The sequence below is a fragment of the Bactrocera neohumeralis genome, chromosome 2 (genome assembly GCF_024586455.1).
Source record: "Bactrocera neohumeralis isolate Rockhampton chromosome 2, APGP_CSIRO_Bneo_wtdbg2-racon-allhic-juicebox.fasta_v2, whole genome shotgun sequence".
NCBI lineage: Eukaryota > Metazoa > Arthropoda > Insecta > Diptera > Tephritidae > Bactrocera > Bactrocera neohumeralis.
Genome location: NC_065919.1, coordinates 71918993 through 71991081, shown reverse-complemented (window position 1 = coordinate 71991081; position 72089 = coordinate 71918993). Strand labels below are relative to the sequence as shown.

At 35.7% G+C, this 72089-nt stretch overlaps 2 protein-coding genes across 2 annotated transcripts in view; both read right to left on the bottom strand.

Annotated features, from left to right (window-relative positions):
• Positions 1-16629: 16629 nt before the first annotated feature.
• On the bottom strand, positions 16630-33034 carry LOC126751602 (uncharacterized). The gene is made up of 2 exons (XM_050462006.1): positions 32089-33034; positions 16630-18915 (listed from the first exon to the last, which is right to left on the bottom strand). Exons 1-2 carry the CDS (start codon positions 32609-32611, stop codon positions 18878-18880), a joined length of 561 nt encoding a protein of 186 aa, XP_050317963.1. The 5' UTR covers positions 32612-33034; the 3' UTR covers positions 16630-18877.
• Positions 33035-67565: 34531 nt separating this feature from the next.
• LOC126751447 (uncharacterized) overlaps positions 67566-72089 on the bottom strand; it is a 16910-nt gene continuing 12386 nt past the window's right edge. The window contains exons 2-3 of the mRNA XM_050461721.1: positions 70480-71052; positions 67566-70416 (exon numbers count right to left, since the gene is read on the bottom strand). Of these exons, the coding sequence (XP_050317678.1) occupies positions 68174-70416; positions 70480-71052 (2816 nt within the window). The 3' untranslated portion in view covers positions 67566-68173. The remainder of the gene's footprint in view (positions 70417-70479; positions 71053-72089) is intronic.

Genomic DNA, 72089 nt, shown 5'->3' with positions numbered 1-72089 from the left:
ATACAAATTTTCGAACTTCCAGGTGATTTTATTTATGATATATCAGCCAATATTTAAAAAATTACAGAACATTTTTTTATCATTGCAGTACATCTTTCCCTGGCATTAATTCTTGTAAGTTGGAAGAGTATAAAATATTCGGTCGATATCGGCTACGGGATCAAGGGAAACCAAAGTTTCTCGAAATTCACAAAAAATACATTTTCTTTGACTTTCTCCTTAAAAATCTTTATTCCAAAAACTTGACCAACTCATTCCAGTTCAACAAAGAAGATAGGCATTTATGTTTAGATTTTAAAGTAAAACCACTGATCTATTAAAATATCCTACACATATTAGAACATCATTCTAGTATTTTATGAGTCTGAAATTTTTCTTAATTTGCCTTTAGCTGATTATTATCATTTTCATTGTTACTTATATTTATATACATATGTATGTATATAAAATTTCTGTTTGGCGAGTTTTGAAGCAATAATATTTCTGCAATTTCTTGACTTGGTAACTTTCTCGACACACGATCAATAAGGAGTTATATTTGGTTGAATTGATTTAACACGATGATGAAGCTTCATCGCAAAAAGGCAATGAATACCATCGATCAACCACCGTATTCACCAGATTTAGCTCCGTTGATTTTTGTTTGTTCCTCAAATTGAAATTGTCGCTCTGTGGAACCCGTTTTCAGTCGATCGAAGAGATAAAACAAAATTCGCTGAAGGAGTGAAGGCCATCGCAAAAATTGCTTATGAAAAGTGTTTCGATAACTGGAAAAATCGTTGGCATAAATATATTACATCTGGTGGGGACTATTTTGAAGGCGACAAAATAAATATTGATAAATATTTAACTATTTTGCGTATATAAAACATTTCGAGGTACTTTTTTGTCACAACATATAGTACGTACGCGGAACGTTTGATATACGAGCGCTATTTGTAATGTTTAAAGTAACTAAAAATATTCAGCTCAGCTAAAAAATTTACTAACTCAACAACAGTGCATCGAGGAACTAAATTTTATTTTTGATAATGAAGTTCCTTCTAGGACCAGTGTTTATCGATGGTATGGTGAATTCAATCAAGTAGATAGATCACTCCAAGACGAATTTCGTGAAGGTCGTCCAATATCAGTTGTTATTCCGGAAATTATTGAAACTATTGTTTTGAAAAAAAAACAAAAGCTTTTTTCGGTGATTAATATGTATTCTCTAAAATCAAAATATGAAAGGCAATCCTCATTTTAATAATTCCAATACCATATTTGGCATTATAGAGCCTTGTGACCGTTTTACCCTCCTCCAGACAATATATCGAAATAACACCTTGTGAGTCACAGATAGTAGTGGTTATCACTTTTTCGCCTTTTGTTTGTTTCGGTACAGGTTCGCTAGATCCATTTTTTCGTAGTCTGACGCGGTAACACAGTTGCGTTTGCATCTTCAATCGCCGGGCTTCCAATAAGAAACGTGGAGTCTTATCACCTCTTCTCAGTCACGTAGTATTTGGCGACCATATGTAGCGCTTTTCAATTTCATTGCGCAATTTTCCTTCTAAAAACCGATCGATATTGTTGCTTTTACATTTTCCTAACTTTCGCACGTGCTCAAAACGAGTCTAGTTCCATTGAATTTTTGACAGTAACTGTCTGAAAATGTATTAATCGATTTCCTTTGCGATAATGGCGCCACTGAGTGCTGAGACTAATTCTTTATCGGTATTATTTCGTATGTACCAAATGTAGTATACAAATTTGAGTGTCATGAACTCATCATGCTTAGGTTCACATATTCGTTTATCACTTAAAACATACATATGTATATATGTAAATATATGTATACATATGCATATGTAGCTACGTATTAAAAACATACCTATGTAATCACTTACAAATATACGTATGCACCATATATGTACATACATATACACATATATATGTATGTATGAACGCCGCTCACGTCAAAGCAGTTAGCAATCATTAGCCGAAATGAGCTGTGAGATGCGTGAGGTCACCACGCAGTTCGTTTGAACACATATTGCATTCTCTCAATAACGGCTGTGACGATTGCCAAATACACATAATTTTATAAGCGCATCGGTGACTTGCTTCCACCACATGCATGCACACACCACCGCTAAGGTGACCGCAATGGGAGCACACATGTGCGCCTTGAACTTTGCCACAGTCCGTCTTTTGCATATTTCTGCTGAATTGATTTTGTTGTTGTTGTTTTGCATCTGCTGCTGCACGATTCGCTGATTACGTGCGATTATCATTTGATTTTACTGCGTTTTTTGTTTTTGCTGCTCTTCAGCTGTTGTGGCTGTATTTTTATTACAATGATTTTTCAGGCAAAATATTCCCACAATTTGCAGTTATACGCGCTTGGAAAATTATATTTAAATAACGTTGAGCCGTGCGCTGCAAGTATCATTATCATTATCCTCATTTTCATTTTCATCAACTGCATTATCTGCCTGTGTCCCCCAAATTGGGATTCCGACTTGGCTCAGCTGATTGCTGTGCTCTTATGGGACGTGGTCTAGACGGCGCTGACTCTTATATTACTCACGCTCACACTCACACTCCGCGCTGCCAATTGCCGTTGCTGAGGGATTTGCTTGCTGTCTGTAAGATAATGTAATTTAACGTCCCTGAAAATTTCTTCAGCCGCACGGATGGTAGGCAATGGAAATTCCTAGTAAATTGTGTTGACGTGAATTCGTGATAAATTTCAAATTGCATTCGGACAATTTATTGCAATTGTGAAAATTGGTATTCCTTACTTACTGACTGGACGTGAGCTCATACTGGTATCTCAGTAACATCTATGTACACACCATAGGTACCTATGCATGTAATAGGCAAGTAATGAGGTTAGGTTAGATGGTGATCACTCAAGATGGCTGGGGATCGCACTTAGAATACTATGTAAAGTACTTTATGAAACCAGTTAACAACTCCCATAGTCGGACATCAGCATCGCCAAAGCACGTTGAACCTATCACAAATCTGCTTAGGTTTTTGTTTCTATTTCCGCAATTTTAAGTGGATGTCTATGCAGCATAAGGAGGTTAAGCCAAATTTTAGCAAAGGTGGGACAGAAGAAACTGTTGGGGTGATACTCGCTCATCTTCTTTCAAGCAGCTTAAGCAACTGACATCTAGACTGTATTTGTATGTATACAGGACTAGACTTCTCACGATTTCTCTGAGTTAGAGGAACCTCACTACCGCACAGTTGCTTTAGTTGGCCAATACTTGCTAAGCTGGTCTGAGACAAACCATACAGCAGTGAACCGCAAGAACCCTACGGGCCTCCAAGTCATTCCCGTTATGTAGCTAATTAGACCGAAGTACCTTATCTAGCAAGTTCAACAGCCTTCCTAAATCCTAAAAATATTTCTTATGATCTAAGGTTAAAATTATCTCTTTGCAATATGAAATAAAATCGTAGCTTATGGTTATTTGTTGCTAAAGTATATTTTAGAAAAGTAGTTAAAATTTTAAATAACGATAGTGTGGCCTACATATGTACATAAGTCAAAGACTTCATTACTTTCTGGTCAAGATTCAAAGTGTATATTTTCGCAATGAATCAAGCATAAGTTAGATTAGGTTAGGTTAGGAGGTCGATCCTAACAGGGATGCCACTTGGACAGCCTAGAAAGTCGATCCATTTTGATACCTCAATAATATCTACATACTGTATCATAAGAGCCCTACAAATCAACAAAGTCCTCTGAGCATATCCCAAATTTGTTGACCGAATGTAAGACTACCGAGATGTGTTTTTTAACGTGGCGGGTCCCAAACCCAGTGCACAACCCTGGGGAAGGTTGATTCGCCTTCGCAATTTAGCTTGCCTTCAAACCGATATTTTTTGGCTACCCGAAGTCATGAGCTGCTTGAGCCATATGTAAAAGAATCGTTTCTGGCCATTCCCAAGCGAACGGCGCTAGAGAATTTTCCTAATTTACGTGGACTTTTACACATGACTCCATTCGAGTTTTCGAAAGAAAGGTTCTGCGGTAGATTTATGGTCCTTTTCCTTCCGCAGTCGCCGGAACGATGAGATGTACGAGATATACGACGACATTGACATGATTCAACGAATTAAGAACCGGTGTTGCTTTGGCTAGATCATGTGATTCCGAATGGATGAAAACACTCCAGCTCTGAGAGTATTCGACGCAGTATCCGACGGGGGAAGCAGAGGAAAAAGAAGACCCCCACTCCGTTTGAAAGACAAGCTGTCAAAGAGCGAAAAGAAAGAACGACTTGCGCGCTGTTGGAAACTCGGCTATAGCCGCGTAAGTGGTGTCTACGCCAATAAAGAAGAAGAAGATATCCTATGAGCTGTCAGTTGCCAATTTGTATTCTTCGGAACAATTTTAGTTTGGATTTTATTCAGGTCCCCGAGTCTTTATTAAAAAGTATACATATAAATACGAGTACATAAATAACATTCCCTCTAATTGTTTGTATGTGTGTGTGTGTGTGTAATATTTGAGATCCATAAAACATCATCACTGTTGACATTTATGTGCGTCGTCCATGAAGAATGGCGCAATTAAAAAACTGCAGAATAAAGAACAAAAAGTACTTTTTTAAATTAACATCAATTTTTTATAGATTTTTTAATGTGTTACTTGATTCGTTTTGTTCTCGAAAATGTTGAAGCTGCACACTTGCATTTTCGCAAACATTTCCCGCAACCCTCACGATCAATATCAAGGATGACAATGTTGCAGAAAACGACGAAAGCAAACCGAACATAATCCGCGTTCGTAAATCAAATGAGCTGTAAATTTTGCTAGCGACACATACAAACATTTGATCGTACATATCAATATATGTATGTATGTATGTACTATATTCTTTAATTTATTTATTTTCATTTTATTGCTTCATTTGTTCCAGCAAATTGCGATGAGCATACGAAGGGTAGAGTAATAGGCGTGGCAGATGGTTAAGTTAGGAACTAATTCATTTGGCAACATAAAACGCCCATTAGAGACGCTAAGAGCATACATGGCACTACATGTCTTGTAATATACATATAATATATGTATGTATGTACATTTGTTCTTATGTATGTATGTACATATTGTACTAATTTCTTTAAAAAAGTTTATTACACTTTTTATTTACTTGGAATTGATTTATTCTTACAGCAGCTCGTTTTTTAATGCTCAATGTATTGTAAATTTCGCCAATAATATGTGACCTAACGGTAAAAGTTCTGAAAACAATACTTGAAAGTTGTGTGAATTTGTGCTGATTTATGGTCTCTTACCATAAAATGTAATCTTCCTACCGCATAACAGTCATGAGTCAACATGACATGCCAACAAATTGAATTTTGCAAAGCTCTCCAAGCACTGCCGTTATATTGCTAAATACTCTCAACCCCTAATCCAGCACATACATATGTACTTATGTTTCTCTAGAGGTGAATATTAGTATGAGTAACTGACATTTCAAAACAACAACAACAGTGAGGTGAAAGTTTTTGCAGAATCATATAGTCCAAAGCATGACATATAGATAATTTTTATTTAGTAATGGCGGTTGCGCAAACTCCAACTACGTGACTCCACTTTTCAACTGGGAGAGAAGGTTCAAAGTAAACTCTAAACATCTATACTGATGGCTCGAAAATTAACGATGGAGTTAGTGCGGGAATATACTGTCCAGAGTTAGACTTACTGCAGCCTCTTAAGTTACTGGACCCTTGCAGTATATTTCCAGCTGAGGTCTTTGCTATTGCGAAAGCCGCAAAGCTGATCTCTAATGCATATGCAGGCAATTCCAGAGTCAACATCTACGTGCCAAGCAGCAATCAAGGCAGCTTCCTTGTGGAAGAAGGCCAGCAGTGGAAAGTGTTGCCAGAAGTAAGCAACTTCACTTTTACTGGGCGCCTGGCCACAAAGGCATCGAGGGCAATGAAATAGTGGACGAGTTTTCCAATAATGTTGTACGGCTAACATCCGCAAACGTAATCAACATTGAAAAACCCATGCATTGTCTAAACGACGTTCTCGACAGAAGAATGGTGAATAAAATTCAAACCCGATAGGACCTGGGTGCAAAACTGCAAAAGTCATGCGCAAAATAGTAGATCAGAAGTACACAAAATTCCTATTGGCACTCGGATTGGAAGTACGTACCGATGATTCCACCGGACCAAAAACCACACCAAACTATCAATTTAGGTAAATGTAATGTAATTCATGAAAAATTTGTGGATTTTCCGCGCACCAGAATCGGCAGTTTTGTTTATTTAGCGCTGAAAGTAAGCCTCATCGGAGAAGATGATTTTCCTAAAAAAGTCGTTAAAGTTCTTAAGTTGTTCCAAGGCAAAATCAACGAATTCTCGACGTGGTTGTGGTCCAATGGCTTCAGTTCGTGAATGAAAACAATTTCATACGGATGCAAACCCAAATCTTTTCTCAAAATCTACCAGGTTACGGTTTGAGACAGTCCCGTTGATTCAGTACGTCTTGGAATCGACAATCGAATTCAACTCACGAAATATGTACCGATAATTACACCAGCTCACAAACCCCACCAAACCGTTGTTTTTTCTTGATGAAATGCCAGCTCTTGAATCTCTTCAGACTGCTCTTCGTCCCAAATGCGACAATTTTGTTTGTTTACATACTCATCAAGTCATCAAGCCCTAAAATTCTTGCGCCTTAACAATTGCCTAACTTGCCTATATGGGCCGGCCTGATTCTACGGGCTTATAGAATAACCGTTATATGTACATATGTAAATTGTACAGCTTACTTTTTACAACCCCAAATTCAAGTGTGCTGTGTATTTCGGTTCAACCAAGTCGTTAGGAATCATTATTAATAGACTTTCACCTCAGATCTGTTTTCTATTTATATTTTTCTCAGCAGAAAAAGAAATAAAATGGAAGTGCAAACAACCTTATCGGTATCAAAAATTAACCATACTAAATTATTTTTTCAAGTAAAATTTGCTTTTGGTCGTTGCCTGAGCAAACACAACGAAGCCAACGAAATGAAATTGGCTGCCGATGACGCAATACAGCGCCTAAGCACTTGGCAGTCTGACATTTTCAATAATTGCACTTAGCAACCGACTGCAATGCGATATATTTAAACCTATTGTAGACTAAAAAGCATACCCGGCAGGAAAAAGGAAGGCAAACGTTATAAAAGAAAAGCTCGTCAAAGGCATATTATGGAAATATAACACATGTTTTTTATAACTTTCTTTCTGCTTACCCAGACGTATCCTTATTTTTATTTTTTATTTTTATTTTTTTCTTTTCAAAACAAAACTGACATTATAAGGACATCTCCGATTTGGTACATGTTTTCTCATTTCTGTAATGAAGAATGAAAATAAACGAGAATTAATTTTACAAAACAATGATTGTTTCATGAATTGTGGATACAAATATATCCAAAATCGATCTTACATCCAAGGCAACAATTGAATTCTCTTAATGGTACTTAATTTCCGACCGATTTCTTATTTTAATCTATGTATACATACATATGTAAATACCTCTACCTAAATTGTTTTGATTTAACTATCTGTACAGCAAGACTACGTTTAATTTGCCAAATGCTCATCTGGAAAACACCAAACACTCACGAGCTTTTGCGCATAATACAGTGGAGTGGCGTCAGTGCATTTCCCTACGCGGTTTGTTCGTATGCTGGAAAACGTAAACGGTACAAATGGCTTGTGTGCAAACTATACTTTCCAAGGCCATCATAATACAATTTACATACATACATGCATATACTATATTGGCAATTATGTAAAAATTAATATATTACTTTGGTCAACTAAGAAAATAGAAAAGAAAATCAAAATCAAAGCAAAGCTAAATAAAATTAAATCGAACAATGAGGTCGGCATGACAGCTACTTTGATTTGAGAACAACAACAAATTTTCATCATCAAAAATCGCTTTATTGTGTTTCAAAACATTCTTGTTTAAGATCTCTCCTGCCACTCTGATTGATTAAGGTGTCTCCAAAACATGCGCTCCGCATACTTCAATCGCTTCTTAAGGTGTCGAAAATCTTTGCCCTATTAAAAAAAAAACAAGAAAAAACGTTAACTTCGACTGCATCGAAGCTAATATACCCTTCACAGGTGCATTTCTTTTAGTAACTATGCGTTCAGTTTTTATGGAAGCTATATGCTATAGTAATCCGATCTGATCAATTTTTTCGGATATTATGTTATTATCTTAAACAGTAATCCCTGTCAAACTTCGTAAAGATACCACGTCAAATGCGAAAGTTTTCCATACAAGCCCTTGCTTCCGATCGTTCGATTTGTATGGCAGCTATGTATATGCTATAGTGATCCGATCTGAACAATTTCTTTCGAAATTACATTATTTCTATAAACAATAACTCCCACCAAATTTCGTGAATATATCTTGGCAAATGCAAAAGTTTTTTTTTACCAGCACTAGATTCCGAAACTACTAGATATAGTAAGTCGATCTGAAAAATTTCTTTGTATATTACATTATTATTTTAGAAAATAACCAGTGTCAACTTTTGTGAAGATACATTGTCAAATGTGAAAGTTTTCCATACAAAAACTTGATTCCGATCGTTCATTTTGTATGGCATATATGTTATAGTGGTCCGATATCGGCAGTTCCGACAAATGAGCAGCTTCTTGAAGAGAAAATCACGTTTGCAAAATTTCAAAAAGATATCTTAAGACTGAGGGACTAGTTCGTATATATACAGACAGACAGACGGACATGGCTAAATCGACTCAGCTCAACATACTGATCATTTATATATATACTTTATAGGGTATCCGACGCTTCCTTATGGGTGTTACAAACTTCGTGACAAACTTCATATACCCTGTTCAGGGATTTAAAAGAAGTCATTGGGTACCAAGTCAGGACTGTACGGTGGATGACTCATCAAATTGAAGGTTTGAGTGTTCAAAAATGCAATTTTTTGAGAGATCGCATTATTTTGGTGAAGAGTGATCCATCTTTGGCGGTTGGATTTACTGATTTGAAAAAAACGTTGGCACAAGTGTATGGGGGACAAGGGGGATTACTTTGAAAGGGGCGACCTAGATTATGAAGAACAAATTAAGAATTTTAAAATTATGAACAAAGTCTTACTATTTTTTACTCAAGGTAGTATGTACATATATTCGTAATCCCTCCATACAATTAAATTGAATTAATGAAGACGTGACAAGAGTTCCCTGAAATTCTCAAGCTCTCAAACAAGTTTTTCTATCAAAGTGTTTCTAAATAAAAAATTTAAAAATTTTATCTGAAATGCAATTCTTTCTTTTTTTATAAGTAACTAGTCTAAACTCGCGGCTCCGCTCGCTCTTTGTTGTCAAGGCTATCATTTATCGTGATAACAATATAATGGAATAGTTACATTAGCAATCTACATTTTTTATTGACATCAAAAATCACTTAAGGATTAGTACATACTTAAATATGTATGATGTAACAATATCTTCACAGTCTCTGCATCTGCCTCGTATATCGTTACACATATATGTATGTATGTATATGACGACTCACGTCAATATCTAATCATATTATAGTGTTCTGTCCAACATTCATCGAATGTAATTGCCAAATAGACGACTAATACCAAGATAATACAATTAAGAAAACACAGACTTGATCGTTCCTTTTAAATTTTGCATTGTTCTGTGCAATGCTTCGGGAATATTTGTCACACTCATCTCAAATTATGATTCACCCTTTTCTTAATCAGTTACAATTATCACTATAATTCATATATAAATACATATGTATGTGTATATAAACAAAAACCACAGCACCCTGCAATTTGCTGTGTTATTTTGTATTTTTGAAGTAAAAAATTTTCAAATGATTCTTACATGAATATTGAACACATGCTTATGTTTTGAAATAAAATTATTTTTATTTATGAATTGTTATGATTGATAACATAAAACGTTAGAAAGTAGCCATATGCCCGTCCTGAGGTTCCACGTTACCTCATCACCAATTTTCAGCCAAACCGGTTCAGCCATTCTTGAGTTATAAATATAGACATAAATTGCGAAATCGAGGCTGATTTTGCAAAAATGGGCCTTCGTAAATTTTCACGTCTTTCCGTGCTGTGGTTCGGGCTTAATGCGCGGACATACAAAAAAGGCGTTTCATTTTTATATATAAGATAAAGTAGATTTTCAATTCAATTTAAAGCACGTATGGCATGATAATTACCCCACCAAAACCTTACATCTCTCATAAATTTCGTTTTATATATTATACATACATATGTACACATATAAATAGTATAAGTGCGTTTGTATTGGTATTTATTGAAAAAGTATAAAATTCTAAATTTATGTCTAATGTCGAGAATCACAGAATTTCAAGGTAACTAAAGTGATTTTCTATTTAGCCGCTGAGCATTTGTGCAGTCATTTCAATGTGTCAAAAGCGCAACGCTATCACATAAATATACAAGTATATCAAAGAAATAAGCAATAATTTTCATAGAGCTACAAAAATATATGCACAACAGTGTATGCAGGTTGTGCATGCGCCAATATGCATATGTACATACAAGTATATACATTAATGTACATATATTTATATATACAATACTTGTATATATATATATATATATGACAAGAGAACATGTGTACACAGTATTGCGCAAAATTTATGCATCTTGTTGAAACTAAATTGTTAGCTGTCTTCAATTCGATTCGACTCGATTAAGAGGTTATATACAGTTATTGATCTCCAAAAAATTTGCACACATATTATGGTATCTTTTAACTGTATTTTAAGACTTAGTATTAGTAAAAATATTTATTTGGTAATGATCTACAGTCTATTTCCGGGAGTTCCTCTCAAAAAAGACGTTTTGCGTTGACCACTATATCTCTGGATTGGATACTCTGAAATTAAAAATCAAACTGATTTCGTTAAAGTAATGTTTAAACTAGTAATTAATCGAAGGAATTAGCAAAATATTCCTTTTTTTTTTTGACAAAATGGCGGTTTCTAAAAAAATCGATTTTTGAACAAAGTTTCGGACTTAAATTGCTTATAAAAAAACATTTATTGATTAAAAAAAATTATATTAAATAATAAAAAATATATAAAACACTCTATCCATGGATCTTTCCCTTGCCCCGGAACTGCTTTATCATTGCCACAGCGTCGTCTAACGACCTAAGAGCTTCTGTCTTAATTATTAATTCATCACATCATGTTGCTTACAGTGTCAGATCTGCATATCTTTGATTAGTTTGGCTTTGTCCACAGATTTTGCCAGAATTCAAGTATTCGTTTACTCGCCTGTTTCTATTCCATACTTCTACCATAACCAGCGTTGTCTTCATTCCTTTGCGAGTAGATCTATTGTAATGACTCCACTCATTTCCAGGTCCGGATTCGAATACAGTGCGGTACACCGATGCGACTCTCAATGATATCCGCTGTGAATCAATATATTATCGCTCGAGAGGTATAATAAATAATCTACTTTAGAAACTCTAACACGAAGATTTAAGGTTTAATGTCATGCATTGCAACGTTTTACAAAAATAACTGTTGCATATATTTTGCGCAATACTGTACGCTGAGGAAATATATTGCTGAAGCTAAGCCTTCTTAAAATCAACGAATGGATTTTTTGAGAGCACACTTCGGTTAGCAGAAAATTTCACGTTTTCGGCTAATCGTGTGATATCACACCGTTCGACTTTTTCTTGTGGGGATATGTAAAGTCTAAAGTCTATGCGCATAATCCCGCTTCAATTCAGACCGCGGAGCACAACATTAGCCGGTGAGCAGTCGAAATGCTCGAACAAGTCATCGAAAATTGGACTCAACTGATGAATCATCTGAGACGTAGCTGCGGCCAACATTTGATAGAAATATTTGTAATCTTCAAAAAGTAAAGTAAACTTTTTTCCACCAATGACTCAGTCTCTCTCGGCAAAATTGCTTCAGCAATGACCGAATGCAGACTTTTGTAACTTTTGATAAACAAGAAATTTATAATTTTAAAAAGTTTCAAATTCAGACATCAGACCGAGCTTATGAATTTCCACTCGCAAACATGTACGCGTATTTCGCGCTGAGAGTAATGAACCTGCCAACCTGCCCAGAACCGTTGCGCCCTTAGAAAGAACTCTAAAGCAGCATAAAGCGCTTTTATTTGACCGAAACAAATGAAGAAACAAAGATTAAAAAGTCAAACAATTACGTTTTGTTTGCATTTGTAAAATATATGTACATGCATACGCCTGCCTACAAACCGTATATATGACATACATATGTATTATATTTTAGCGTGAAAAGCAAAAAGTCAAGCGAAAGAATCCCTAAAACTCCCTAATTTGATGTGAAATTTCGTTCTGGGTTGGCGTAGCCAACATTTGTAACTTTCACAAGACGGTAATTATGCCCATATGTAATTATACACAAACATGATTACATACATACATACATGCAATGTTCTATATATATAAATATGTATACATATATGCATGTACATACATATATAAGGTAGATGTGTTCAGTTGAATATGCCTATTCATTATTTTTCATCATTTCACTGCCGTTTTCTCTCTTTCGTAGTCATTTTCTCAGACTATTTTCTTTGCCGCACAACGGTAAAAATAATAAAGCTATCATATGGTCATTTCCACAGCGCAAAGTACACTTGCACACCTGAACTGGCACGCACATGAAGTCATGAACATTCTTACATAAGTACATGTGTGTCAGTATGTGTAAGTAAGTTTGTAAGTATGTAAGTAAGCATATAAGCGCTTATGATTATAAAGCTTCTCGCGATCGCATCGGATATGAAAATGGAACTAAAGTCGCCGGCCAGATTCGACTCATAATTAAGGCTCTTAAGGCGACGAGAGCTTGGCTTTTAATGACCCCAAGGCATAAAATAGGCATATACTAGCCGAACGACCTATCCACACCACCGTCTAATAGGCTGGTTGGTGAGATGAGCGATCGTTCGTTTGTCCCTAAGGTTTCGCTGGAATGTGCTTTGTTCGCCGAGATTAGACGGCGCCGACATTAGTCACATTCGTATTTATGTATGTATGTATACTCGTATTAGGTGTGTGCGAGTGGAATCCGCTGGAATGCAGGTGCATCGCTTGCAACGCTTAATGGGCAAAGCTAGCAGTAAAATGCGCAGTGATTTATCAACTTTCTTTAGGCATGTATTAGGTTGAACGCTGCCTAATGTTTATGCAGTTATATACATACATGTACATACATACATCTGTATAATTTATATTAACCTCAATCGGTGCCAATATGATTTGAGTTCGAATTGCTTTCCAACTGCTTGATTTACACAGTGATCATGCAGTCATCTTCGGTTGAGATCAGGTAAACAGTTATCATTTTGTCAGAAGTGGCGAGCGGAATTCAATTAATGAACGACTTTTTTATTCTACTTGGCTTGGATGATGGATCACTAACTGTTCGGCGCATTGAAGACATCAAGATGGATGCTCTTTATACGCTCGCTGCTAATAACAATGAGTTTATAGTTGTGTGGTCATATATATTGGAATGATTATAATGACGGCAAGAATTAATTTGACTTAGATATATTGATGAAACCAGTGGGGGTTGGTATTTATTGAAAATACCTGAAGTACCAGAACTATTTCAACTAAATATATGTATGACAGAATGCCGAGAGTAGACAGTTTCAGAATTTTTTAAAAATGGGAGAAACTTGCGTAATAACTTCGTTTATCTTACTGATAATTAGCTACTGAAAGCTATATTCGATTCGTCATTTTTTTGCTTCTTGCTCTCTGGTCAGAAGAAATCGCTAGTAGGTTAGGTTAGATTAATCTGATGGGCCAATAAGCCACGCATAGGTCCGGTTTGGTCCTTTGCGATACCATATGGAGTTCAGTTGCTAACTCCAAGGGGAGTAGTCATCATTTAGGATACCTGCGCTTGATGCGAATTTTGACAGACTCTGCGGCCTCACTATCGATACCTCCTCCTGTCTATTATACCGTGAGTACCCCAAATGCTTACTACATAGTCTTGCCAATGTGGGACAAGTACACAAGAGATGCTCCATTGTTTTCCTAGTGCTCTGCTTTAAATGTTTCCTGCAGTCTTCTCGATCTGTTAGCCCCAAACTATGGGCGTGTGTCGCCAACAGACAGTGACCAAAAGTGTATTCCCATCATGTTCATACAGTCTCTTCTACCGAGTGCCAATAGGAATTTTTTGTACTTCCGATATACCGTTTTGCACATGACTCTTGCAGTTTTGCATACAGATAGCTCGTTCCATCGGGTCATCATATGCAATTTTTTAATATTGAAAATGCAAACAAAACCAAAGTCTCAAAATTCAGAGGTTACTGCAAAGTTTCTGATGGCAAAGCGAGAAATTTCTCCATAAAAAATGAAGTGCAATACAATTGCGCAGTCGTCAGGGAACATGATAACACAGGCTTGCAACGTAAATACTGCAAAATTGTTTGAACAACTGGTATAGTTGGTTCGATTCACTACTCTCCAAAGCTTGACGAATCGAATACATCCTAAGTAACAGAATTTAATGATGTCTTATCATGCTACTATTTAAGGCGTTAGGAAAAAACATTTAACTTTGACAATTTATTCTAAGAATGAGAAAGAGGCATTGAATTTTTCTCTTTCTAGCTTCTTAAAACAAATAATAAATATAAAAAAAGTTATATTAACATTTGGATACAAAAAATCGGCTATTAGACAACTTTTAGAATCGCCTCTTTTAAAATGGCCTCTATTTGTACAAGTATGAGTGACGTTTATTCTACGCACTTGTGATATCTCAAGCAAAAACAAGTAAGGAAGGGCTAAGTTCGGGTGTCACCGAACATTTTATACTCTCGCATGATAAAGTGATAATCGAGATTTCATTATACGTCATTTACATATTTTTCAAATACCGTATTTTTTTAAAGTTTTATTCCGCTATCATCATTGGTTCCTAATGTACATACATATATACTCGTATTATACAGAAAAGGCATCAGATGGAATTCAAAATAGCGTTATATTGGAAGAAGGCGTGGTTATGAACCGATTTCACCTATATTTCGTACATGTCATCAGGGTGTTAAGAAAATATTATATACCGAATTTCATTGAAATCGGTCAAGTAGTTCCTGAGATATGGTTTTTGGTCCATAAGTGGGCGACGCCACGCCCATTTTCAATTAAAAAAAAAAAGCCTGGGTGCAGCTTCCTTCTGCAATTTCTTCCGTAAAATTTAGTGTTTCTGACGTTTTTTGTTAGTCGGTTAACACACTTTTAGTGATTTTCAACATAACCTTTGTATGGGAGGTGGGCGTGGTTATTATCCGATTTCTTCCATTTTTGAACTGTATATGGAAATGCCTGAAGAAAACGACTGTGTAGAGTTTGGTTGACATAGCTATAGTAGTTTCCGAGATATGTACAAAAAACTTAGTAAGGGGCGGGGCCACGCCCACTTTTCCAAAAAAATTGCGTCCAAATGCAATTCTTTGTGCCAAATTTCACTTTAATATCTTTATTTATGGCTTAGTTATGACACTTTATAGCTTTTCGGTTTCCGCCATTTTGTGGGCGTGGCAGTTGGCCGATTTTGCCCATCTTCGAACTTAGCCTTCTTATGGAGCCAAGAAATACGTGTACCAAGTTTCATCATGATATCTCAATTTTTACTCAAGTTACAGCTTGCACGGGCGGACGGACGGACAGACAACGGGCGAACAGACGGACGGACGGACAGACGGACGGACGGACAGACACGGACGGACAGACAGACATCCGGATTTCAACTCTACTCGTCGCCCTGATCACTTTGGTATACATAACCCTATATCTAACTCTTTTAGTTTTAGGACTTACAAACAACCGTTATGTGAACAAAACTATAATACTCTCCTTAGCAACATTGTTGCGAGAGTATAAAAAAAACAATAAAACAACCTTTTATTATACCCAATTTGGAAAGTAGAGGTTCGAAAAAAACGCATTTACGTGCTTACGTAACTAGGAATTGTACTAGGCTACTACCTATCCAAAATCAACCAAATAAAACATATTAATTCTCGACGCCAATTTTTAAACTCTGAATAGGACACTAAGTTTATAACACCCAAAGGGAAACTTCGGAGACCCTATACCTCTTTGAGCGACAAAGATTTCAGAAATGATCTACACCTTGAGCGGCAAGAAAATTTTTTTTCGTTACAATCAAATTTATTTTATAATATTACGTAAAAATTACAAAAAAACTTTTGAGACAGCAATGACAGCTTTAATTTAGAAAATTCGTGTGGTTCACATTATAGACCAGCACAGCTGCTGCCAACTCTATGATACCCTTGGAACCATGTTTTATTCTTCGATAGACATTGTGTAATATTGCATGTTCCGCATATCCAATACGTTCTTACTTGCTTTTTGGATGTATATATTATTAGAAAAATATATGTACATATGTTCTGCCGTTCGTGATCAAGTTAAAATCTTTTTATTCCCACCTGTGAAGCGTGGCTTTATGCCATTTTTTGTTCGAAATCAAAACGACCAGTTGTGAAACTTAATTTTTCTTTCAAGTATATATTTTATTAAATTGTTCATTTGCCAATAACAAAAACTATTTTGATATACTTTTTTATTACAATTATACGCTTAAGTAATTTTTACAATTTTTCTCACACTGATAATCAAATAATTACAATTATATATTATTTTTGTTTCTTCATAATTTACATACATAAGAATATCTACAGTTGTAAGCTGTTTACTGGGTTTCACTTGCACAAAACACTGAAGCACAAACGATCAGCTCAAGTGCATACACAAAACACACATTCTACATACTAATACTACTACATAGCATAGTTTGTTGTATCTACTATGTACAAATCAACAAAACAAAAATATTTTTATTATTTTTAAAAATTAAATAAAACAATTTAAAATTAAATTTAATTAAATATATATATATATGTATATCTTAAGCGAAAAAAATTGTCACTAAAGAACTAAAACAGTATTTATAATTGATCGATCATAAAATGAATGAGGGAATTGAAGAGTTCGAAATGCTTAAAATGCACTAGCAGCAAACCAAATAAATTACAATTACATAATCAAATAAGTTGCTAGAAAAGGTTGCAAAGATTGGTTCCGTTATTGTTATGGTTACTGTTGTTGCTCTTTGCTTTTGTATTTAAAAGTTAAAACTCACTACTTTCGACTATTGCCTTTGCGCATATGCTTCAGTGCATTCAATACAACACCAACAAATGCCACTGCGCCAGCGAGAGATTATGGTTATATAACAAGCACAAATTTTATTTTCTTTATAATTATAAAAATTTTATTTTTTTTTAATAAAAAACATTTTAATTTTTTCTAATTATTTTTTGTTTTGCATAAAATTTTAGATTTTTTCTTCAAAGCATGATTTTAGTCTTTTAGCACTTTATATGCATTTTTTTTTTGAAATTTCTTAAAATCAACTTTTGCATGCATTTAACCATAACTCCTAACGGTGCAGTTTTTATTACATATTTTTTTTTTTTTTAATTTGCTTACAAAATTGTTTGTTGAATATTTTTACACATTTAATTTATTTTTATACTTTTTAGTAAATTTTTTTGTTATTATTTTTTGCTTGAGTTGTAGTTTTGCTTGCTTTTGTAGTTCTATGAATTGTTGAAATGTGCGTAAATTAAAATAATTAATTTAATTTGTTTAAAAATTTTGTAATCATTTTCAACTCACATTAAAAATACAAATTCGATGTACATTCAATTAAAATAATTAGTTTTTATATTATGTAATGTGTGTTATGTTTTTTGGTAATTTTATATATATTTCTTTTTTTATAAAGAGGAAAAATAATACTCTTATACACACACTACAACATTGCTAAATTGAGATCATTCCAAAGTTTTTTGTTTTTGTTTCTTTTTTTTTTGTATGAATGTTTTGGTTATTAACACAGGCCAACAAGTTGAACGATTGACGTGATGATATGGGGAGTAGTGAAAACTTAAATGCTCGTCAAATAAAATAAATTAAAAAAAAAATAAAAAAATATAAAATTGCACTGGCCAGCCACTCTACATACAATTTCGCTGCTTCATATACTACATATATAAGTATGTATATATTTTTTAAACTTAACACGCCACGCCACTTTGACTTTTTTTAGCAGCAACGAGAGTAGATCTTTCACACAAAAAAATATAATTAAAAACTAAATAATAAAAAATTAATAGAAAAAATTTTAAATTATTTAAAAAATATATCAAAAAAAATGTAAAAATAAAGTTTAATAAAAAAAAATATAAAAAAACATAAAAATAAAATTATTTTAAATTGTTTAATAATAAGAATAATTAAAAATTTTTTTGTTAATAATTTTATTAAAATTTATTTTTAAATTTTTTTGATATATTTTTTCAAATTTGTTTAAATATTTTAAAAACTTAAAAAAAAATTACAAATAATTTTTAATAAAAAAAACTATTAAAAAATAAAAAAAAACAACTTAAAAAATTTTTAATTAAAAAAATTAATTAGAAAAAAATCAATAATTAAAAAATTAAATAAAAAAAAAATCGCTTCTTATGAATTTCACTAATTTGGCAATTGGCGTCTCAAGCTGCACGCAGCTCATAAGCGCCTGGTGTGTAATTATCATTTTGTGTTTTTGTTTTTGTTTAAATTTTCACAGTAGTCAAATCAATGTGCTCTCCCCGTCAGCTGCAGCAGCAAACGCTTAGTACATAACCCGCATTATCACATCCATCAAAAACTTTATTTATCAGCATCTAAGGCGGTGGTATGGCTTTTCGCTTCGGCATCACATCTAAAAAAGAGAGAAAGAGAGAGAGAGAGAAAGAAAACGATCAGTGCATATGCATTTAGCAGAGAAATAAAAAATTAGTACATTTATGATTGCTGTTGATTAGTTGATTATTCATCAATGCAGTTTTTGTTTGTACTATATTGCAGCTTTACACTGCCAACTTCTTCGACGAGACGCCGCGATCGGCAAATGGCAAATGGCGAATGACCTTCAGAATAGTAAGTCCATTCACACGCATCCGAATGTAAGCGCTTATCAATTTGTCTCAAGCAGTAAACGCGCACAGCACAAATAGCATTCATATGATCGCTTGACATACAACAACAAATACAAACATGTCACATTACCTGCGACGAAGAAATGGCAATAAAATGCATATCATTGTGCCAGCTGCTGATAATGACGAACTCGAGTGAAATCGAAATGCATATAATGCCAACACGTAATCAACACACACACAAACACGCATGCTCATATGCACACACACACGCAAATATTGATATTTGTAATAAGCTAATAGAAAGAGTGCAATTATCGATCGCTCGATGAAGCCAAGTAGATTGCATTTGGTGGAAGCGCACGAACTGCTGCTCTAATCTTGCACAGAATTGATAATACGAGTAAATGCTTGGTAGCTAATACTCGTACATATGTACATACATACATAAGTGATTACCAATAGGCAAAATTTATATGGTGTCTTCGGGAATTGGAATTTGTACAACAAAAAATTTAATTTTTAATTTTTTAAATTATATAGAAATACAAGCAAAAAAATTAAATTAAAAAAATTAAATAATTAATTAAAATTCTTAAAATTAAATAATTAATTAATTTTTTAAATAAAAAATATATTAAAAAATAAAAAAACAAAATATTCAAAAAATTAAAAAAAAATACTAATATTTATATGTTTAAGCAGTAAATTTTATCTAACGAATTACGAAAAATTCACATAAAAATTTATATGGTGTCTTCGGGAATTGGAATTTGTACAACAAAAAATTTAATTTTTAATTTTTTAAATTATATAGAAATACAAGCAAAAAAATTAAATTAAAAAAATTAAATAAATAATTAAAATTTTTAAAATTACATAATTAATTTTTTAAATAAAAAAATAAAAATAAAAAAATAGAAAAAAAATAATAATAATATTTATATACTTCACATAAAAACTTTCCAACCAAAAATCGCCATTAAAAAGAAACAGCAACTACAATTAGTCATACTTTTGATCGTAACTAATTATAGACCCAGTCAAAATAAAAACTTTGTTCAAAAAATTTGTTAAGCTGTTAAGAACAAATTGGAAATCAATTATAAATTAAGTGCTGACGGGCATCAGCAGGTTTATCAGGCACATAAATATAATTTTTCCGGTAAAAATTTATTATTGGGTTATAATAATTTTAGATTACGCTTAAATTAACCACAACGAAGAAAATTTTTTACTTTCACACTTTCAAGTGCAAATCTAAACTGCTGTGGCACATGAAAATATAAAAACCAATATACATATGTATAACTGCCAACTAATTTTCACTCGCCTTAGATTTTTTCGTAACTGCTGCACACTTTTCATTTTAATTAAGCATGACGTTTGCAGCAGCTGGAATACTTTCGAAACTGCACATTTGCTACACAAACTAATTACTATAATTCAACACATTCCATATTATATGAAATGTTACAAAAAAAAAATAAGATAAGCGAAAAAATAATATAAAAGTAAACAAAAAGCTCTCAACTAACTAATAACCAGACACATAAGCGAAAAGTCGCGCATGCAAGTTTTCACCATTATTTCGACCCAAACAAAACAGACAAAATATTTGAAAACAGCCAATCAGCGAGTGAGCTCATAACTGGGACACACTTAAAAGGCTAAGCACTGCACACTTGGCCAGCGAAGGCAAACTGCCACTCAGACAATCAGTCAAACCACAAAACAAGCGACTAAGTGATTAGTGGCAGAGTCAAAGAGTCAGTACGACGCTTGGCCATAAACTCAAACACACATAAATATGCACATGTGTATATGCATTGTAGTTTCGGCCAAGGCATGCTGCTGAACGTGTTGGCATGAAGGTAAATAAACCAGGTTTGGTCGCCGCCTGAGCGTCAGCAGCGCGCTATACCAAACACGAAAGGCAGACGTTTCAAAAAACAAACCAAACAGACAAAAGACGCTAAGCCGTTGATGACAGCGCTGAAGCCAATACAATACAAAACTATTTTTGCTGCTTTTTTTCCTTATTTACAGTTATAAGTTATAAACAAAGCTGAAGTTAAAACAACAAAATGGCGGGCCAAATAATAACAACCGCTTTAAGCTGCACACAACAAAAAAACCAAACATGACAAAAAATGGTGGATTAAAGTCAACATAATAAACGCGTCGCGACTCAACGCATTGGCACTGGCGTTGAGCTGCTTTCTTTCGCCGCTTTCTTTCTATAAAAATGTGTAATCTCTGCACAAATATGTATGTACATATGTACAAACAAAGAAAACTATGAGACATCACTACTTATCAGCACACCAGCGGGTCATGGTTGACACCGTCGTAAGCGTCAATATTGTGGTCACTCGTGAGACGTTGGCGCTCGCCGACCACACGCTTTTACGTTTTATAAATATTTACGAAAGTTGCACAGCAAATGGGGTAAAATGAATTGACACACAAAAAAAAAGCAAGAAATTTAGAAACCAAAATCAAAACAAACCACAAAAAAATCATAATAATAATAATAACAGTGAAATGCTCAACTTGTAGGTTAAGTATGCGCTGCTATCGCTACTGTCGTACTCGTATCGCGGCAGTTGGCATTTTGTTTGTGCACATGAGGAACCACAATTTATATTTGTATATACTATATATGTATATGTATATTTATCGATTGGCCGTGCGTAATAAAGGAAAAGGCGTACGCACTTGAAAATGGGTTTTTGTGGTGGGCTCCAAGGTAAAAACGGCCGGTCCGCGGGCGATTAATCTACCAGATCGCGAACAAAAAATTGCTACAACTGCACTGCCAAATGTAAAATTGTTTATTCGTTGTTGTTGTGTGTGGTGCTTTATTCACTTTTTCTCATTTTGATTTGCTTTCTAATCATAACCCCAAACCAGTATGTACATATGTACATACATATGTGTATGGAACAAACCGGAAATGGCACAAGAGATGTAATATCCCTGCAGTTCGACTGGTGTCAAGCGTTTAACAGTGCGCCAAACCTACTAACAATTATACAATATATATGAACACCTGAAACGAATTTGCATTGCACACACACTGCGATTTCACGTATTTCCCTGTAGGAAAAAAAATAAGTTGGAGAAATAATGACTACCTATAGTATTTTTATGGAGCCCTAGGGCATAAGGATGGAGCCATGTGTAGAAGTTCACGCAAGTGAGAAAGGTTCTCTGCGCACCATTTACTTGGTAGTGGCCCGAAACGATTCTTTTACATATGGCTCAAACAGCTCACGATTTCCGGTCTTATACGAAGTATCCTCTGGGTAGCCAAAAAACAGCCGTTTGAAGGCAAGCTAAACTGAGAACGCGAATAATCCCTGCCCAGGGTTGAGCGCTGGGTTTGATATCCGCTCCCTGGAAAACACGCCCAATGAAAAGAGGGAAACAACATCCACGGTTGTAAACTCGCTTATAACCGCGTAAGCGGTGTCTACGCAATAAACAAGAAGGGAATAAAGTAGAAACTTTAACTAAAATCTTTGTTGACAAAGTTGTGGAATATTTCTTTCTACTGAAAACAGACCGAATTGGTTTTAGAAATAATAAACTAATGGAGTTAAACAATATAAAATTTTTTGGAAACTCCACGATGCTATTTCTTTCAAACTACTTAATTTACAAGTTGATGGTTGAAATTGTAAAGGAAGAGAGGCTATAGGACATCAAAAGTGTAGAATAAATTTAAAACTTAGACTAAAAAGCATTAACTCCAGTTGGACCGAAGCTTTACCCTTCGGAAATAAAAACGTTTTAATAGAAGAACTTGATATTCAGAGATTGTGGCGTTGGCTTGGACAATAATCCATGCCAAATTCCGTAAACATAATATGACAAATAAAAAAGTTTTCCTTAAAAGTACTTGATTTTAATCGATCAGTTTGTATGCCAGCTATATGTTGCAGTGGTCCGATCTGAACAATTTCTCGGAGATTGCACTGATGCCTTATGTAATAAGTCATGCCAAATTCCGCGATGATATCTCGCCAAAAACAAAAGTGTGTGTCAAATTTCAGATCGAGACTTCAAACATAAAGGGACTGAGCACCAGTTCATAACTTCTATACCCCTTTTGGCACATATCAAAAGAAACTAAAAGTTCACTGAATTGTGTTCTTTTATTATTATAGTTTATTTAAGCATTTAAGCTTGTTTCTCTTTCACTTTTGAAAAAAAAAGAAGGTAACAATTTCAATGAAAATGAAAACCATTTTCAAAAGTCCACGAGTTCCTACTGGGTCAAGCGAGCTCCAACGGCAAGTCGTACACCCACAGACTCGCGTCAACAACAGGCCGCAAAGTCTGCACGCATAAAAGCCAATTCTGCGTATCGCCTTGACTGCCTTCGCATACGAAAAAAATCGTAAATATCAAGCTACAGAAATGGACCGAAGGCCGTTCAAATTGGAGAAACAGTAAGTGGAGAGAATTATAAAGTAAACAAGATACAAATACAAAACAACAACATACATATGTAGATGACCGATACAAGTGCCAGTTGTGAAAAAACAAAAACACAACAACAATAACAAATATGAGGGAGGAGAGCATGCGAGAGTGAAAATGTGTGTTGTCGAAAGGGTGAGCGATGCGTACGAGATGCGTAGCGGGCCAACGAACATGTATGAAGCAACTCGTAAATTTTGTGTGCGTAAAAATAAATATGTGTGTCAATGTGTGTGTGCGCGTGTGCGTTTGATCTACATATAGTGCGTATTGTCGGCTGCAGATGATATTTCCCGCCAAAAAATCACGTTTTCGTACAACAACAATACGCACTTGCTCTAGTAGCTAGAGACAAATAAATAGATGCGTAGCAGGTGTAAGCGAAAGCGGGCATCTCCACATACGTACATATGTATATTATAGATAGGTTTACATGTATGTAAGTATGTATGAGTATGTTTGTATGTATTTGTTAGAGTTATTTTTAGCAGCATATATTTTTGTTTAGTTTACAGCAGATTTGGCATTTCATTTCATTTTCAAAGACAGCAAACACTGTAGTTTCGCACTTATTACGCAAAGAATTTAACGCTGCCTTTACAAAACCGCATCATATGGCAACACTGTGAACGCAAGCAAAGTGGGGAGTTGTTATATTTTTCAATTTCCGTGCGCACTTCGCTTTTCGCTTTTCTGCTCGCTTTGTTTTGTTGGTCGAAGACTTCAAGCGAACGCAATACCCGAAGTGCTCACAGATACACACACACACATATACGCAACCAGCAAATATGTACATGTGTGTATGTATGAAAGTTAAGTTGTTGCGCAGTATGTGCTGGGCGACAGACGTGGTGGAGTCTGATGATACCTACACCACTCACAGTACGACTGGCGGCTATATGTAGTATTGTGGGTGCGGCTACCTCTGCCGCCGTCGCCGTCACCGTCACCACAGACATAGGCGCTCGCTGTGCCATACCTCACTATTGTCTAATAAATGCATGCAACTGCAGAACGATGACGAAAAGTGTACAAAAGCCGAACAAATAACACGATTTAAATCTAATTTGTATATGTATGTTTGTATGTAAGCATATGCATAATAACAAAATTGTAGAAATAACAGCAAGAACGAATGAATACACATGAAAAAATCGAGTAAAATATACGCGCATGAACCCATTGCACCGTTTGAATATTTTATGAACGCTCTCCACGCTTATGTTTGCGCTCTCTCGGTCGTCACTCTGCGCTCTGTGTGCGCGTGAAAACCGAAATGTTACCTTTATGGCAGCTTGTGCTTTCTTATTATAAAATCACTTACAGCACAAAGGTGGAAATGTAAAATACAAGCACTGCAAAATATTTATCATTAAAATTTTACTCAACTAAAGATTACCACAAATAAAATGCCACTCTATAAAATAAAAATAAAAAATCTTTAATTGTAAAAAATTTGTGACGATCATTCGATTTTTGTTTTGGATATTTTCTCTTTATGAAATTTGTTTGCTAGATGGACTGACGTAGCAAAGTATCTCGCATATACACACATACGCACGCACATATGTACATATATGTATTTGTATAGCTTTAGACGCATATACACACACGCCATTACATATGCATATGCAGCATACATACGTACACACACATGCGGCGCAGCAAGAGATAAACAAGCTGGCTCAATAACTCGCTGACTGACTGTGGCGACGATAGCGGTAGTACAGTTTGGCTGTTCGCAGTCGTATCAAAAACAGTGACGAGATTTGCCCCATCGCATGTAAAGGCCGCTGATTGAATATACTATACACAAGTACATAAGTATGTATGTATGTATATGTACACACAATAAAAAGGTAGAAAAAAGCAGAATTGGGTAATTCTATGCAAACTTACAATAAATACTACCACAATTAATATCAATATATATACATATATACATATGCATACAATACATACATTTTTTGTTGCTAAAGTAATTTTTTGTTCTTTGTTTTCTTTTTTACGAGTTTAGAAATGTACTGTTAAAAATTTATTAAATTTTATATAAAATTAAATACTCCTTGGAGTTTGGTCTGCGTACAAAAAGCTTTGTGTCTGCATTGTGTCAAAAAAATTTATTTTTTTCATCAAAAAATACTTTGGGATTAAAAATTAAGTTTTTACTAAAGAATTGAAAAAAATTAATGTTTCTATTTTTAATCGAAAACTTTTGAATTCAAAAAATTTTCAACCTTGTTCGACATATTAGACCCTTAATATTAAATTTATTTCACTATTTATTTGACTATAATTTAATATTTATGCTCCAATATGTGGAACAAGCTTGCGAATTTTTGTATAAAAAAATTTTTGAATTAAAAATAGAAACTGTTTTTTTTTTTTTGCAATTCCATTGAAAAAATTTTAATTTTTTAAACCCCAAAATACTTAAGTTTAAATTTTAAAATAATAGTAAGTCTGTTAAATGTTTATTTTGCCACATATCCAGTGATTTACCTCTGTATGCAATTAGCTCAAAATGTAAAACAATGTATTAAAATTTTGCAAAAAAACCTAAAAAAATAATATAAATATTCTAGTAATTTATTTTTTATTTTAAATTTAAAAAAAATGTATTAAAATAAAATAATCATTTTGCCTAATCTATTAATACATTTTGTACAACAAACATAAAATTTGAATTAAAATAGAAATTTATTAAATTTTTTCTGCACCCTTGGCCTATGCAAAATTGCTCACAGAGTGTCAAAAAAATTATTTTTTTCGGTCATCAAATCCTTTATACTTTGGGATTAAAAATTAAGTTTTTACTTTTGAATTAAAAAATAAATGTTTCTATTTTTAATCGAAAACTTTTGAATTCAAAAAATTTTCAACCTTGTTCGACATATTAGACCCTTAATATTAAATTTATTTCACTATTTATTTGACTATAATTTAATATTTATGCTCCAATATGTGGAACAAGCTTGCGAATTTTTTTATTAAAAAATTTTTGAATTAAAAATAGAAACGTTTATTTTTTAATTCAAAAGTAAAAATTAAATTTTTAAACCCCAAATCAGTATAAAAAATTGTTAAAACAAATAGTAAGTCGGTTAAATGTGTTATTTTGCCGACCAGCGATCTAGAGTGTGATGACGCTGCACGAGCTTTAGTTCAAAATGGTAGAACACAATGCAGTAAAATGCAAAAAAAATCTAAATTCTAAAATAATTTATTCTTAATTATATTCTTGCGATCAACAGTTTTTTCAAACCTATTTTTGAGACATATTTTTTTTATTTTAATCATGTATTTTGGATTAAATTTTTTTTTCAATCCAGCATTTGGAATTAAAAATTATTTTTTTAATTTATTATTATTAAAATTAAGCATATTAATTATAATTAAATTATTTTTTCGAATTAATTAAGATTTTCGGTATTCTAAAATAAAAAGAATAAATATTCCAAATAAATTATTATATTTAATGCATTATTTGCAACGCTGCTGATCTCGATAAATGTTTACAAAAAAATTATTTTAGTATTTTTGAAAATGTTTGAAACTCTTTCGATTTTGAATACAAATGGTATTATATATATAAAAAAATTTCGAAAATCTTAAAATTAAAAAAATAATAATAAATCGAGTTTTTCATATTTCGATAAGTTATATCTTTAGAATTTTACTCCAGATTTTCAGTCAAGTTTAATAGGTTTTTCTTCTATTTTTTTTATGTTTGCCTTTCCACTCAAGCATTCTGTAAATTGGAATAATATGGAAAAATATAATATAAAAAATATTTAATTTTTTTCTGCAAAAATTTTACTATATAAAAGTATAAATATACTCATAAAATTTTAAAACAATTGATATAGATTTTTTTTAATTCCCAAAAATCTCATGAAATATTAACCGTCGGTATCATATACAAGTATTGAAGTACGCATTAACGAAACCTCAATGAGCATCGATACTTTCGTCTTAATTGAGAGAGAGAGTTGAAATTATAAGCAAACACATGCATACATACATATGTTGTTTACGATTTTACATGCAAATATATGTACATATATAGTATACTAACATGTATTTATTTAAGCTATACTGATAAATTCCGCGTTAATGAAAATATGAAAAAGCAATAACAATATGCAATGCTACTTAAAGCCAAAAAGAGACGGAGTGGCGCGAAGGCACTGATAAATTCGCCATTGAAAGTCTACCAAACAGTAACTGATAAGACCGATTATAAACGAAGAACTAACAACTATACCAAACAACATAGACTGGCGAGAAGGAAGGCACAGCTAAGCCGAAAAGCGCCAAAAATAATGCTGAAAATGTTTTAAAGAATTGTCAGTTGTTTACGCCAAATGTGAAATTTACGTTTCATGTGCGCGACGAGCGACTTGCGATTGCAAACAAATAATTTTTGGCGCTCATTTGACAATTTTCGTTTTGTGTTTGCTACGTCTTTGCTGCGTGTTATTTTATGTATTTTTGGAAGCATTCCGAAGATTGAGCGCGACGAACGAAAGTTATATTATTGCTTGGTCGGCTTCGTGTTGTTGTTTTTGCAGTCATCGAACAGGTAGTAAGTAACTTTATTTTTGTATTTTTACTCGTTTTTTGTATTTTTTGCAGTTTCTGTTTTGTTTTCGACGTTAATTCGTTACGAGTTTTTATTGCTTTTTATTATTTTTATTTTTATATACAAATATTTCGGTTGCTCTTATTTTATTTTATTTTTTGAAAGATTGCCAAAAAATTGGGCGCGTTGATTGGTGACACTAAATATATTTGTATCTTTACATATGCACATATGTGTGTGCGCATTTAAAAACATAGAGAGAGTAGTGACATGGCGGGCGCAGTGACAGCCTCAGTGGAGCAGAGCAGATCGGGCAATAATTTTCAGATTTCCAAAACAGTAGCATCTTTGTGACAAACAGCGGGCATACAAGTGATGTCGTGTTCGTAATAAAACAAATGTGTACATATGTCTGTATGTGTGTGCGCTTTGTGTGTGTTTATTAATGAATTATTTGGCGCGTCAACTGTACGCGGCCGGCTGCTGAGCTGACTGCATTCAAATCGAATGAACTTTATATTTTTTATATTGAATGTGGCGTCGAGAATGCAAATTAAATTCTTCAAAAAATCATAATTTATATTCTGCCATTGACTTTGGCTGCAGAAAGCCAGTAGAGTTCCATTTTTACTATATGCTTTTGGTACTTTTGCTGGAAATTTTTTTATTACATGTCCATATGAGAGTTGGAAAAATGAGATTTGTTTTTATTATAGATATGTATGTATGTATATTTTATTATACATATGTATATTAATTTGTTAGATACAATTCATTCGGCCATTCGCCTTTAAATATAAGCCTACCCATTTGAAAAACTATTTCGCGCCAATTTGAAAATTTTGTTGATAGTTTCAACTGCGGCAGCTATAAATTTCGAAAAATATTGTGTAATAAAAAATAATACTGTTTCAGTTTCAGCTACTATACAAACAAATATATGTATAACAATGCGGTCTTTTTCGAAACACTATATTCCGAGTAGCTAAGGAAAATGTCTTCGAAACGGCTATAATGATCGAGATAATTTATAGATTTTTGATCGAAGCATTAAGATTTTCGATTAAAAATTTCGATTTTTTTAGCCACTCGAAAATGTAATTTCGGCCACAAAAAAGTTGTATTTTATTTATCATGAATCTATGAATCTGAATTTTAACCAGAGTCCTTACATTATGACCTATAACCATATATGTATGTACATATGTATGTACATATATGTATGTATATATTTACAAAAAGTTTAACAAAAAGTCTTTTTTTTTTTAGATGGTCCAGAAAAAATCAATTATAGCATAAATAAGATTTGATTATTATTTTTTTTATTTTCAGACAACAGTTAGTTATAAGAAGCCGCTTTATTAGATTAGGTTAGGTTGGAATAACCCAAAATCGATTGATCTCAATTGGAGAGATACCCATTAACTCCTACAAGTGGATCACTAGATCATTTCTATCTATCAATTATTGTAAGATTTTAACCCTGGACGTGTTTTGTTAGTCTATTCGACTAATAATATTCAAGTTTAGCAAACAGCAGCAAAATAACGATGCCCGTCCAGGGTTAATTTTAATTTGCCAAAATGTACAGATGAAAATTGTTATAGAAATATGTATCAAATACTGCAAAGAAAAGCTATTTTTTCATAAACTTTTTTTTTAAGAATTTAACTTTTTTCAAATATTTTTTAGCTTTTACAAAATATCTAAAAGTTTTGAAAAATCAAAATTTTTCACTTTTTCAAATATGTAATTTTATTTTTTGCTGTTTCAAAATTTTAAGATTTTGTTTTTAAATTTGAAAAACCAAAATTTATTTGAAAATAGTTATTTTAGTTTTAGCTTTTTCAATAAATCCAAAAATTATTTAAGGAATATAATTATTTTCTAACTTTTATGGTTCTTCTTAAACAAATCAATAGTGTAATCAGTCGATAATACGAAGCAATACTTATTTTTAAACCGCTAATCGGTACATTTATGTTTGTACATTAATTGATTCACACGCATATTACACACTATACATACCTGCATACATTCAACTGAACATAAGCGGCATGACCACTCAACACGCTCTATAAAATTGGCAACGGCGGCGAGCAAAACAAAACTAAAGAAATTAATAATAAACGTAAAGAAAATATGCATAGCATAGCGAATACTCTGACAAGTAGAATGTGACAAAATCATTTGCCATGCTGTCGCTTTATACAAACAAACATGTATACAATAGTACACTTGTATGTTTGTATGGTGTGTAATATGCTTGCACTTCTCTCGATAGTTTGTTTGCGCTATAAAGGCGCGCCAAAAATGTCTTATTGACAAAATCTTCGGATAAGTGCGTACGCGCGCCAAGTGTTGTGGCGGCGTTTTAAAGAACTACACACACACACAGATATACACACATGCATGTGGTTGTAGAAAGGCTGAGCGATGTCCGGCAAGATTTTAAGGCGGGAAAAAATTCGGGCGCGAAAACCAAACATCAACGGAGACATGTGCGTTTGCATTCGGACACAGAAGTATTTCACAATCTTACTCCAATCGCCAAGTGGCATGAAAGGAGCGGCAAATACAAAAATACATATGTATGCTACTTATGTATGTCGTATATGGGTGCACCAACAAAATATTTACGTTTGTGTGTTTGTATGTGCGCGTTTTGTATTTGAAAATGAAAGGAGGACACCTGAACGCACAAAGGTAGCACAACTTGTCGCATACAAATGCGATTTTTAGCGCCCAAAAGAAAATGCAAGGGACCTACAAACATACATACATACATACATATGCCAGGTAGGTAGCTATGTGAGGATCCTAGTACATTGTATATGTGCCCATAAATGCAATCTCAGTGAGTGCACCTTGCGGCAAATGAAATTTTATCGAGTGCAGTGCAAGTAAACTGCCAAAGAGATTGATCTATCACCAAGTACATTACAAACATAAGTATGTATGTATGTATGTATGTAGACATATACGAATGGAAATTTACATATACATGTGTATATGTATGTATGTATGTATATACTTATGTAGCATGAAATTTGGCGCTAAAAGTGAAATACCATTTCGGCTACCAGAATTTGTTGATTTCTTACATGCATGTAAATATGTATATTATTTTCAGTAGCCCTAATGTACCAAATTGATTTCTAAATCGATTTTAGTTTTATTAAAATATTTTAAATTATGAATTTGAATTACAAAATTGATTTCAATATCGATTTTAGTTTCATTAAAATTTTTTCGAATTATGAATTTGAATTATTTTTATGTATGTACATACATATGTATGTTGTTTGATTTTTGTTTTTTTTTTGTGTATACTTTTTTTCTACCCAAAAATTGTTTTGTTGTAAAATGCATAAAATCATAAAACGCATTACATAATAATTTCCTGCTATATTTATCATAAATTTAAATCAGAAAAAATATAGACATCCATATTTAATAAAAAAAAATCCAAAAATAAATCTCTTGGAAGACATTTTTGAAGAAATTTAGTATAAAAAATTAAAATCTGCTCCTACTAAAGTACTGTCGTGGCAACACTACATCTTTTGTTGCGTAACAAGGGTTGAAATGGGAAAATTTGCGCTAAACATACATACATACATACATATTTGCTTAACAAGCAGCCAGCGTCAAGTCTAATCGGAGCTAAATACTGTGCACTTCGCGCGTCCTTGCAAGGAAGTCCCTGTGCACAAGACAAGTAAAAGGAAATGGCAATAAATCAGGTGTTTGCAGAGTTGCCATATAATCAACAGCAATTTAATAAAAAAAAAAATCGGTACATACGACACAAAATGAATACGAATTTTTTTTGCAAATTTGTTTGCTTTTTGGAAGTAATTTTTAGAATACAACTTACCAGTTATTAGCGTTTGCGTAGTGTAGGGTTTGTAACGTGCCGCTTCGTTGGCCGTTTTGGTGTTGGCACGTACGGTGTGGAGCGTTGGTGTTTTCTCAATCTGCCTCTGCCGCATGGTCAACGCATCATCATCGTCGTCACTACGCTTTTTTTGTTCAGGCTTATCATTTTCAGTTTCATTTTCGATTTTTTTATTTTCTTTTTTACACGCCTCCTCCACTTCCTTGGCAATAAGTTCGGGTAGCGGTCGTACATTACTACTTGGCTCAATTGTACCAATGATTTTATAATTATTCAAACGTTTCAGTTGACGGGCATTTTCAATGTCGAAATTACGCGCCATTTCATTTTGATCGGGTGGACCGAAGAGGTTTCTACGCACACCGCCAGTCGGACGCTCTGGACGTGTCCTAGCGCTTTTATTACTGTAATACAGTATTGGATGAACTTGGCGGGGTGCCATTTCGTTTATTGCTTTACACACGATTTTCTCACTTTCCGTATAATAACGTTGATAAAACATGCACAAAAATCGTTTCAAAATTTAATTATTATATATTTTTTCTTTATCTTTGCTCGTACTCTTGCAATAGTTAGCTTTTCACACTTTCCACTTGCTGCGAAAAAATCTCACAATAAAATTGGAATTTTCACTGCATTTAATTGCGTTTTTATGTCGTTGTTGTTGTTGTGCCTACAATGTTTGCCGCTATTACTAGTTATAATCGCTACTAAACACTTGGTGGTTCTAACTGTAATTGTAGTTATACTAATTTTACCACAATTGCTATAATTGGCGATTTGTAAAATAGTATATGAAAGACACACGCACTCACAGATATGTTATACACACACATATATATATATATGCGTTTAAAGTTGCGAGAGTAAATTTGAGCAACACACTTCACCCGAAAACGGTTCAACAACGAATGAAAAATTATATTCCTATTGCCAGAACAATGGCGACCACTCAAACCATATCGAGGCGAATTCATCCCAAGAAACCATTTCAACATGTTGTATTCCGAGCTACAAGCAGTCATCTCGTTCACGCGCTAATACGATTCAGCGCACTTGCAGGGTTGCATGGAAACGCGAAAAGCAAGTAAGTTGAGTAAAATTCACCAAATGAAAATAATAAATTTAGAGATTTTGCTAGATGACAAAATTAGAATTTTTATTTTTTAATTTTTTTGTGCTCTGTGGAATTATGAGTTACAGGAGAATTTGCTGCGTATGAAAAAATGTCGCTATTGTACTTCAAAACCAATTGTCTTAAGCATTTGCAATTAAATCAATATCTCAACAAAATCGCTTAAGCGCTTGATTTTAAGCAACACATCGATGTACATAAATACATGTATAAATGCGCAGAGCAACTGATGTTATCGTATTTAAAAATGCTTTTCTTTAAATATTTATATACAAAAATATAATTTTTGGTTACTGAATATCTTGCAATAATACTGGCACCAAATTAGATGAGTAAAATGAATGCCCAACGACGAACCTAGGCCTTTAGGAGGCTCATTCAGAGAACGTAGAACAATTAATGGATTGCCTGTTGAAGTTTTTCAGCTCTGTTAGTCGTTCAATCGAGCATCATACAAACTTCGATTCGCACCTTCTCATTGTTCTATGATCTCTCATTGTGAAACCAATAGGCGACACTATGCTATAGAAATAGTATGAAGTTTCTTTTTCTTTTTTTTTTATTTTAAAGCACTTTGGTTTACGCTTCTTCGGTGTGAATACTCTTATAAGAAAGGTGAAGTAATAATTGTAATCAAATTACAATGTATTTAACGAAGTATTCTCATCTTCTTTCTCTTTTCTGTCAGATCGCTTTGATATACCATTTTTTGATGCAAATTCTCTTATAAGTTTCATCGTAACTAACTGTGTTAATGCATGTTAGCGATCGAAGTAAGAAGAGTTTCATGTCGTAATCGTCTCTTCACAAGCTCTGCCGCAGCGAAAAAATACGATATGCCGGTTTTCGCTTTCTACGTGCTCCGTATACACACCACACCCGACATTTACGCTCTTAGCAAAGTGAGTAACTGCGCTGAAATGCAACCCTTCTTTGCGCTGAGGAAAGTTGTGTGTGTAAGCGAGATAAGAACAACGACTCTATCCGTACATGTTGCATGCGACATGTTGACGCAACTTGTTGTGACAACAATTTTTGCGGCGTGCGATGTTTGCCATGCAACTTCAACGTTAGGGTAAACTTTGTAAACAACAATGCCGCCTTTGTTTTGATCGCGCATTTCGCATTTTTTGCACGAGTACAAGCACGATATACGCTTTTTTGTTGCCTTATAAAAATTTGCAAACTCATAAAAAATGTTTTTTGTTTTCCTCTGTTCTTTCGCCAATTATCCGGTAGCGGCGCTTTATTTACATTTCACATACTCGTATGTTTGTTTGTATATAAGTGAGTTTGTATTTACATATAATTTAGCACATATGGCATGGCAACGCTTTCTTTCGTGCGCCGGTTTCGTTTTGTCGGCTTTTTTGGTAAGCGTTTTTTGCGCTTACGCGGTTTGTTGTGGCCACTCACTCACGTGATTTCGCATGCTTTATGAATATGCGGTGTGCTTGATAGCATTTTGTTTATTTATAAATGCTCATTATTTGTATCGGAGAAGGCGCAATCGCTGCCGGAAATAAGTAGAAATTAGCTGCTACAGGTGAGTGTTTGAATGAACGGTTGCTTTTTTTAACAGTTAGAGGTGCGAATTATGACGAAATTTGTACACAAAAATCAATAGAATATCATTGGGTTGAAAAGCGACTCAAGGTCAAGCTTTCAGAAAAGTATAACACATCGTCCATTCAATGGATAGACATTGTACATACTTGTATGCATGTACTGTTATGTACTTATGACTAAAATTAAAATAATATACATATATTAACAGTTCTATACGTATTATACATATGTATATCTTTAAATTCACAATCGTCTACTTACCATGCCACACACACCCTACTTGGTTAATGCTTAGCCACCCTGCTTGCACCCTTAATGCGCGCCAGGTAGATAGTGCGCGCATTCCAATCAGCGTCGTCATTGCACCAGCACCGCGCAGTTAGCACTCTTCCCCGTTGTGCTTAACCCTCGCGCCAAAATGTAGCGTCCTGGCGCAAAATTCAACAAAGAAAAGACGCACAGGCAAATTGGCAGACAAGTAAATTGGCTGCTGACACACGCACTGCGCAATTGTTGCCGATCCAATATGTTCATGTTGTTGCAATTTAGCAGGATATTTCCTTTATCCTCTGCACTCCTTTCACTTTGGCCCTTTGTTCATTCACTTTGCATGAACAATGAAATTTCACCTTTCGTTCGTTTGCAGTGAATGAGCAAAAAAATTGAAATGTTTTTATTGAGGTGTGGATTTGCATTCATAGAAATATGTAAAAACATGCATGGATACCGATTTATGGTTGTAGATATGTACATACATATGTACATATGTAGGTAGGTATCGGTTCTTATTTGCTGATAGCTAGAAATATTTTTTTGAATCTTTTAGTCGTTATTTGTGATATGCAAAACTAGAAAATTATATTATTTTTATAAGTTGTTGCAATTCTTTATCACTCAGCTGATATTTGTTGCTGTTCAGGCAAGTGATAACTAACTCCTCTTTAAATCAAATTTCTATCGAACGAATATTTTTTTTCACTTAGTACTCTGAAAAAATGCACCTCAGACACCTCTAAGCAATTCTGTCCAAGTATCAGCACTTAATTATAACGGAAAGATACACCGCCTTACAGTTTTCTATTATTTTTTTATTATCAGTTATAAAAATTCATATCTCGCTTCCAACTACCTACTTGATAAATATGTATACCGTTTCAAAGTTTTATTTTGAAAATTGAATGCTCTACAAAAAAAGTCTCGTACGATCTCGTTAATCGCTTATATCTCTGAAACAAAGCACTTTTATGACATGAGCGTTCAGACCTTTATTGTCCGAAATTTAATTTCCTACAACTTTTCATTTGAAATATTTTCGATAATATCAGTTGTTTACACAATTGTTTCAAAAGTATGTGAAAAACGTGAAAAATCAGAAAGAAAGCACTTAAAAGCAAAACTAAGGGCTTAAATTTTCGGGATTTTTTTTCAACATAAAAATAAAATTTTCAGGTGAAATGATATTAAAAACAAGAAAAAACGTTAACTTCGGCTGCACCGAAGCTAATATACGCTTCACAGGTGTATTTCATTTAGTAACTATGTGTCCAGCTTGTATGGAAGCTATATGCTATAGTCATCCGATCTGCACAATTTTTTCGGAGATTATATTATAACCATGTCATTAGTAATCCATGTCAAATTTTCTGTAGATACCACGTTAAATGCGAAAGTTTTCCATACAATCCCTTGATTCCGATCGTTCGGTTTGTATGGCAGCTGTATGCTATAGTGAGCCGATCTGAACAATTTCTTCGGAGATTACATTGTTGCTTTAGAAAATAATTCACACCAAATTTCGTGAATATATCTTGTCAAATGTGAAAGTTTTCCATACAAGAACTTGATTCCGATCGTTCAGTCTGTAGGTCAGCTATATGTTATAGTGGTCCGATATCGGCCGTTCCGACAAATGAGCAGCTTCTTGAAGAGGAAATGACGTTTGCAAAATTTCAAAACGATATCTTAAAAACTGAGGGACTAGTTCATATATATACAGACAGACGGACGGACGGACATACAGACAGACGGACATGGCTAAATCGACTCAGCTCAACATACTGATCATTTATATATGTACTATATATACTTTATAGGTTCTCCGACGCTTCCTTCTGGGTTTTACGTCTCATATGGTCCATCCGTTGGGTTCAGTTTTCGATGACTCGTTAGAACATTTCGACTGATAACTGGCGAATGACACGTGTGATGTTTTGCTCCAAGGCCTGAATCGAAACGGAATTGTCCGCATAAGCTTCAAACTTTACATATCCCCATAGGAAAAGTCTTACGGTGTTGTATCACACGATCTTGTTGGCCAATGAACCGGCCCAAAACATTAAATTATCTGCTCACCGAAGTGTTCTCTCAATAAATCCATGCGAAATCCATTGTTGAAACGAAATGTCGCCGAGATCACGAGCTTCAATTTCAGGCATCAAATAGTCGGTTATCATAGCGCGTTAACGGTCGCCATTGACGGTTAAGTTCTCACCCATGATTCCAAACCACACCAAACCGTTGTTTTTTTAGATAAAATTACATATCTTGAATCTTGAAAAAAACGTACGATCTTCTTGGAAATGTTGAAAAGCTCACAGATCGAAACGATGTCACTTGGGGAAGTGTAGCGGCTTCAGTTCTTGCACAAGCTGTTTCGACTCTCTATGGTCCTCGTATACACTCTCAGCTACGGTTTATAAATTTTCTTTACTGTGTGCAGGACCACCTATATTATCCTATAATGAATGCTGGGTCTCAAGATGGGGTGTTGCGAATAGTACGTTGAGTAGGCCGAATATGACAGCTTGACACAACTCACGCGTGATCATTTAAAAAAAAAGGTTATTACCTCTAATTGGATCACCCGTTACATTGGAGCGATTTACAGGGAGCTAAAAGAAGGAGAAAAACGCGTAAGCGGGAAATGTTCTACGAATAATTGTGAACAACTTTGGACAAAAGACTATGGGTCTAAGGCCGGTTTCGAGCCAGTGATTTTTAAAGTGAAATTATATAGGGATCATAAAAATGTGTTTGTCAGTTTTTGAGATATTCAAATTAAATTTAATACATAGCGGCAAGATCGGAAAACTATAACACATATCTCCCATACAACAAATTAAAGTTCGCCTGAAATTGATTGGACTGCTGGACTTTTAAAGGCTGTAACTCAAATACCATTTAGTATGTTATGTCTAAAGATGTAACCTATAGAAAGTTAAAAAAAATCAATTTTTTTTAGTTCCATAAATATCATCACATATTTACTTACATACATATATTCATGGCCAGCACTGTACGAAAGTTTGTTTTGAGCGCAGTTCAAATAAAATAGATCACAACTTTTGCAGATTGCTAAACAAGTAATGACCATATAAATAGATTCAGTGCAGTCTAATAGATACATATGTATGTAAGTGTTTATGTGTGTGTGTGTGCCTGCACTGCATAGTACGTGCCGCTGGCGCACAGTTGGGGCTTTCAGCGCCTTCCGGATACGCTGTCTTCATTACGATTGCATACATTCGTATGCGTGTGTATGTATGTATGTATGAGTGCACTAGTGTAAATCGATGACAAAAAAGATCATTCATGGTTTTACGCCACATCTGAACGCAGTGAGTAAGCTGCGAATGCATTTGGCTGACGCCCGACTGTGCCATTGAAATGCTGTGCTGGCAATGCAACAACAAAAACAACCGCATAGTGATAAATGTAGAGATAGTTCAATACAATGTGTGTGCATATGTTTTTCTATACCTTCTGACCGCCTCCCTGGTGTGTGTGTGTGTTTGTCTCAGCAACAGCAGGAAGAATGCGCTTGCCAAGTCAAAGAATACGCTTTCTATGAAGCCAGAAAGTGCAAAATCCGCAAAAACGCAAAATCACGCGTTGCAATAAATGTGCAACTGCATTGTGGCACTTGAATTTGCCTGCTCACACACACACACACATGCTCTCATAAACGAATGAATGAATGAAGTCGAGTAGGTGCACATGCGCACGGCTATCAGTTGCAAATTGCCACAACAGCAGTGAAAACAGCTGTTGAAATGGAAATGCAAGCAATGCTGGCGACTGTTTCTTTTTTGCTCGGCGATTTATTTTATTTTTTGTTTGAAAGTCAGCTCACACTGTAATGAGTGAAGGGGGATTTGTGTGCCGCCTGTTAGGGATTTTAATTTGTTTCTATGCACGTATGGCTAATTAATACACACACCACCACCAACATCACCATCACTAGCACCACCATCATCATCGTCATCCTCACAACCAAGCCCTACACTGACATTACCCAGCAGCACCAGGCAGTCGTGTAGGGGTCGCCCAACGCGTGCTTCCGTCGCGTCGCGTCGCGTCTGTTTTTGAGCATTTGCACCCATTCGCCACTCTAAACTCACATAAACGGCAATTTATGTGAAAAACAGAAATGACATTTTATTGCAACAGCAGCAGCGCTCTGGTGCAACCGTCGCTCGACTCGTCGTTGGGAAATCGTCCATGTTGGCAGTGACAATGAATGCGACAAAAATGTCAGACGCCAAGGAAAATGACAGCGCGCGACAACGCAATGCTAATGATGGCGTTGACGGTCGCAATAATGATAATTATGGTGTGCGCTCGCAGCGAAAATGGAAAATCGAAATAGTTGCGGAGCACATTGACTTTTGGTAAGTGATTTTGTCTCAGCATTTTAGTAGCACACGCTTTCTATTTGTAGAATTAATATGAAATTTATTTTTAGTAGAAAAGAAATGCGTTTCCATCGCAAACATGTGTATGTATTTGGTATATATATGTATGTATTCTATAATTATTATTAGGATGCAATGAGTATTGGTAGCGGTTCGGTTATATGAAACCCGAACAATGAAAAATGTGAAGAAGATTGTTTGTTTGTCCATTTCTTTATCGTAATAATTTAGTAATGATCTACCCATTACAACAAATAAAAACGAAAAACGTTAATTTCGGCTGCACCGAAACTTTAACACCCTACTTTAGTCCATTCTTTATGGCATAAACGCGTAAGAAATTATCTTTACCTTCATTTTGACCGCTTGACTTGTATGGCAGCTGTATCCTCTAGTAGTCCGATATCGGCGATTTCGACAAGTGAGCATCTTCTTGGAAAAAAAGAATGTTTGCGAAAATTCAGACCGACATCTCAAAAACTTAGGGACTAATTTGCGTATAGCAGCTCGTCACGCTGACCTTATACAAACATACATATGTATATGTATACATAAGTATACTTTAGAGGCTCTCCGATCTGTGAATAAACTTTGTGGCAAACTTAATATACTGTGTACAGGAAATGAATATGTAAGCCTCGGAATACAGATCTAAGCGGTAACAATAAGAGCTAAGTGGAATGTTGGAAAGCACAACTATCGTTCTATGGAAGAAATTTTAACTGAAGAGTGCATAATCCGTAGGTTGCCTTTATATTTCGTGATTTGGCAACACTAGTGCTACAATCTGGCAACACATAACTTTGACGTAAATTTTGATATTTTTGATGTTACACATACTCAAAACGTTTTAATATACGACCGTTATTTGTGCTGTTTACAGTAACTTAAAATATTCATCTCAGCTAAAAAGTGGATCGCGAAGATTAAAGCGCGATTAGTTTTTATAACTTTCGACTCGGCAACAGTGCATCGGTGAACTTAATTAAAGTTTTGGTGATTAAGCTCCATCTAGGACCAGTGCTTACCGATGATATGGTGAATCGAGGTCGTAGATCAGTCCAAAATAAATTTCGCGAAGGTCGTTCGAGGTCTTGCCCAATATCGTCGAGCGGCCTATTGTGATATTAAGGCAACTATAGGCATTGGTTGGGCCAGCAAATGTACATTCAAAATTGTATAAATATTCGATTGATTGATTGTATTGTGTGCTCACGTTGGATCCCACGCAATTTGTCAATCGCTCAAGAAAAGGCTAGCGTCAATTTATTGAGTCAAATGTAAAAAGAATACTGTAACGGTAAATTGTGACAACAATATATTTGCCAGTTTTCTTTTAAGAAATCAGGTAAACCAACTGTCGAAGAGGGATCACTCTTAATTACGAAAATTTGAGCTCACACATATCGACTGAAACAACTGCATTTTTGAACGATGACTCTTGGATCTATACTGACGACCTGGAAACAGACGATCAATTGGCCGAATATCATGGCAAAGGGTCCTATTTAAGGCTATTCGGGAAATAGAATTTAATAACCGTTTTGAGTGTATTGTGGCCAAGGGGCATTACTTTGCGGAAGACGACATAGTTTTTAAAGAATAAATTAAGAATTTTAAAATTATAAACAAAGTCTTACTACTTTTTGCTCACAGTAGTACACTATATTCTTGGTTAGACAATTGTATATAGTATGTCAATAGGTGAAAGCAACCTGAAGATGATGCCATGAGATACTTATTTGAGGTCTACTCGTCGAGTCAAATTTTTATTTATTCATAGTATGATTTTGACTGTGGAAGCTTTGGGATGAACTCAAGATTTTAAGAAAAATCTACGAACTGATAAGACAGCAGCTGCAAATAATATACATATGTATATGTATGTATGAATGTATATACGAAGAATAAATATCACAATGCCGTCCAAGTACCAATATGTTTTAAATGAACTTATTTCAACATATGTTTGGAATATTTCAACATTTGTGCTCAAAATTTGTCTACTAATTTATTGTTTTTGCTATTCTTCAAATTTTAGCACACAATTTCTTCTTTAGCATCTTATAACTATTGAGAAAAGAAAAAAACACAGCAATCTTTTTCTCTTATTTTACATTTGAGGATGATTCACATATGTATGTATGTATGTATATACCTACATATATTGAATGTACATGCGAGTTCATCCAGAAACGCGTTGCACCATCTTGAGCTTCATCTGCAGCGGTCTTTCTTCCTGTGTTAATGCGCAAAAAAAGCGCTTTTTGTAAACTTCTTCGGCCACTTCGCTGGCTCAACATGACAATGAGCCGACACAAAAGTCCAAAAGGGAGCAACAGTAACATCTGCTCAAAGTTCCCATGAATTTTGGGCAGTGCAAAATTGTCGTAGTTCCTGCTTTTTGTGGCAACTGCCCGCTTTGCGCCGGACAAGTGTTGCTAACTTTGCTGTGGCAGCCGAAATTTTATGCGCCGGGTAATGATGTCTGCCTGTTGAGCCGGTGAGCCATTGAGACATAGTACACACACATTCAAGCTCAAGTACGTATACATATATATTTGTATATGTATTTACCTTCTTTTGTTGTTTGTGCTTTTGCTTCCCCCTCAAAATGCTCCGATTTGTTGTGATTTCAGGTTTTCTGCAAAGAAATCAACACACAAAAAATGCACGCAAGGTGGATTGCTCAGCTGTCTTTGCGTCATTATGACTCAAGATATACACAAACAAACAAATGTAAACAGCTAACAAATATGCATGCGCATCTTCTGGTGCAAGCGTTCAGGGTTATAGGTAAATATGTATTTATATACTTTGTATTTGCGTTGTTTTGTGGAGTTTTGGAAAGAAGTTTGAAGTACATTTTTGCAGCTGAAAGTTTTAGAGTTGAATTGCAATCTCATTTTCTCAAATAGTACTTGTATGTACTTATGTATGTGTATATTTATGCACTCTCTGGATGAATATTCCAATTTCATCATATGTTTTAACAACAGTCATACTTTATCTGATTTTCCGTCAATCTTTAAGCAAAATATTTTTATCCACAAAGATATAAAAAATTGTGAATGACTTCCAATAGTTTTGTCCCCAAAAATATTTTTATGATAATGATATATACTATATCCTTTCATTTTTTTTGGTTTTTGTTTTTTAATCTATACAAAATCACTCACTTTTAGTTGAACAATTCGTTAAAAAATGCAATTTTCAAAAATACTTAGATCCCTTCACCGGCCGACTACCGTACAATGTTAGAGGGTCAAGTTTCTCGCAAAAATTTCGGGCTTATTTTTGTCGATGAATTTGCAATCTGTTCCTGAAGAGTTCTTGAATGCGTCACTTCCAGTTCGGTTTCTTAGTAATAGATTTCAGCTTTAAAATCTTAAAAATTTACTTAATTTTTATGGCCTCAGTTATATGTATGTATGTAGACACAAGCTTTTTTAAACTCTTGCAGCATGGCGCTATAGAGTATAATAGTTTTGTTCATCTAACGGTTGTATGTACGTGTCACCTAAAATAAGTAATCGAGATAGATATAGGTTTATATATATATATAACGATCAGGATGAAGAGACGACTTGAAATCCGGGTGATGGTCTGTCTGTCCGTCCGTGCAAGCTGTAACTTGAATAAAAATTTAGATATCTCAATGAAACTTCGCGCATACCAAGTTTCATTTTTTGTTTAAAAAAAATTACGCGTTCGTAAATAATAATAAAAATCCTATTTGACATAGGGTATCGCAGGGGCAAGAAGCACCAGTGGAAAACATTTTTCGGCGTGGTCTTGCCCTCTAATAGGTTTCACACACATATCTCCTAAGCTCCTAAAACTATAACAACCAACTTTGCAGGGCTTAAATATTATGACAACTCCTACGGACAGTGTGAAAATGGATAAAATCGGAAGGTAACCCCGCTCACTCCCATATAGTGGGACGGTTAAAAACTACTGAAAACGCAATAAATCAGAAACTAAATACACCTGAGACATTAAATGTTACACCCGAGATGGCATGAGATCGCTTTTTGGGAGCCGGTGTGAAAATTGGACGATGGGCGTACGGACAATAACCACGCAAATCAAAATGTAATTATTATAACGCGGTACGATTTTGCACTGATAATTAATTTAAAGTATGCCATATTATGAGCAAAAATTGTCCAAATCCATCAAAACCTGGGGCTTAGGTACCGAATATGAGCGCCAGTATCGATAATTGACTTTTGACCGATAATATCGGTCAATGTATGAGATATACAATTGAAAGTCAGTGAGAATCCTTTTCTGGCAATGGTATCTCTGTGTATCAAAAATGATTTGAATCGGGTCGATACTTCCTTGAGCCCCCATACCCTTAATATAAAGATTTTCGACCTTCCAGGTGACTTTATACCAGATATATCGGCAAATATTTGAATTATTTCAATGAAAATTACAGAACATGTTTTACTCACAAGAGTGTATATTTGTGCCTAAAATAGATAAATTTGAGCAAAAACTTGACCTTATAACTATTTACAGGATTTTCGAACATCCAGCTGACTTTACTCCATAGGATTGGTGATTGCATGTGAGGTACCTTAAAAAAATCCAGGAAACATATTTTTAGTATGTGGTATTGGCAAAAATAGATTAAATTGGGTCAATACTACCCCAACTCTCATATACTACATACAATGTATAATGATTTTCGACCGTTTTCAACCTTATGCCGAATACATACATATGTCGGTCTTTGTATGAGTTATATAGGGTATATGTATACATAAAATTGCTTAGATTTTGATCCTCTGGTTGACGTCTTACATCCAAAGGTATTTGCATGGCTTTGATTCAAATTGCAAGAGTATAAAATGTTCGGTGGCACCCGAACTTCTCCTTCCTTACTTGTTAATAGTTGAAAATTTGACAAAATGGCAACGATTTAAAAAAATACAATTATTTTGTTTTCAGAAGTTAAAAACCTACTATTTTTAGGAAAAAAACACTTTAAAGATTAATGATGAAACGTGAAAAGTCAGTGCCAAGCCGGGTTTGGGACCGATATCTCATATACCATTAGGCATATTTCTAGTTATTTAGTCTGGTCATAGTCATAATACTTAATAACTTTTTTGTGATTTAAGTCTTCTCTCGAAATCTAAAAATCGAAAACATACAGACATGTATTTTTTTATTTCAAGCTTTCGTTTCGCTGCATAAAAGTTTTTCGTTTTGTCATTGAAATTTTTTTGTTACAAAGGCAATTTTACCGTTAGTAATAAATCTTCAAGCTGTGAATAACATAACTACATACATATATACATACATATGTATATGTATAGTATTCCAAGCTGTGCAAATCTCACGGGCTTCACATTACGGATGAGCAGCGTCATAGAACATAGATCAAGTGATATCACCACACTAACTGTAAGTAACTGTAGACATGTGAGTACATTTACGCGCATTTGATACGGAAGACAATGTGATAACGCGTTAATGCGGCTCATCGTGAAGCTTGGGTCTCCAGTTACAACGATAGTTGCTTGACCAATCGTACACGAGTACCTGAGCGCTGTTGGTGAGTGGTCAACGCGAGGTCCGCTGGGCAAGCGCTCATGTCCGGTTGCCGACTGTCGCCCGCGGCTGCTGTCCGGTGTCCGCGCTGTCAATGCTCATAATTCACAATTAACCCTTTAAGTGCTTGACAAATGTGGGCTATGATTTGTTGCTATGCATTTGTCTGCAATTGCGGAGAAATATGGTAAATAATTGAAGTTAGAATTGTGAAGCCACTTCTACATTTGCATTGGCAAGCGCAGTGGGGTGCTAGAGTGTGGACATAAATTACAAGCAATGTCTATGTGTGTGTTTGGGAAATCATAGAAATTATCAAATTTCATAATAAACTAATTTCCAGGCATTTTCGGTGCATAAATCAACACTTGTGAGGTGCTGAAAATCTGTGGGAAAAGCACGTTACACCATCGACCATATTATGGAGACACTAGAAAACTAGTAACTACATGCAACATACATACATACTTAAATTTATTGAATGCAGCGCGGCAAATGGGTCACCGTTATAGTGAAATCGCAGACACAGTCTGCTGTGGAAAGTAAAACAAATATTTCGCCTAAACACGCTATGATGGTCAGTTTCACACGTGTGTGCCTCGGTTTATGAGTGCAGTGAGAGCGTTAATGAACCTTTGTTGCATGCCCCGTTGTTGCACAATCTATACTCCATGCAATTGCATGCAACACGCTAACTAAGCAAATATTTTGCTGCAGAGAAAGTCACTTTGCAGTTAGTTACTAAGTAAACTGCACACTTAACCACTTAGCCGCTGCATAATGACTCTCGTTATACTGACATAGATTCATTGGAGGCGAGACGCTTAGACAGTTCGCGCTACGCTATGGAATCTAACAGGCAACCAAGCGAGTGAAAATTGCATGGCAGCTAGCGTCAGATGATTCAACTAATTGAGCTCAATGGAATACAAATTAGGCGAACATTGTTCTAGTATTTTAATTACGCAACTAAAAGCTGCAACGAGTGCACTGAGAATTGTGGGTCAATTGCATTTAAGTGGGAATATTTTGCAAAAAATTATATGAAAAAAAATATAAAAAAAATATTGAAATCAAAATGTCTGAATCAAATGGACTGTCGGAAACACCAATTAAACTTGTATTAAAACAAAGACACATTAGTTTCTTTCAAGGACGTACGCTGATTATAGCAACCCTCCAACCCTAGCACAATTAGTTCCTTGCTTCAAAGTAGGCTCCACTTTCGGCGACCTCCTCTTCATTCGAGGAAAATTTCTGCCCAACAAGCAAGAGGCAATAGTCGCTGGGGACCAGATCTGGAGAATACCTTCCTTTTTCAAGGTAGTCAATAAAAATTATTCTATTCGCATCCCAAAATACATACGCCATAACCTTGCTGGCCGATAGCTGCGTTTTTCCACACATTGGAACGGGCTCATAGTGAGCAGTTCACTCGTATGACTGTCGATTGGATTTTGGAGTGAAATGATGGATCTATGTTTCATCCATTGTCACATATCGACGCAAAAACTTTGGTTTGTTAATCTTGAACATCTTCAAACACTGCTCTGAAACATCAACTCATCGTTGTTTTGGTTGAAAGTGAGCACCCACTTTGCACATAGTCCTCTTAAAACCAAATATGTGTTCGTGAATGATATGATGTATATATTCAGTTCATATCTTAAGAGAGCCAGCTATCTCGAACAACTTCACTTTACGGTCATCCGAAATTATTTTAGGAACTTATTAGATATTTTCGTCGGTAACCACCTCTTTTGAGCGCCCACTGTCTTCACCGTCTTCGATGCTCATTTCGCATCGTTCAAACTTAGCAATCCTCTTTTCAACGGTTGATTTTCTTGGAACAGAGTACAAAAAATGTTCAAACAGTATTTTTCCCCAAAGAGCAATGTTTTATTAACACACGAAATTCGTTTTTATCAACTTTTTTCACAATAACAAAAGTTGCTTCACTCAAAATGATACTTATAATTCACAAACTAATGATCCGACAGCTGTCAAATTTATACACAAAGTTCTAGTTGCATAATGTATCAGGTATCTTTTCAATTGCCTTTGGTTTTTCAATTTATGTTACTATAACCCTGTAAGTTCTGCTGTCAAATATTTGAGTTTTTTATATCCTTTGAAAAGACAAAATCTTTGCAAAATTTGTATTTTGGCTCAAAAAAAAGTTAGTATAAAATATTTAATTTTTTATATGAAAAGACATTTAAAATATGTTGTTTTTTGCTCGAAAAACACCTCAGCCTCCTAAAAAAGTTCACTTCTTGTTCAAATTTTTATTATGGATCTATTTTTGGAGCGAAAGCATTGGAAAAAACTTAATCTAGTTCATTGTTGTGATCTTGGAAAAATTAATTCGAGACTGGAACCAAAAATGATTGCTTTAAACAACCGCAAAGTTCTTCTCATTCATTCGGACGACGTAAACTTCCAAATTTGACAGTTTTCTATTAATTTTATTTAGGTGTGACCTATAAATAGATAAATTTAATTATGTACAATACAATTGGTACGGTAGTGGAGTCAATAAAGTGGGGAGAACGGAGTGAAACCCGATTTAGAGATTGGTTGATTTTTTCAAGATTTAAAAATCTGAGTTCCGGCAACTAGCTGCATAGGAAGTAAGTTTATGCGGCAGATATGTACTATATACATACACTATAGTGGGCCGATTGTTCTGAGAACGAATAGCGTTACTTTTGAGAATAATCTATGCCAAATTTCGTGAAAATATTTTGCCAATTAAAAACTTTTTTTCTTATCGATCAATTTGTATAGCAGCTATATCTTATAGTGGTCTGGTATCGGCGGTTCTGACAAATGAGCAGCTCTTGAAGAGAGTGTAATGTGTGCAAAATTTCAGATATCAATATCTCAAAAACCAAGGAACTAGTTTACGGATGTACGGACGGACTAACAGACAGATGGACATGACTAAATCGACTCAGCTCGTATTGCTGATCATTTATATACATACATACATATGTATTATACCTTATAGGATCTCTAACGTTCCCTTTTGAGCATTGCAAACTTGGTTGCCTACCTAATACACCCTGTTAAGGGTATAAAACCGTTATGAATAAATTGAAAAAATACTATCTTTCTCGTATGAGATATTGTACTAGAAACCACAATTTTGTCATATCTTATACAATATTATATTTGAATAAAATTGTTTGAAATCCGCACAAAAAACTCTAATATACCATCGTTAAGAAGCCGAGAATAGAAGAACAGCGGCCTCTACTCGTTCATGCCTGTCATTAAATAACAATATTTTGGGAACTTTATCGCTGTTCATTTTCACTTTGTTGCAATTCGAAACGCCTTTTCACTGTCAAAGTGGTTTTCTTTTGTGTCCAATGTCTCGGAAAACAATGATTTCACTGGACACGCTACAATATGCCTTTATACTACATACATATATGTATTGTATGTATGTCGTACAAATAGTGAATGTATTGTCAACCGAAATTGACTTTTGAAACGTCTGGCATAACTTCAATAAACAGACTGTCGTCTATTATGCGAAATGTTACCGTTACCCCGACTTAAACAAGAATTGTGTATTGATTACACGAGGAGGTCGTTCGGTCGCTCGGTCATAATGCAAACGCTCGCTTAGTTCGGTTCATTAACAACACCAACGGTGACCTCCAACCAACGTTCGATTCGTTAAGCGCCGGCGTACGCTTTGTTTTTGAGGCATTTATTGCACAAAATTTTAAATTAGAAAGCTGAAGAAGCAGAGAAAACCATTTATGAAAACTCGTTCAGCATTTGTGCGCTGAATTTTTTGACGAAACAAAGACTTGGCATTTCAATTGTTTGGAAAATTTAGGAAAACCGCCAGAAAAAGCACTCCATTCAATTTAGAAAACTTGATTTTTCTCATCAACAGCAACAGAATGCCGAATACCGAACAATGCGATTATTTCTTTGAAAATTATGAAATTTTTAGATCATTACCAATGCAGTGGAGTGCGCGAAAGCGAGTGTTAATGCAATGCCACGATTCACGACTTTTGAGGGCAGATCATAACGGCCTAGCTTAGTGCTATTGAATGCGCTCGAGTCTAAGGTGGGTTGGGCTGTGCGCGAGAACACACATGCGGCTGCTATAATGATACTCTACACATGCGCATATGTGCGTGTGTGAGTGTGCGTGCAAGCGATCTGTATCATCCCCTTCGCCACTGCGCAAGCAAAGGTGTGTTCAAAGTTCCTGCTGCGCATGCGTAAGCAGATATGGGTAAACACCGAGTGATCACTGTCCGTACTTTTCTGTAATTGAATTATAGTATTTACCTACAACTTCGACTTACATTTGTTTAACGCTTTTTTACTAGGAAAACTCGCCGAATATTTAATATGCCAAGGCGGCTTTGTGTGTTTGCATTGTGCGCCGATCACTGTTGAATGCATGAAAACAAAAGGGCCGCAGGAACTGGTTTGGAAAAGTTCTCAAATGCAACCACATCATCACATCGACGCTCATATCATATCGAATATCATATTTTATATTGGAGGTAGCGCTAAGTTTGCTGCCACAAAGGGTCGAGGGTGCTCGCATACACACACACAGTCGATGCTGTCCATTTATACTAAGTCGGTAATGAAAAGCATGCACACATATGTATGTATGTACATACATATATGCATTTGAAAATATATTTTTATACCCATATTTAACTATAATAGTAGATGAAAAGTTGCTGCGGTGAACGCCAATCAAAAATACGCTAAAATTACCTGGGTATGGCGGGCCAGAAGGGGGCTCCTTGGCACAAATGCGTGCTAGTATGTGAGGTTAGCAAAAGTTGGAAAATTAGAGGCATATTTTGAAATTACTTTTGATTGACGACTGCAAGGCGGCAGTTAGCTAATACATACTTACGTACATGTACATACATATCAAATGTAATAATGTATTTGTATGTATGTATGTATGTAATTATGATTCTTGGTGGTTTATGATATTTCGTGCTTTCAAAAATGACAACGTATGTAAGTGGAATACTAATTTTTTAGAAAACAAATTTGATTCTAATATTGAACTCACGTAAATTTAACATTTTTTTATATTCGATAAGGTTTCTAATATTTGACATTCATACATAAATTGTAATGCAAGTATTTAAATGAGCTTTTACAATTATATAATAGAATGCATTACTCGGACATAAGCGGCATGTCAATCGAAAAGAAAAAAAATTAAATTTTTTTCACGACTTCATGAATTAAAAATTTTGTCTGCAGACCAAGATTTTTCATCGTCTGTTTTATCACACATATAATCAACACAATGACATCTAAGCATGAATATCTATTTGTTAAGTAAATTGAAGTGTGAAGCTCGTTTGGGTGTGAAATATGTGTTTGACATTCTTTTGAGGTTATGTTAGCAGGATAGGAATTCGAAAAATGTTTATTAACTTAGAAATAATTTTGATCACAAATATTGATAAAGTTGTATAAGTTGGTACTACATAGAGAAAATGCTAACTACGGTTGCACCGAAGCTACAATAATAAATACAAAAGATTCCTTACAAGAATTTGATTTTCATTGATCAGTTTGTATGGCAGCTAAGTATATGCTATAGTAAATCGATCTGAACAATTTCTTCGTAGATTACACCTCTAATTTGTATAATAACTCACTGCAAATTTAGTGAAGATATCTCGTCAAACGAAAAAGATTTCCACACAAGCTCTTGATTCCGATCGCACAGTTTTATGACAGCTACATATATGGTATGCCACAGTGGTCAATTATCGGCGGTTTCGGTAAAAGAACAGTTTATTGGGAAGAAAAGGAGGTGCGCAATATCTCTCACAAACTGAGAGACTAGTTCGCGTATATACGAACAGACGGATCAATGGACATACGGACATGGTTAAGTCAATTAAGCTCGTCTCGCTGATCACTTATGTATATATACCTATTTATTTTCTAGGGTCTCTGACGTTTCCTTCTGGGTTTTGCAAACTTGTTGGCATACTTATATACCCTGTTCAGGGTAAAAAATTTAATAAAACTGTTTTTTTTTTATTGTAGAAATAGCCAAAAGCTATCAATCTCATAAACCCTCAGTTCTCACTCAAATATCAGTGATAAAGGAAAACAGATTAGTTCGGTTTAAATTGATCAGATTTGTCACACCTTAAGGGGTTACATGGGTTTTTTATTGTCTTATTAAATTTTACCACACCTATTGTCCTAAATTTTCAAGTTGATCTGAGTAATAGTTTCGGAGATACAGCCTTGAGAACTATGCGCTCGAGGCTAACTAAGCTAAGTGCGCCGATTTTAAACTCGTTTTTCTAGAAACTGTGTTTTGAAGTCGGTTGGCAAAATTTCTCGAGAACTACTCAACCGATCTTCATGAAATTTTACACAGGTCTTTGAGATACAATTCTTAAAGACTTGGACGAAGCTTGTTTTTTCAATTACAACTACTTTTGAAAAAAAAATGTCGCGAAATTTTCACTAAAATGTTCATTTTTTTGTAAAAATGTCTGCCAAAAATCCAATTTTCAGTTTTTTTTTTCTTCGTCCAACTTCTAAGTTTAGGTTTTATCTAAAACACGAATTTTTCTCTTTGGATTATCCTATATGGAGTTATCCTGCCAACGCGGACGCATCTTTTTTCCGAGAGGCCACTGAAAATGGGGTCACAATAGCCGAGTTTAAAATATTTTTTTCAAAAATTTCAGAATTTCTTTGTTAATAGTGTAAATTTGTAACAATAAAACATTCTAATAGAATATTTAATTTTTTATATAAGAAAAAAATTGTTGAAAAAGGCTGTTTTTTACCCGAGGAAGCCCATGTAACCCCTCAAAAGAAAATCCGATCTTTTATACAGTAAAAGTGGATTTTTGATTTCAATAGAGCACTGCCTGGGAAGAACCATAAGCATAAGTCATAAATTTCCAGAATGATGCAACCATTCTACTTACGTAGTATGTGGTAGAAACATCGGTTGTTATAAGCTCTTAATATGAGAATCTACAAGGTGCGTTCAAAAGTAAACAAGCCATCTACATATGTATATGTCGACTAGTGCGTTAGAATCTGCTATCTTTATCGACTGTCCAGTGAGAATTTCATGACATTTCATTGATTGGAAGTGAAGTTATTGCATTTTAAGTGTCAGTATGTTTGTGTTATCGGTGCGAAAATGAGCTTCGAACAAAGAGCCAAAATTAAATTTTGTTTTAAAATTGATAGAACTTTTACCGAAACGTTTCAATTGATGTTGATATGTAAGCACATAGCTTGTTTCAGGTTTATGGCGATGATTGCCTATCCCGTAGCAGAGTACACGAGTGGTTTCAACGTTTTCAAAGTGGTCGTGAGGACATAAATCACGATCAACATGTGTGCCAATCAAAATCCGTGATCAGCGGAAATTCCATCGAAACTGTGCGTGAATTCATCAAAAATCAGCCGAAATCATCACTGAAATTCATGGAAATGGAATTGGTCATCTCCAAAACATCGATTCATCGCATTTTGACCGAACATTTGGGCTTATGAAAGATGTGTGCAGGGTTTGTTCCGCACAAATTGACTGACGACCAAATCCAACATTCGAAGGACGATTATTTGACCAAAAATCACATTTTAACCATTAACCACTCCCCGTATTCACCTGATATGGCACCGTGCGACTTCTTCCTTTTCGGAAAAAAGCATTTTCCCATGAAAGGAAAGCGTTATGCAGACGTAGAAGCCATTCAAAAGGCTTGCACCGGCATACTGGCGGCCATACCGGCCAACGAGCTAAAACACTCGTTCGACATGCTTTTGGACCATGCAAAAAGCTGTATTGAAGCAGAAGGAGACTATTTTGAATAAAATAAATTGATTTTGCCGAAAAAACCATTTGTTCTTTTTTTTTAAAGTCTTGTTTACTTTGGAACGCTCCTTGTATAATGATATAATTGCCGATATTTCTTTATCTATCTTTGCTAGATGTTTACCTCAGTTTCTGTTCATTTATAAGGTATCTACTTTGAGACAGAAATTAGAAAATATCAAATCGTGGTCTCGAATTTTATGAATTGACTTTTGCTTGATTTTTGACTTCACTGGACGAGCGACGACGCAACACGTTATTCTCTTTTTTAACCACCTAGGCTACAGCGACGTTCTCATCATGTCCCACATCTCGCGAACTCCTTCTTAGAAATGAAATATAATAGAAAACTTAATTATTGGTTTATACTTTTTAATTGTTCTCCATTAAAACGCTTTAACACTCAAGCGATAAGAATACAACGCATTTCTTTTGAACGAAAGTTTCAGTGTTTCCAAACATTTTCGCTACTCTTTCATCTTCATCTCTTGGTATTAATGGCTATGTGCTTACATACTGCATATACATACATACTTATGTATGTATGTAATAAGCAAGTAAGTATAAATTCTTATCGAATCTCAATCCCATAACTAATTTTGTCAACTAAATCTACAAAACGGAGGAGTTGTGCCACTGTATGGCGGGTATCATGCTACTACAAATATTGAAAACTATTTTCGATAAATTCTTATTCTACAAAGGTCAATAAATAGTTTCTGCGTCTATAAGGCGAATAACAGAATGATAGAATCCGCATTGCTATGAGTACCTAAATATACTATAAACACACTATATACCACACTGATTTCCATTTGCATGTGTTTGTACGTAAGAAACTGTTCGTTGGCGATCCGCTGTTGCTTTTAGAAAGGACCGCTGTACACAATATATGTACATACTATAAGTGTCTGTTATGTAATTCTCTCCAAGTTGATTGAATGAAAAAATGGTGTTTCCATCATTCTCAACAGTCAAATGTCAAAACATTACATTTATTGCGGTGTGTTTTTCGTGTAAAGAGTAAGTGGTCAAACTAGATCTGCGGACTTATCAATTGTCGATCAAATCTTGTATAATTTAAGGGTTTATTACAAGAAAAGTGTACCCTCGTACACATACATACATATATACACTTAAGGAATGAGAATCCTATTACTTTTTATGGGTTTTTCACATAAAGAAAGTACAATAGACGCCAGCTTGACGGCTTTCACATTGATTTCTCAGAAACGCACAAGGCATCTGGTGAAATGTTAACACTCCCCATGCGTTTATGTGCTTTCCTCATTCCTTTTCACGAACTTATGGGAGTTGCAATGTTGTTGTAGATCACATAATAGAAAAGTTACATCTGTGACCTGATTAGTTGTTTGACATCGCCCAGCTGACCATACCATATGTGGCAGCGTGTTTGCCGCTAAACTTCTGCCTTTTTACTTCCAAACATAGTTACCAGTACCAACCCAATGAATCCATATAAAATATTGCCTCGCTATAATATGGCATTCTCAAGTATCAGCTATGTATTGTAGCAAAGTTCAGCGTAATTTTATAAAATTTCTATTTACATTTGTTGTAGTTGGAGTGTCGCATTACCACCACAGTTGCGCGCATGGCAGCAGACACTCCTTCCGTGGTCATGCCGGCTGTTGGCGCTCAACCAGATGCGGGTGAACTGTGCAGCATAAGTCAAGCAACCGCAAGTCGCTGTTTACGGTGGCCCAAGTCGAACATATGGTTCTGTTCATCTAGACGGTTTCGATTTACTTTCCAAATCGCTATCTCTTTTTACTTTTCGTCACTTTTTTTGCTTTCATTGCAATTTTTCTTTGATCAATATGGGTATTATATGTCGACATACACGGCGTGCGGCCAGCGTCCAGCGACTCGGTACCACTTTGCAAAAATGTAATACAATCGCAAAGACGAATACACATACAGGGTGGTACACATACCCTCAGGTCTCCGCCGTCTTTTGAACGCTATTAGAATTAGCCCATTTTTCTTGAAAAAGCTGTAAAGCAATAAAAGTATGATCTTGAATGACTTTTTGGAAGCTTATCATAAAATTAAACATAAAATAATTTTTTGGTGAGTGAAATTCGTTTGGAAAATTGTTTTCAGATCGTTTTATAGAATGTTATGCTAAGATTTCCATATACTCATCAAGTAAATAAAAACGAATTTCGGAATCGAAAGTAAAATAATAACTTCATTTGTTGTGGCATGCATTTTCTCCATTAGCGGTCTGGATACTTCAAAAAATACTGCTTGGATCCTTTTAGTTCGCTATATTCCTATCCCTCATTATTCCCGTCCTGCTATATAGTGCAGAGGCTTGGAGACAAGATACAGGTCATGCTCCGAATGGATGAAACGCTCCAGCTTCGAGAGTATTCGACGCAGTACCCGCCTGGGGAGCAAAGGTTAAGGAAGACCTCCACACCGTTGGAAAGACCAAGTGGAAAAGGGCCTGGCTCCGCTTGGAATCTCCAATCGGTGCCAAACAGCGAAGAGGAAGAACGACTAGTGGTCGAAGACTATTGTTTTCCACATTGATAATTACTATAACGCTTTTTTATACCGTGAGCAGGTTGAAGTTTGATACGAAGTTGAGTCGTTTTAGCCACCTTCGTCCTTCTGTCTGTATAAACGTGAACTAGAGCCTGAGTTTTTGATATATCGATCTGAAATTCTACACACGTTTTGTTCTCTTCAAATAGCTGCTCATTTGTCGGAACCGCTGATATCGGTTCACTATAGCATATAGCTGTCATACAAACTGAACGATCGGAATCAAGTACTTGTATGGAAAACTTTTGTATTTGACAAGATATCTTCAAGAAATTTAGCATGGATTATTATCCGAAACAACGACGTAATCTCCAAAGAAATTATTTAGATCGGGCCACTGTAGCATATAGCTGTCATACAAACTGACTGATGAAAATGAAGTGCTTGTATGGAAAACTTTTTTATTTGCCGAGATATCTTTACTAAATTTGTAATGGGTTATTGTCTAAAGCAATGGTGCAATCTCCGAAGAAATTGTTCAGATCTTTTCACTATAGTATATAGCTGCCATACAAATTGACCAGTCAAACTGAAGTTTTTTAAAGACCGTTTTGTATTTGTGAAGGGTATTCACGTTTTTTCTTTTTAAATTGACAAGTATTGGCGCTGGCTCTAACACTTATTGCCTTGCACTTTCGCACTTAAACCAAAAGCATTTTTGGCTCACCCTGTTCATGCTTGTTTAGACAAACTGTGTGGCATGGCGCTTAATCGATTTCAGCTGGTTAAATTTGCAGACAATGCTAAGTGTGTGTAACCAATATGTGCTTTGTTGTTGGTGTGCTAACTGACCGCCAACACACGGGTCACTCATTTGTCGGCTTGACTTTCATTTTCACCTTTCGCTCAAAACCATAATTATTTTGATTTATTTATGCACTTTTAACACAAACATACATATAAGAGTAGCATGAAAGACACTCAACTATATCACATTATACTTTTGTATGAATGTACATACATACATATGTGGCTCGTTGCTGTTATACATACATATGTATGTATTTACGTGTGTAATTCGGCATCAAACTATTTTCAGCTGCCGCCGTTGCTGGTGCAATATGAACCTTACGCCGCGGACAGCTGAAAGTCAATTAGTCAGTTTTTTTTTTTTAATATTTTTCTGGAATTTTTAAATATTTCGTTTATGCTCTTTTTAATGATTTCGAATCGTTTGCGGCTGTCGGTGGCGCACCTTTTCCATTTGCTGCACCAAATCGTCCCTCGGCGCGTTGATTGCTGTTTTCAGCTGTTTTGTTTTAGTTTTTAGTGCGGCGGCTGACATCATCGCGCGATCCGCCACAGTTGACTTTATTGCTGGTGCGCCGTTGCCTAAACAAACATTAAGACACACTAGAAAAGGCGCATATCCAAATACAAACGAAATATGTATGCAACTCTATGCAATATGGCTTTATATGGGGCTGGGGCTGGGGCTGCTGCACTGCTTCATTTTCCACACATTCGTCGGCATATGGTGCAGATCACGCCTTTGACTTTGTTCATTTTCCGTTCGTATGTAAATAAATAAATTGAAATGCATGCAACCTCATATGTGTGTCTAGCATGTATGTATGTATGTATGTGTGAGTGTGCATTGTATGCAAACACTTATCGCTTAATGTGGCATCCGCCGTTTGTTTTCCTAACAGTTTCCTACAGCATTTCCCGTGCGCTAAATGCATGCGCGTATATACATATGCATGTATGTATGTATATATGCCTGTATGTATGTATGTGCATGTGCTTATAAATATATTAAGTGCTATATGCGCTTATAGTATGTGCAAACAGATGTGCTTATTTACTCTGAGCACCCACAAAAATGCATTTACATATACATATCTACATGTATGAAAATGGGCAAACACCTAATCTGCTGGCATACCCACATACATACTTACATAGTATCTCTGAATACACCCATATACATTGCATTTACAAAAGCACACATGCACATCCAACCACTCTCGTAAGCACCCGATTATAAGTACATACATATGTACATATGTATGAAGCACCCCATTACGGCCGCTTTTCTGCTATCTATGCACGAATTTAAAAGCCGATTTAAAGACTATGCAATAGATGCGCCCTTTCCCAGTATCCCCAAGTTCGTTTATGGCACACTGTTGCCTGCATTGTGCTATGTCTTCCTCTTGTGGGGCGGTGAAATGATAAATAGGCATCTTCATGTGTGTGCATACAAATGCATTTACTAGAAAATACAATTAAATCTTGTTTGGAGCGTTGGTTTGTTTCCTACTCGGGTCGCCGTATCTAATTTTAGGTTTCATCTGAATTTCTAGCCCCCTTTCTTGTGAAATATTTTCGAAGCAATTGGTTTACGTAAATGTGAGGTGACTCTGGTGGGGACTTACATATTTTATTAGGCACAAGCTAGACACCAGCTATGCAACGGAGTGATAGTTTTATACAAAATTGTTTAGAAGAGCTTAAAAAAGTACTTACAACATATTGTTCAATTATAAAGGGTGATCCATTTCAAGGTTCACAAAATTTTAAAGAAAACAGAAACTAAAATGGGGGATGCTTATTATCATTCGAAAGAACTTTCTTTGGCATTTATGTTTTGAAGATTATCTCTTTCAAATGTTGGCCGCGGCTAGGTCTCAGATGTTCCATCCCTTGAGTCCAATTTTCGATGACTCGTTCCATCTTTTCGACTGGTAACTGGCGAATGACACGCGTGATGTTTTTTCCAAGGCCTCAATCGAAGCGGGATTGTCCGCATAGACTTTACACATTATCACAGGAAAAAGTCTAACCGTGTGATATCACACGATCTTGGTGGCCAATGCGAAGTGTGGGCAGTGGCGCCGTCTTGTTGAAACCAAATGTCGCCGAAATCAAGAGCTTCAAATTCATGCATTAAATAGTCGGTGATTATGGCGGTCACCAATGATGGTTATGTTCTGACCAGCATAATTTTTGAAGAAAAATGGACCGATAATTCTACAGGCCCACAAACCACACCAGCCCGTGGTTTTGGATGTCGTTTGGGGAAGTCGGGCGGCTTCAGTTCTTGCACAAGCTGTATTTTGTTCGCTTTAAATAAAGATTAAATAAGATCTCGACGTAAAATGCGTCATGACGTTTCATTCGTCAGTCCAAGTTGCTACGAACGGCGCCGAATCGATTCTCCACGGCTATGGAAAAAGTACCTCTACTTGTTCTATCCGTTATTATAGGAGTGTTCTGTCCGAACATGTTAATCTGGAATTCGTTAGTTTACACTGCGTCAAAAGCAAAATGGCAGGAGAATCTTACGTACAGATGCCGAGTACGAATTCAGACCCGGCAGCTGAAAAAATGTGCTTATAAGATAATTTTATATAACAGTAGGAAAATGATCCCAAACAAGCAAGTCGGGTTGTGAAAGAACATTTCGATCAAAAATCAATAGAGGCCTGCCCAAGCCCTGACTATTACTTTTTATGGCAATAACTGGCAATATGACAAGCTCGACCGATGTTCTTATCGTTCTTCAGGGATGGCCTTCAGCTCCTTCAACGATTTTTTTTTTTATCTCATGGATCGACTGATTGTTCACTTGCTTGCATGTTAAACTCATAAGCCCATCTCTAATCGACATTTATAATGCTCTCCATGAATGTGGGATCGGAATTCGCACGATGTATGTCCAAACAGAACTGTTTACGGCACTCTTTTTGAAAAAATTGCAGCTTTATTGGAACAAGTCGAGCATGAACGCGTTTCCTACCCAAAATATCCACCAAAATATGTGGATAAATGTGGAAAAAAAGTGGCTCGCGAGAGATGTCAAACTCTTTTCTCATCTCCTTAACACTTGCTTGACAATTTTCAAACACCACGTCTTTCACTTTTTTTTTTTAATATTTTCATCAGTTGAAGAGGTCAAAGTTCGTCCAACGATTTTTCGACCGTCTTTGAAGGCTTTGTCTTCGTAAGTACCACCATTCGAACATTCGCCACTATTCCGCAACGAAATTTGGTTAGAAATACGTTTTTTTGATATTTTTATCCATTGTAAAATTCGCAAGGTGTACCGACTTAAGCATTTTAAAGAAACTGGTTGAAGATCGCGCTCATATTTTGCATTTAATTAAAGGCAGTCTTAAAATTAGCAAAATACATTTTTTTTTAAATATCATTTACCCAATAAATTTAATTGCAATTTCTGGGTGCTTTTTTGTCGCAATGTATTACATAACCCTTATCAGCAACGAAAGTACAAATTATTTATTTTTTATTGCGCAAATAGTTTTGAAAGTTAATAAAATATTACTACACACTCGAATGACACTAATAACAGCCGGTCAATGTCATATATCATGTGCTTGTGCTTACATATGTACATACATACATGCATACGTCTTTATGTGCAAGCAAGCGTTTACGCGTACCATATATTAAAAGTATTTATCTACTCTGCCCATATTTGAACAATAAAAATTAAATAATGTTATTTTGTATGTTTTTTGATCAATTAGCTTGCCATATGGCACCACAACAAAGAATAACCAACACACATACACACATACTCATGCACATAAATGAATGCTTACGAGCCTTCGAACACCGCTGCATTGCAGTTGTGCGAGCCCCCCTGTTACATTGCGCACCCAGAAGGTAGCGGCGGAAGACGAGGCGCCGCTGCCGGCAAACTGGCATTACGCGAGCGACACTGGAGGCGCAGCGCGCACTTTGTGCCGTCAGCAGCGTGAATCATTAGTGAAAATATTTCAATTAAAGCGAAAGGCTTCCGAAATGTAAATAAATAAAATAATTACAGCACATAAACACGCCGCGAACAAAACGTGAGGTCTGATAAGAGCGTCCTACAACAACAGCAATAGAAGCGATAAATGTTTATAAACAGAAGCGCTCACGCGTAGATAGCAACAAGCCAGATGGGCAAACAAAAACATACATTTTTTACAGTGCTTTGTATGTATGTGAGTATATGTGTGACAGGCCGAAGACGGCCTAATTTGCAGTGGATGCGTTAATTTGAGCATTTAACGATATTGCACGCGGACGCAGAATAATCATTAACCGAGCGAGATGCGCCGTGAGCACTGCGCTTCAATGAAGATAAATGAACTGACATTTACAAACACACTCACACACATACAATATTGTACCGCACTGTGTTAGAACCGGCGTTTTGTTTACGCTCACGCCAGCTGTTTAGATTGTGTTTTGAGACCGCTTCGCTTTTGGTGCGAATACGAAAACAGACACCTCTTTGAAGGTCGCTGCACATATCGCCTTTGTGATAAAAATCAATTGAGTTTACTTTTTATGGTTACTTGTGATAAATTAATGAATAGATACCGTTGTTTACCGATGTGTGGTAAAGTTCTCTGCGCGAATTCTTCTAGAAAGTGAAGCTTTTGTGGTTATATTTAAGAGGTTACATACATATGTATGTATATCCACTTGCTAGAAACATACAGTAGAACTTTCGTAACTTGAAAATACGAGTATCAAATATGACTTCTATTGCCTGTTCAAGAGCTCGAGTTATGGAATTTTAACCATACTTTGATAAATAAATAAAACTAATGCACGTTTACAGAATTTATTGTACTTTAAAAATCGATGATTCATTTAAAAATTTTTTTATTTCGTCAAAGAAACAATGTATTGCGGTGAGGCAGATTAGGTTAGGTTAGGTTAATCTGGTGGGCCAATAAGCCACGCATAGACCAGTTTGGTCCTTTGCGACACCAGATGGAGTTCACTTGCTAAGTCCTAGAGGATTAGTCTTCTTGCGCTTGACGCATATTTTAATGGACTCTGCGGTTTCACTGTTTGCGCCCTGGTATCTCGTTCCATCGGGTTTTGATTTTAGTTACTATGCTTCTGTTGAGATCGTCGTTTATACAATGCATGGGTTTCCTAATGTTGATCACGTTTTCGGGTGTTAGACGTACACCATTCTTGGCAATTTCGTCCACTATTTCATTGCCCTCGATGCCTTTGTGGCCTGGAGCCCAGTAAAATTGAATTCTCTTACTTTCTACTGCTGCTTACCCTTCTTCCAAAGACACTTCTAGCCGATATGCGATACGAGGTTACTGCCTTGATTGCTGCTTGGCTGTCTACGTAGATGTTGACTCTGGAATTGCCTGCAGGTGCATTAGAGGTCAGCTCCGCGGCTTTCGCAATAGCAAAGACCTCAGCTAGAAATATACTGCAATGGTCCGGGAACTTAAAAGGCTGCCGTATGTCTAACTCTGGACGGTCGTATTCCCGCCCAACTACATCATTCACTTTCGAGCCATCAGTATAGATGTCAACCATCTTTTTCTGTGTTTACTTTGAACCTTCATTCCCAGTTGAAAAGTGGGGTCATGTAGACGGTGTTTGCCCAGCCTACATTACACACCGAACTACATATGCTCGAAGGTTCTATATGTAAATTCTCCTGCAGCCAGTAATCGTCCCGCCGATTTTTCTGCGCAGTTTTCAGCGAAGAGGTCTATAGGTGGCAGACTTAGTACCAGTGCAAGAGCCGCCGTTGGAATTGTCCTAAAAGCTCCCGTTAGTTAAAATTTAGATTTTAGCAAAATGATGTCTTCTCAAAAAAATCGTTTGTTTGCGAAAAAATGTTATGAACTCATTATTAACAAGTAAGGAAGACCTAAGATCGGGTATAACCGAACATTTCATACTCCTACTACTTGCTAGGATTAAAGCCAGGGAAGTTCGTTCAAGTACATATACATATAAGACTTGTTAGTTTATGGGGTCTTGGGCGAGTTTCACCCGATTTTATTCATTCTAAGCACCGTTATAAGAAAGCCACACTCTGTCAGTTTTATTAAGATAACTCACTCAATTGACCGATATATGCGGTATAAAGTCAGCCAGAAGCATGAAAATCTTTGTATTAATTATATGGGGACTAAGGGAAGTAAGTTTTAACACGATTCAACCCATTTGTAGCACACAGATATACTACTATCAGGAAAGGATTCCCTCTGAATTTCAATTATAAATCTGACACATTCGGCAATATTTTCAGTGAAAAGTCAACTATAGGCATTGGTGTCCAAATATTAGGTACTTAGGGACCACGCCCACTTTTTTTAACATTTTTTGCCCCTAGGTGCACCTTGCTATTGCGATCCCCAAATTACAGTTCTATATCTTAATTTAGTGCTTAGTTATGGCACTTTATACGTTTTCGGTTAATGGTGATTTGTGGGCGTGGCAGTGGTCCGATTAAGCCCATCTTCGAACTAGTAATTTGTTTTGCCATGGAACGCGCGTTTCAAGATATCGCAATTTTCATTCAATTATAGCTGGCACGAACATCTCGTCATTTTCATCATTTGCTACTGTGATCAAATTGAAAGGTGAATTTTGTCCATTTCATTTCCTTCAAAGTAATTCCCTCCCGCTGCAATACACTTATGCCAACGAATTTTCCAGTCAAGGGCAGTCAAGGCCATCAGAGCCTTCTTCAATTCAGCTTTTCTATCCTCAATTGAGTGAAGACGGTGTCCTCGGAGTGTTCAGTGAATTTGCTGAATAGCTCTTTTCAAAACCAATTTCATCGCAATTGTAGGTTTTCTAACTGGACTTTGTTCAACAGGTTCACACGCGGGATGACTTTTTAAATATTTTGTCGGTCGCTCTTTGTCAAAGCTGTATGCAAGAAAGCAAGTTGAAATCATCTTGTCAATTCCTTCTCTATTGCCTGTCTTTTGCTAGACTGATATTGAAATATCTCGATAGACACACATTTGGCGAACCTAGCGAAGTCGCTGGGATTGATATTAACCGTTCCAATAAATTTGTGGTAAGCTCAAAATGTTTTGTCCACCTATAAGGATCTGGTGATCCGCTTTTAATAATTTATGGGTAACACAAAGAACGAATATATTCATCCATACTTCGAATATATTCATTCATCCATCATTCCTACGGCCTAACCTAACCGAACCTATCTTTTTTAATCTAGGCATCTAACGCTTTCGGCTCTATCACCATGTATTCAACTAAGTAATTGACGAAATAGATGCCCCCACAGGTTAGTCGTTAAATTAACCTCAATTTATAAGAATTGCAAATACGATATAATTCCTTATATTCTCTATTTTAGTCCAGTCATTATAGTAAGTTCACCTCGGAATTCGATATACCCATTTATATGTCTGTAAATACTTGTATATTGACAACCTAAAGTTGTCTCAAAACTTACATATGGTAGGGTATACAAGTCAAGTATTCATAGATATAGTAGGTATATCGAATTCCGAGATTCTTACCTAATTTAAGCTTAAATGACTGGACTATTTCTCGAATAACGTTCCAATAAAATAAATATTAATTGGAACTATTTCCCACAAACGTCATTTCCCATGCAAATAATTAGTTTTCATTTTAGGCTCCCTTTCATTTGTATTCATGTTCATTTGTATGCGCATAATATTATTGTAGTTATGTATTGTGATTTCACAATTCACACTTTTCCGCCATTTAACGCACGAACAATAGAATTTCACTTCCAATTACATCGGAATAAAGGCTTTTATTGTGGCTTTCGGCTGCAAATGACTCGCTTCATGTCAACGATAGTTCGCTGCGTAATGACATTTAATCGTCAAATGTGCGGCGGGTGTCAATTTCCCCTGGTACACGTTTGTGTAATTACCAGCTAAATGGAAATGCAGGCGGTACATAAAATATGCGTAGGTGTGTATGTTTATGTGAGCGCACACGAAATGCAATATCCACGAAATTCACGTCGAAATCACCAAAAGCGAAAAGATCGCCGATTACCGATCAACGATCAACGGTCTGTACTCACAGTGCCGACAACTGCAACGGACGCTTGACGAGAGGCATTTTTTACGCTTCGCGCTCGTAAAAATTTGTTTGCAGCCTCAGCCAGCCAGCGATCCATTGCAGTCAATTGAACGTGGAAATCGCCTTAATGGGTGATGATTACTCAATGTCCCAACGCTGGCTCAATGGCGCATACTTGAGCGCAAACATACTTTCAAACAGTATTTATATGCGTATAGTACATAATGTAACTGACACAAGAATGCTTTATGGGTATGGGGGATGTATACCATATAGTACATATGTATGTATGTGTATGGCAATATTTTTCGTAAACGCTTGCAATTGACGTATTTTCGTTCGAATGCGTTTTTGATGAACGCATATGGGCTCATTGACAGACACTCAGACAGACCGTGCACCACCACTTCAGAATGGAAAACCATTAAGTGCACTTACTTCACTTACTTTTTTGATTACTCGCCCATCATAAAAGCGTATGCGTATTTGAGCATAAATACATTTGAGAATATCAACATAACGATCACTGCAGTTAAATTAATCGATATTTTGATGTGAGAGATTGCAAATAAATGAAAAAATTAGTGTCTATTCAAAAAAGAAAATAAAGAAGGTAAATGAGTGGCACATAGTTAGTTCCCCTAAGCAGTACTTAAGTGTAAATGTACCGAAGTAAAGAAAAAGACAAAGCTTAGCAGTGTTTCTTCCAATGAGATTTTCAATAAATTTCAAAACGTTAGCAAAATGTTGCACAACATGTAGTACAATAATTTTCCTGATATATCTTATAGACATACATATGTATGTAGTAGGTATGAATTCTGGCCACAGTGTCACTCGAGACCCAAGTTACTCTACAGCTTTACTTTCGAATGAATCGTATGACCTAATTTCTGTTTGTTGTTGCCAAAAATGTAACTTTTTGTCAGAAAGCAGTCGGTCGATTTGCCTTTTCAGGTCATTTAACTTTGAGTTTCTAAGGTGTTTTTGAAAAAAATTACTAAGCTACTTTTTCGCCGGAGAAAGATAAAAGTTGTATAATCTTTCACACAACACAGGGTGTTTTATTTAGGCATGTGGTTTCCCATGAGGTTCTACTTTTTCTGGACATTCTTGGAAAATCTATAATAGACCACATTTGCATCATGCGCCAAATCTTGGAAAAGACCCGTGAGAGGAAGATCGACACACACCACCTATTCGCCGACTTTAAAGCTGCCGACAGCACGAAAGGAACTTATAATAAAGCTAAGTTTTTGGTCATACTATTAAATAGTATGCTAAAGCTAAAGCAGGTTCACTGTGATAATAATGTTTCGCAATATTTGATCCAGTAGTGCTTGGTTATCTTACAGTTATCCCAAATGTTCCAACCGCTTTGAGCAAATAATTCAAATGAAATAGTTCTGTGATAGTTCTCTGAGCACACATACTACATGGTATCCATCTCAGGTACTTCCAGATATGTCTTTATCTTGTTGACGCCACTTCGTTTCCGAGTGGTCTTCCTTTTAAGTCCAACCAAGGGGTTTCATCTTTCGCAAAACTATTTTGTGTACATGGAAACGTACAGTTATTTAATATGTGATTTTCTTACTGTCCATCAATCGGCAGGAGTGCTTCATAAGCCCTTTCACTGCCTAGGACTGCCGCTTCAAAGATAAATGGAAAATATTTGGACGAAAAAAGGAGAAGACATTTTGTGACCTTTACATATTAATGTACGCTTCATGGATTTTATTGATTTGGGGAAACATTCTAATTTTCATAACTGTAACTGCCGCCAGTAGGCTTCACCCATAAGATTGGAGTTATGACTTGACCTTGAAGAGTCTATATTTTCTTACTCGCTATTGTAATTCTGTTCATCTTATATAACTCTACAGAGCCTTGTGTCTACGCCGATCCTTGATATTTTCTGAAATTCAATCCTTCTAACTTTATAAAAGAATTTAGGCCCCTCAGGACATTCAGCGTCAATCTTCATTTTCGTCCCTCTATTTTCATTTATCTTATTCAATAATTTTATAGGATTATTTCCCTATATTTTCACAAGAGCAAGTCATGTAAGACTCACACTTACCTACATATCGTGGGGGTACGTAAGAACATTTCGTATTTCTAAAACCGTATCGGTCGATATTTTTCACCAAATTAGTATAAAGTTTTTTCTTGTTCGTGTGAAGCTCGATCTCCAAATGTTAAGTGGTGTGCTTGTGTTTCTAATGGAATCACGGCTACGGAATCTTTGCAAAAGTTGCAGAAGCGTTTTGGGGAGTCTACTTTAAAACGAAAAAAAGTTTTTGAATCATCCATTCTCTATCTAATCAGAGAGATAGTGGAAGATCTCAACATCGTTTATGTAATAAATGAACAGTTTTTGGTTACATCATTTGCAAAACAACGTTGAGTAGAGGTCTCAAAAGAGAAGCTTGACTACGTAGCTGGGGACGCTACATTCATCAAACGCCTCATTACCGGTTACGAAATGTGGGTATTCGGAGATAATATTATATTTGTATATCAAAATGTTCAAGAGGAACGGGCATATTGAGTTGCGATTTCAGATGATCTATATTGGATAATTTTCCCGTTGGAAAGGTGTTCATAAAATTCTAATAAAATTGCTGAAAATTTTATATTCTAGATGCAGCATTGCTTATTTAGTGGTGATCGGCATAATAAGCACAACACCATCACCATCTTGAGACCCAACATTTATTTTTGAATAATATTGGACCGAATAGTTCAAAGAAATCGTCCATAGAATCGGTTTAGTGTGGTTTGTGGGCCGTTACACATAATTAGACTTTTTTCTGTGGGAATACATATGTAAGGTCCAAGGTCTATGCAGACAATTTCCGCTTCGATTCAGACCCTGGAGCAAAACATTTTGAGTGTCATTTATCAATTATCAGTCGAAATGCTCTAACGAGTCATCGAAAATTGGAGTCAACGGACCATTAGAGATGTAGTCGCGGCCAACATTTGAAAAAGATAATCTTATTATAATTATATGCCGAAGAATGTTCCTTCGAATGATAACAAACATTCCTCATTAAATTTGAAGTTTCTGTGTTTTTCTTCTTTTTTCTTTTTCTAAACGTACGGAACATCGGAAAAGCTCACCCTTTATATACAAGTAGTACCATTCAAGAATAAGGTAAAATCAAAATATACAACAATTATTAGTTTTTAATATATTTCTTTATTTAAACTTCATGCATTTGAAATAACTTAATTCGAAGCTACAAAATTATTTTTTTTTTTTACCTAAGATTTTCGAATTTGATATGCCACTTCAGTAATGCAATAAATAACTGTATCTCAATTAATATTATAAATTTAACAAAAAATAATAATTCTTTGTTCTCTTTTCTCAGTTCCACTCTCATGATTGCATAGCAAAAATTTAAATGCATTAAAATCAATGGACAATTAATTCACATAAAAATGTATATGTGTGTATGTGTGTAAAGAATTCGAAAAATATGGCAAAACAATCGTAATGTTATACATACTACAAATATAATACACGAGCGTATATAATAATATTGCTATTAAAAATAAGAATTACAGTCTGTTTTCGATTTTATGCTAACTAAATAACTAATTCGTCCGCCAATACAACAAATTCATGTATATACCAAATATATATGTCTACATATATGTATGTATATATATACGCGTTTATGACTATGTATGTGTGTGTGTTGAAGTCTCTGCATTCCTTTATTTACAATAAGTGCCACGCAACACTGCGTCCTCTCCCTCTCTCTCTCTGGAGCAATCTAGATCTCGTTTGCCCTACAAACACTCCTCCAACTCCTCGCATGACGCAGCCACTATCGTTGATTTGGGCAACTCGATTTCCAGCAACTTCGTGCATGTGCCCACCTCCTCGTCCTCCTCATCGAGATCGTCTTTGCCACAGCGTTGCTCCTGCATTTCTATATCCAAAGTGCCATGTTGCCGTTGGAAGGAGATGAAGAAAGCCACCACCGAGACGAGCAGGAACATGAGCGCTATGCTGGAGCAAATCACAATTATTAGACCGGAGCGACTGAAGACTGAAGCCGATGTCACATCGTTTATGCTGCGTGTAGGCAAAGGTTTACCAATGCCACCATTACTCTCAGCGGCCATGTGATCATTTAAAGTGCGTCCGGCATTGTGTGGTGGGAAGGTTTCGAAGAGCGTCGCCGCCATTGTATCGTCCAACTGTGTCAACAACATTGTGTGATGTGTCTGCGTGTTGATCGAACGTGAACCTTTCGTTGAGGCGGTGACATCACCTTGTCCGGCACTCACACCCACCAAAAGCGGCACAATGTCTGGGTCATCAGTGCTATTGTCGTCTTCATCATTTACTTGACTATCTTTCAGCGTCGTCGACTGTCCCTCAGTTGTGCTGGTGGAGATCGGTGAGATCTCACCGTTTGGTATGTATGTTGTGCTCAGGAGAGAAATATGCTTTCGCCCCGATTGCTTAGGGGTTATCTTGTTTTGCAGATTAGTTTCATTATCTACGGTTTCTTGTAGAATTATTGACTCCGTGGTGGAACCACTTTGCGTAATTTCGTTGTCTGGCTCAGTTTCTTGCAGAATTGTTGATTCTTCTGCGAGCTTATCAACGCTTGGAATTTGACCATCTTCATTTGTAGTTGACTTTTCTGTTTGACTTACAATATCATTGTTTATTTCTATCAAGTGTTGCATACCGTTGAGAGTATCCTCTTTACCATCAGACTGTGTGCTCTCTTCGCTAGTTGTTAGGTTACTTTTATTTTCTAATTCTTGAGCTTCTTGTTCTATCTCGTCAATTCGATTGTTGTCCTCGTTAAGTTTGTCATCTTCACTGTTATTTTGTGTATCTTCTTCAACATGTCCAGTAGGGGTCTCTACAGGTTCCGAAACAGCCTGCTCGTTGACATTATTTTCTAATTCTAAACTTGATTCCTTTGCCGCATCATCATTCTGTACACTTTGTTCATTTTCATCGTCTACAACGTTTTCCAAAGTTACAGCGGGCTTTGCTGTGGTTTCCTCCTCATCCAACAGCTCTTCTTTAACTATGTCCACACTATCGGTTGTCTCTTCCATTGATTCAACAGTTACAGATTCAAGTGCGCCCTCCTCTAATTCAACACCCTGTTTCTTAATTACAATATGCACACTTTTCACACTCTCGGGCTCAACAGTCGTGTCAACTTCTTCGTTGGCTAGAGCATCGCTTTCGTCTAAGTGTAAGAGATCTACTGGCAGATCTTCAGCCAATACTATAGAAGGCTCGGTAGCGGTGAGGTTTTCATTTAAAACTATAGATAAGGATGATTCATCCGCGGCAGCAGGCGTTATCTCAGTTTCATCCACATCCGCTGCAGAAAAACTCTTTTCTGTTGTTTCAGCGTTTGCATTTTCATTTTCTACAGTTGCTTGATCTCGGCTTGTATTCTCGTTTTCATTCAAAACGCTGGATGAAGATGCTTCATGGCTCTTAACTGACTCCTGACTATCTTCATTATCTACGTTATTCACTTCCGCGTTGACTGAGTGCACTTCGGTTGATGCTTTGATATTTTTGCCTTCTGGCTCCGTATCATCTTCCATTTTTTGGTGGTCCGGCCCATTGCTGAACTCCTTTTGTTCTTTCAAACCTTCTTCATCGATTTCGTTTGCTTCGTGTGAGTAAAGCGCAGACTCAGATAAACGATTTAATTTAGTTTGTATTGAGCTCTCATCTGCAGCTAGTAAACCCTCTTGAGCCTCAACTTTGTCTTCTTCAATATTTTGCATGCCTTCATCTTCAGTTAACTGCATGTTCGTTTCACCGCCGTCATTTAAAATTCCTCCGTTTTCGTTACCATTAACATTAAGATTTCTGGCACCTCGTTGATTGTCCACAAAAGACTTGACCGTTGAAACTGCCTCTTCGGCTTGTAAGGGGAACAGTACTGAGAGGTCATTATTCGCCGTTTTTGAATGCCCAAGGGTTGTACTTTCTGTTGTCGACAATTGCTCGTGCACAGTATCTGGGGAAGTGGATGTTACTGAAATATGATAATGTAAAAGTTAATAATTGTTAGACTTTTCCAAAATCAACCTCAACTTACACTCTGCTAGTACATCAATCGCGGCACTGGACTTGGTGCTACTCTCCTGCAGCGCGCTTTGTATTAACTTCACTTCGTCGCGTAGTTTGCGACGCACCTCCTCATCCGTTACATTTTGTAGGTGTTGAACTTGTGCAGCCACAATGTCTTGTTCAAATTCGATTTCGTTGCGCACAGAATTGCGTATGGAATCCTCCAGATTTTCATCAAGCACAGTTTCGGCATAATCGAATTTTGGATTTACACGTAGATCAGTGGTTGCCTCTTCGCTGACGACTTGCGCGATTTCATTATTGACATCTTGTGGCCTACTCAAAACCGTTATGGGATTATCGTGTCGTACAGTACCGCTGCTGACCGTTGACGTTTCCGCTTCGTTCACAGCTATAGCAACGGTTACATTGTGCTGAACATCCACAACAGCGGTGTGATTATCGGCTAAATGTGGTGTGTCAACTGTGGTGGTATCAATTTCAACTGCGGCTTCCAGTGGTGTATTTGGCGTGGTAAAATGCAAGTCGGTTGTTGTCTCTGCTATAGATCGGCGTACAACAGCTGCATTGATAGGTGTCGCTGTTAAATAAAAGAAATGGATGGAATGTTATCAGCAAATGTTAACTAGAATGTTGTTAGAAATTAAAACTGGAAATGTTGCGGTTAACTCAATGTTAAAAGAAATTCAAATATTTACGGTATATTTACATTAACGCAAGAATCATATATTTATTATTTAACACAAACTACTTGAACAAAATATGTTTTGGAATTATAAAAATAATATTGTTGCTCCCAGAGTCAGAAGTCAGTCATTCAGTAGCGCATCCATTTCCACTTAATTTCTTTGTGGACAAGGTGCTAGAAAAAATGTTCCTTCCAACATATCGTTAATATAAATATTTATTAAAATTAACGGGTTTTTCAACAGGGACGCTACAAAAGTAGACCGATAGAGACAACAAAAGACGCCATATTTTCCCCCATTCTTCTGACATTTTTCTTCAGTAAGGTTTGCGATTTCATTATGGAAAGATATACGATCCAACAACGAGTCGAAATTACTAAAACTTACTACCGAAATTCGGAGTCAGTCGCCTCAACTTTAAGAGCGCTACGTCCAATTTACTTATTCGTTCTGTCAGCTCAACAATTGAGTCAAGTCAAGTGGAACAATTTGAATCCACAGGCACAGTACAAAATGTTCCCGTGCCAGTGAGACAAAGAAGTGCCTGTAGAGTCGAGAATATTGCCGCCGCTAGCGCCTCAATTGAGGAAGACCCAAATCAGTCTCTCACACTTTGTTCTCAAGCGTTGGGTATCTCTGTGTCGTCGTTGTGGCGAATTTTGCGAAAAGATCTTGGCCTACATCCTTACAAGATCAAATTTACGCAAGAATTGAAGCCGCTTGACCATCAGAATTGTCGTATGTTCGTGAATTGGGCTGAGCAACAACTTCAAAATGATTCGGATTTTCATCGAGAAATCATATTCAGCGAAGGGGCTAATTTTTGGCTGAAAGGCTTGTTCAATAAGTAAAATGTGCGTTATTGGTTAGACAGCAGTCCATACGTACTCCATGAGTCACCATTTCATTCCCAAAAAGTACGGTTTGG

What these genes read in the sequence shown, in the direction of transcription:
- LOC126751602 (XM_050462006.1), bottom strand. Translation starts at nt 32,611, where the DNA reads ATGTTTTATCAACGTTATTATACGGAAAGTGAGAAAATCGTGTGTAAA. An exon ending in TACGCAAACGCTAATAACTG is followed by an intron (nt 18,916 to 32,088) that starts GTAAGTTGTATT and finishes TCTCTTTTTTAG; the next exon opens with ATGTGATGCCGAAGCGAAAA.